Source organism: Juglans microcarpa x Juglans regia, chromosome 1D (assembly GCF_004785595.1).
Source record: "Juglans microcarpa x Juglans regia isolate MS1-56 chromosome 1D, Jm3101_v1.0, whole genome shotgun sequence".
Taxonomy (NCBI): domain Eukaryota; kingdom Viridiplantae; phylum Streptophyta; class Magnoliopsida; order Fagales; family Juglandaceae; genus Juglans; species Juglans microcarpa x Juglans regia.
In genome coordinates, this window is record NC_054594.1 from 28,119,158 (window position 1) to 28,180,105 (window position 60,948).

General features: G+C 37.9%; 2 protein-coding genes, 1 long non-coding RNA gene and 1 pseudogene across 3 annotated transcripts; 3 read left to right on the plus strand and 1 right to left on the minus strand.

Annotated features, from left to right (window-relative positions):
• Window positions 1–16,776: 16,776 nt before the first annotated feature.
• LOC121246228 lies at window positions 16,777–18,017 on the plus strand. The gene is made up of 2 exons (XM_041144314.1): window positions 16,777–17,385; window positions 17,511–18,017. Exons 1-2 carry the CDS (start codon window positions 16,777–16,779, stop codon window positions 18,015–18,017), a joined length of 1,116 nt encoding a protein of 371 aa, XP_041000248.1.
• A 242-nt stretch (window positions 18,018–18,259) lies between these two features.
• LOC121237023 lies at window positions 18,260–19,289 on the minus strand. The gene is made up of 2 exons (XM_041133579.1): window positions 19,165–19,289; window positions 18,260–19,001 (listed from the first exon to the last, which is right to left on the minus strand). The coding sequence occupies exons 1-2, from the start codon at window positions 19,180–19,182 to the stop codon at window positions 18,447–18,449; spliced, it is 573 nt and encodes a 190-aa protein (XP_040989513.1). The 5' UTR covers window positions 19,183–19,289; the 3' UTR covers window positions 18,260–18,446.
• Window positions 19,290–26,721: 7,432 nt separating this feature from the next.
• On the plus strand, window positions 26,722–60,688 carry LOC121246235 (annotated as a pseudogene).
• Window positions 46,035–46,447, plus strand: LOC121240213. Its single transcript, XR_005935490.1, has 2 exons — window positions 46,035–46,186; window positions 46,281–46,447. It is a non-coding gene; the product is annotated as an uncharacterized LOC121240213 (long non-coding RNA).
• Window positions 60,689–60,948: the final 260 nt, after the last annotated feature.

The window sequence follows — 60,948 nt, forward strand, 5'->3', positions numbered from 1 at the left end:
TGAGAGTTCTTAGACAATAGGCTTCTAAAATTTAGATCTTTTCTTTCTTCAAATCTAAAATAAAATTTAATGACAATAATGAAGCCTAAAAATAACAAAAAATAAATGAAATTATACTAAAGTTTAAAGTTAAGAAGTGATAAAATATAAGCAATTATGCAAGTCATCAAGAAACTAAAAGCAGAATCAGGCCAGGTCAGGAGAAGTCTGAAGACGGATGGTTGTTTTGTAGTGGAATGTGTGGAAAGAAAAATGGACTGTCAGAGTGATAAACTACACTAAATGGCACGTTAGTGCACTAGTACAGGAAGAAGACAGTGGACCAACATGGCAATTTACAAGCTTCTATGGACACCCCGACACTGGGAAAAGGAGTAGTAGTTAGCAAATTTTGAAGATTCTAGAACCTTCCAGCCCCATGGCCTGGTTGTGCTCTGGTGATTTTAATGAGATCCTTCACCAAAAGGAAAAAATGGGAGGAGCAAACAGACCTAATAAACAAATTGAGGAGTTCAGGCAAACAGTAGATTTTTGTGGCCTTAATGACATCCATTCACAGGGGCTGAGTTTTACATGGTCAAATAACAGGAATGGAAGGGATTTCACAAAGGAAAAAATAGATAGAGCCCTCGGCAACAAGGAATGGAATGACCTTTTAATCATGGCTCGTGCACTACCCTTGCTACTATAAAATCTTATCATTCCCCTCTTCTCATTGAAACATGTAATACAAGTTATGGGAGAAGAAAAAGAAGAATGTGCTTTAGATTTGAGATGGCATGGGAGCTGAAGGAAGAATGCCAAAAGATTATAAGTGAGGCATGGAAGAAGGATAATGCAACAGGCTGTGAGGCCAGCTTACTGAGGAAACAACTTGGTGCTTGCCAACAAGACTTGCTGGTTTGGAAGCAGAAGACTAAATAGCAAGAGCAAATGGCTATCACATAGGGGCTACAAAGGATTGGGCATCTCCAAGATACTAGATCAGGCTATCATTTAACTACCATGAAACAGATTCAGAAGGAAATGGTATCTTCCATGGCAGAAAATGACTGAAAGTGACGGCCAAGGGCAAAGCAACATTGGCTCAAGCTAGGTGATCGATTAGTTCTTCTCTCAACTCTCGAGAGGGAGTATGAGGTGAAGCTCAGGGGGGACCACTTAGAGTTCCTAACAATTTTGTAGTGGGAGGCAAGTGGTACATAGCGAGGGTGCATCGGATGGTATGGTGCTCATGGTGGCTGTAGCAGGAGGAAAGGTACGCTGTCATTGCTGGGACCTAGAAATGTGGTGGTAGAATGGAAAATATTAGAGGAATTCTGGTAGAATTGTATCGGAAGAGGAGAAGGGTGGTAGAGAATGAATGAGGTAGAGGATAAATGGGAGAGATTATGTTTGACGGAGGAGGAAGCGGTAGAAATAGCCATTGATGAATCGGTTATAGAGGAAATCCAATATAAAGGGGAGTGTAGTTTGGTTGGTAAGATATGCGTGGAGTGAAGTATTAGGAAGGAAGTTTTAGAATCAATAATGATGAATGTTTGGAGAATTAGTAAGCCAGCAAAGTTTATTGAGGTGAGGAATAACTTGTTCACCCTTACTTTTGCAAACCATGTAGATAAGCAAAGGTTATGGAGTGGGAGACCGTGGTTATTTGATTCCCATATGCTTGCACTGAAGATGTTCAAGGAATTTACACCACCACAGAACCTAAAGTTTGAGCAAGAGAGCTTCTGGGTCCAAATGCATGATATGCCTCTTGTCTGTATGAATGAGGACCATGAGAAGAAGATAGGGAAGACTATTGGCAAGGTGGAGGAAGTTGACGTGACCTCAGATGGCAGTGGATGGGGTAGATTCCTACGAGTCCAAATCAGGTTAGATATCCACAAACCTTTGGCTTGAGGTAGATTTATTAATGTTAAAGGAGAAAAATTGTGGATTCCTTTAAAGTACGAAAAATTGCCTAGAATCTGTCTTGCTTGGGGATGTATGGTTCATGAAAGCTTTGGATGTGTAGGGGAAGGGGAAGGAAAGGAGCAATATGGGTTGTGGCTGAGGGCTGAGGCTAAATCAGGGTTTAGAGTGAAGGATAGGGACGATTTTTATGACAGAAGGAGGGGGGGATAGTAGTGCTCATACAAATGTGGGAGATGAGGGGAATGGGAAGGGACATAAAAAGGATAGAGGGGAGGAAGTCATTGGGGGCATGTTACTTGAGATGGGAGAAGGGGATAATTTTGTTGGGGCTGGGGGAGAGGTGGAAATTGTAAAAGACACTCAGGTGGTAGAGGGGGAGAAGTAGCAGGGGCCTAAAGTTGTGTGGGTTGGGGGTGGACCAAAACTGTTGGCTGGGAAACCTTTGACAGGGGGAGGGTGGAAGAGGAAAGCTCGAGAGAAGGTGCAAGTAGTTGTTAGAAAGGATGGTTTGTGAAATAGGAAAAGATTAAAAGATGAGGTAGAAGAAGGAGAAGGGGAGAGTGGGAAGCATAAGAAAGGCAGATTAGTTAATGGAAAAAGAGGGATGTAATTTCACCAAGAGTTGGTAGAGGCTGTTCAATAGCCCTGCCAATCCCAATGAAAATTCTAAGTTGAAACTGTCAAGGGCTTGGGAACCCTCGGACAATTCAGGACATTTACCATTTGGTGGAGGATAAGAGACCTGATTTAGTCTTTTGATGGAGACTAAACTAAGACCAAAAGGATTTGACTATTTGAAGAAAAAATTAAAATGTGAAGGGTGTTTTGTTGTGGAGTCTGTAGGGAAAAGGGGTGGTTTAGCTTTATTATGGAACAATGTGGTTAAAATTAAAGTTATTAACTACACACAAAGGCATATAAATGTGAGGATTTTAGAGGAAGAAGATAATGAAAGTTGGATTCTTACAGGTTATTATGGGCAGCCAGAAACTGTTAAGAGGGCTGAAGACTGAGATTTTTTTGAGTCCTTAAAGCCTAAGGTGAATCAAGGGTGGTGTGTTATTAGGGATTTTAATGAAATTGCAACCAACGATGAGAAGGTGGGGGGAAATCCACGACATGAAAAGCTGATGGAGAGATTTAGGTTGGCTTTGGAGAAAGGGAATCTTTCTGACCTTGGACGGAGAGGGAACAAGTTCACATGGAGCAATAAATATGAGGATGACATTTTTACTAAAGAAAGGTTGGATAGGGCAGTGGCCAATCCAATTTGGGCACAATTGCATAGAGATTACTGGGTGGAGGTTTTGGCAGGAAGATGTTCATATCATAGGCCTTGGCTACTGACATTATGTAAGAAAGGTAGCAAAATTTGGAGAGGGAAGAAAGTATTTAGATATGAAGCTAGTTGGGCTAAAGATGAAGAATGTGAAGAAGTTATTAGGAAAGAGTGGGAGAGAAGGGTGGAAAGGGGTGAGCAAACTATGAATCTCACAAATCTATTGGATAATTGCAGTAAGGCACTTGGGTTGTGGAATAACCAGAACAAAGTGAACAGGGTGAAAGATATTAAAGAGAAAACTGAATACCTTAAGAAGCTACAAAATGAGGAGGGGAGGCACAACTCAGTAGAGATTAAAAGGGTGCAAAGGGAGGTTGGGGTTTTGCTTGAGAAGGAAGACCTGAAGTGGAAGCAAAGGGCCCAAAGGAACTGGTATGCTCGGGTGACAAGAATACAAAGTTTTTTCATGATTGTGCAAACCAGAGAAGAAGGAAGAAAAGCATCATTCAAGTGAGGGATGATCAAGGTAGAGTTTTCAGGGGTCAGGTGGAAGTTGATGAAACTTTTAGAACTTATTTTGAGAGGTTGTTCTCTACCTCAAGTCCTAACTCAGCTGCCATGGAGGAGTGTCTACAGCATATAGCACCTTGAGTGAGAAGTGAGATGAATGAAAAATTAAGAAGACCTTTTAGGTTGGAGATAGAAGAGGTTATTAAAAGTATGGCTCCTTTGAAGTCACCAGGCCCTAATGCTTTTGGTACTTATTTATACCAAAATCATTGGGCAACAGTGGGTGATAAGGTGTGCTTGACAGTATTAGATTTGCTGAATGGTAAAATCCCTTTCTCTTCAGTTGATCATACGTTTATTGCTTTGATTCCCAAGACTAAGGAACCTAAGTTGGTTACTGAATATGGGCCTATTAGCCTATGTAATGTCATCTACAAAATGGCTTCCAAAGTGATAGTAAACAGACTTAAAGTAGTGATGTCAGTAACAATTTCAGCCAATCAAAGTGCTTTTATTCCTGGTAGGATCATAACAAATAATGTTATGGTGGCTTATGAGGTTTTACATTCGATGAAGGTGAGAAAGAAGGGTAAAGAAGGCAATATGACTATCAAGTTGGATATGTCCAAGGCCTATGATAGGATTGAGTGGCCTTATGTGAATGTTGTGTTGAAAAGGCTTGGATTCTGTTATGAGTGGGCAGATTTAATTTTGAAGTGTATTAGCTCAGTTTCTTTTTCTGTGTTAATAAATGGTACACCAGGAGATGTTTTATTTCCCTCAAGGGGTCTTAGACAAGGGGATTCTCTGTCCCCTTATCTATTCATTTTATGTGTAGAGGGTTTGAGGTCCTTATTCAACAATTTAGATCCTAGGGGGAACACAAAAGGAATCTCAGTAGTGAGGCACGAATTAAGGGTAAATCATCTGCTCTTTGTAGATGATTTTATCCTATTTGGAAGAGCCTGTATGGAAGAATGGAGGAAGATGCATGATTTATTGCTCATTTATGAAAAAGCCTCGGGTCAGTTTCTAAATAAGGATAAGACAACAGTGTTTTTCAATTCTAATACTCCTTTGGAAGATAGAAGGAAGATCCTATTGGAAGGTGGAGCTCTTGTGCAAGGAAGCTATGATAAGTACTTGGGTCTATCTACTATGGTAGGTAAATCAAAGTATAACACACTTAGAAGCTTAAAAGAAAGCGTTTGGCAAAAGATTAGCAATTGGAAGAACTTCTTTCTTTCGGGGGTAGGAAAGGAAGTAATGATCAAAGCTGTTTTACAAGCAATTCCCTCTTACACTATGAGTGTCTTCATGTTGCCTAAAAGGCTGTGCAAAGATATCAATGTAATGTTGTCCAGGTTTTGGTGGAAAAATAAGAAGAATTCCAGTGGTATTCTATGGAGAAGTTGGGAGAGAATGAGCCAGTCAAAAGGGCATGGAGGTTTGGGATTTAGAAATCTAGCTAGTTTCAACACAGCACTGCTGGCTAAGCAAGCATGGAGAATACTTCATAACCCCTATTCTATGGCTGCTACTATATTTAAAGAAAAATATTTTAGAAGCTCTTCTCTGTTGGAAGCAAAGTTAGGCAGAGCTCTATCTTAAATATGGAGAAGTATATGGAGTTCTCTAGACCTGCTTAAAGAAGGACTAAGATGGAGGGTGGGGGATGGCCAAAAGATTAATATATGGGGTCAAAGGTGGCTGCCAACACCATCTTCTTTCAGAGTTCAAACTCCTAATCCTTTTCTGAACACTTGTGTTAAGGTTAAGGATCTAATGATTGAGGAGAGGAAGGAATGGAATGAGGATCTTATAAAATCAATCTTTTCTAAGGAAGAGGCTGATCTGATAAGCAACATTCCTTTAAGTAAGAGGGTTGTGGATGATAGATTGATTTGGGGACCTTCTTAGAAAGGTATCTTTAGTGTCAAATCTGCCTACTACTTGGAGGAATCAAGATCAAGAGCCTCAACAGGTGAACCCTCAGAGCAGAATGGCCTGGTAAAAATTTGGAAGGGTATATGGGATCTGAATATTCCTGGCAAAACAAAAAATTTCCTATGGAAGCCAGGGAATAATCTCTTAGCTACCAGGAAAAATTTGTTGTCTAAGAGGATTGTTGAAGATGCTAGATGTCCTGTCTGTTTGCAAGAGGAAGAACAGTTCTACATGTGCTTTGGCAATGTCCCGCTGCAAACGATGTCTGGTCAGAATCTGTCAAGTCAATTTAGAAATGGAGAGTGGGAGAAGGGGATCTACTTGGTTTATTGGAAGTGCTGGCAGAGAAGCTCTCACATTCTGATATGGAGGAAATTGCAGTAGTTATGATAGGGTTATGGCTTAGGAGGAACACCTTTGTTTTTTAAAGCAAACTTCTAAGTCACAACTATGTGATTAGTGTAGCTAGAGACAACTTGGAAGAGTATCAGACAGCAAACTTGAAGATGACAGAAAATAGACAGCAAACAAATACAGGAGGTTTGGTTCAAAGTTGGAGTCCACCTAGTGTGGATTGTTTTAAGGCCAATTGGGATGCAGCCTTAGACGTGAAGTCAAGGAAGGTGGGTTTAGGGGTGGTAATTAGGAATGATAGGGGGGAGGTAATGGAATGATAGGGGGGAAGTAATGGCAACTTGTTGTGATTCGAAGAGTTATGTGGAACAACCTGCTATAGCTGAGGGCTGGGCACTAAGGAAAGCCATGGAGTTATGTGAAGATCTAAGGCTTAACAAAATGATAATGGAGGGAGATGCTCAGGTTGTTGTCAATGCAGTGAACAACCAGATTGAAGACTTGAAGGTTCAGTTAAAGGAGTGGCCTAGCTGGTCAATGAAGTATGCAAATAGAAATACAAATACAGTAGCAGATACTCTTGCTAAAGAAGCATTACATATAGGAATAGAAAAGATATGGATAGAAGATATACCAGTTTGTATCTTAGATTGTTTACTGAAAGATTTTTACAATGTAAACACTAATATTTGAATGAATGAGGAGGTTTTATTTCAAAAAAAAAAAAAACATTGGCTCAAGCTTGGAGATAGGAACACCCAATACTTTCATATGCAGGCAAGTCAAAGAAGGAACACAAATACAATTAAATGTGTAGAGGCCTCAGAAGGAAGAATTGTAACTGAGTAGGTAGAGATTGGAGATGTCTTCACAAGTTACTTCTCCTCTCTATTTACTACCATCCAACCTTCTAATTTTGAAAACTGTTTGCATGCTTTGGGTACTAAACTGGATATGGAGATGAAGCATGGCTAATGAACCCTTTCACTAGAGAGAACATAATAGATGCCATTTTTCAAATGAATCCATTAGGATCCCCTGGTCCCGATGGTTTCCCAACTCAGTTTTACCAAAAGCATTGGGAGGTGGTGGGTGAGCAAGTTTGTAATTATGCACTCAAGGTCCTAAACCAAGGTGGTTCTCACAATGAGGTTAATGACACTTTCATTTCCCTCATACCCAAAGTAAAAAACCCCCAAGAAAGTAGATGATTATAGACCCATAAGCCTATGTAATGTTCTATATAAAATTGTCTCTAAAACCCTTGCAAACAGGCTGAAAGTCATACGTCCCAAGCTCATTTCTCCTAACCAAAGTGCCTTTGTACCTGGAAGGTTTATCTTTGACAACACACTTGTAGCTTACGAGATCCTACATTCCATGAACTAAAGAATGAAAGGCAAAAGAGGTTTTATGGCTCTTAAATTAGACATGAGTAAGGCCTATGATAGGATGGAATGGAAATTTGTTGAAGCTATCATGACCAAGATGGAATTCCCTCTACATTGGATTAACATAATCCAGACTTGTCTTAATCCTGTATCTTATTCGATCCTTGTGAATGGTGAGCCTTAAAAATTCTTTTTGCCTTCAAGGGGACTTAGGCAAGGGGATCATTTGTCCCCTTACTTTTTTATACTCTGTGCAGAAGTCCTCACTTCTCTTTTAAACCAAGCAGAGGCCTGTGGTGCACTGACTCCAGTCCCAAATGGAAGAGGTCCAGTCTCAGTGAATCATCTTTTCTTCGTAGATGATAGTCTGTTATTCTGTCAAACAAAATCTAAGGAACTCAATTGTGTGCTCAACACCCTTGACCATACCCAGAGTGCAAGATTCTACGTTATAAAATAAAATGTGCTTTGAGAATAAAAGAGGTTTACAACAGAAAACATTAATCTTAAGATAAAAAGGCCTCTCATATAGTTAAAACTCTCATGCCTAGACTTCCGTGCTCTTCCCCTTGGGCCGTGTCTGTCTTGACGCGTACTTCTCATTCAGTTCCTATGGGGGGAGGGGCATACATAAAAACTAAAATGAGTCAATGACTCATAAGCATTACTTCATACAGTTAAAATCTAATAACATAAGTTTTTATTCATGCATTCATCATTGCATACATACTATACGTACATGCGTGCATTCGTTTGAAAACATCATTGGACGGGGTTTTTCTTTAAAAATGGGCTTTCTTTTCGTAAAATGTTTCTCCGGTCAGTGCCTTCATTTCTTAAAGAACGTGATGCATTCATACATTCTTTCTTATTACTTTCATTGGCCGGTATACACTATTACATCCCGTGTGTTGGGGTTAGCGGTCTTTCTTTGGACCTAGACTCCGCCCATGGCTACGGGTTGGAAATCCCTTTTTAGTTAAGGAGCAGCACTGGGTGCACTACCAATACTACTTACCCGGCATTGCAATCTGCCCATTCATTCGATACTCTTTTATTTATTCATATGGTCGTTACGTATTTTCATGCATTAAATATTCATTTCGTTCAGTCCATTTATTTCAGTCCTTCCTTTTCAGTTCATTTCAACTCTGTCTTTTCAGTTCATTCGTGGAAAAATGTCATTTAAAATCATGAGCTTAAACATCATCTTTCATGACATCATTTAAAGCATCAGTTCATGGCATCCTTAAAACATTAGTTCATAGGGATCTTTTAAAGCACTTTCTTCGCGTCAGTCAAAGCATCATTTAAAGCTCGAGGCACAAGCCTCAACATTTCTTTTCGTGAAAAATACATACAATAGATACTTCGTATAGTCATCCATTCGCATGCGTACAATTAATACTTTGGTTGCGTAAAAGGGGCTGCCAAGGAGAGCCGTACATACGTATACCTTTGAACACTTATACTTAGTATGTTTTCGTAAAACATCTTTCGTGCTGTTTCGTATGGCATCATAAGGGAAAAATATTTTGTTTTCATTTCGTGTATTTTGGAAAACTCTAGAAGAGTATGAACGTAATACTTACTAGGACTTCATGTTACTTTCATATCATGCAGTCTATTCATGTGCGTGTCAAATGGCAACCTACATACATACACATAACCTCGACGTCATTCTTTATTTAATGCATAAGCAATTAAACTTAGAAGACATAGACTACAATTCACTTGGAACACTTTCTTTCTATCTCGTACTCTTACGTGCCTTTTACTATGCTAAAACCTTCAGGGTTCATTTACGGTCACTAACTCTTCCAAACTCGACGTTCTACTTCAAGTGCTCATCCACTAAAGTGAACCCATGATTTGCCTTAGGGTTAAGACACTAAGATCTTCGTCTTACTCTCCTTACTGAGCTCATCCCGATGCATGACTCAGACCGACTAAGTCACGCATCCCAATCCTAGACAATACACCCATTACTGCCTTCATGCACCTTAGCTCACACTAAATCCTCATTCTCATCCATACACGCCACACGGCTCTAAGACAACTCTGGGTTTAAGCACCGTGTAACCATGCTTAGTATAGATTACCCATTACACATGGTAAATCTGTCCGGCACATATGTCTCACCAGATTACACATGCACCTTACCCCTTTATCACCTAAGACCAACATATAACACGTTGATCACATGCTCGTAGGGACAAGCGTCATACTCCGATACCAAGCTTCTCTTAACCCGGCTAGCATGACTCTTCATGCTACCCATCCCTTTTGACAGTTCATCCCACCACTTAACACGATAAGACTCCATTCATAACTAAGCCTTACGTCACGTCATATAGCTCGAGACTACTCCCAAACTACACCATGATCGTGTCACGTCACCTGACACCCGCTATGTCATTTCTATACCAACTCTAAACTCATCATGAGTACGGTTTCTCACATACTCCTGTCACATCATGACATCTCGTCACATTCCTGTTACGCCATTCCTATACTAACTCTTCACCCATCACAAGCACGACTGCTAGTAACCATGTCACTTCGTGACATTCCCCAGTCATGCTTCCACTAACAATCCACTTGTTCTGTTATTTCACTCATACTCCTAGCCATAAGTCAATCACGATGACACTTGTCACCTCAGACTACAAGCCACATCACAGCTACTTTGGGACACTGTTCCACAGTTTCCAACACTACTCACCATGCTCTATGCCCATAAACCACACAACCATCCTCATCTATGCGACACGCCACACGGTGTGTCGCTTTATCTCATGGAGTACGCTCCACATGTACTCTCTCCATACACGCTACGACCCATCACCACTATGACATACACGCCATATGGTGCAACACTCCACCACATGTAATACACTCCACGTGTATTCCCTTCACACATGCTATGCCACACAAAGTACACTCCATGTGTACCCTTCCCAATCCATACAACGCCACGTCACCATTACAACATATACTCCACAACCACACTTCACAGCACGGTCCACAACACTACACAACATACTTCCTAACTACACCCAACACTTCACATACACACCACATCACATCTCCATACTACACAGAGAACTCCACAAATTCTAACAGTACAATCCACAACACTATACAACATAGTTCCCCACTATGCCCAATACTTCACTACACAGAAATGTCCAACACTTCACATACATCGGCACACTACACAGCGAACTCCACAAATCTAACAGCACAATCCATAACCTAATCAACTAATTAATATCTAACATAAATAACGAGGGATAGAGGGTTATACCATCGACGAGATAACCCGTGCGTTGCTCGCTGACCGTCATAGTCGTTAACGTCGAAAGGGTCGTACGTGATAACTAACCCATGTACAGTGGCTGTTTGGGCGTTTGGATAGTTAGGTGTGATCTTTGAAGGGCTCATGGTGGCCTCATGGTGCCGGTGAGGGGCGGAACACAGCGTATCTAGCCGTGTACAGTGGCGGTTAGTCACCTACAGTGGCTGTTTTGGCCATTGGAGGTGGCTAGAGGTGCGGGTCTAAGCGTATGAGGGTCGGGTCTGGTCGTGGTCCTAGAGTGGTGGTCTCGTGGTGGTGCCGGGGTGGCACACTTCAGAAACACAGTGGCTCATGGAGGAGTTTAGGCCGTGGGTCTCAAGGCATGGAAAATAGAGGGGGAGCTTGGCTGGTAGTGACTTGCCATGAAAGTGCTCATGAGGTTGCTGGTGGAGTTATGGTGACGAGGTGGAGGTAGCATGGCGGCCTACGGCAGTGGATCTAAGTCGTGAGGTGAGGGAGAGTCCGTGAGAAAGTGGGCGTACATGAGGGGTAGATTGGGGCTATGGGTGGCTAGGGTAGGCCGATGGTGGCCAGGGGAGGCTTGAGGCGGCGGCTGGACACCATGGGTGGCGACGTATGACGATGGAAAGGGGAGAAACCCATGTGAGACACATTTATGGGTTGTGTGCGTGTGTGCAACGAAGAGTGAGAGGGAGGTTCGTGGTGGCTGGGTTTGTGAGAGGTGGTCACCGGTGTAAGGTGGTGGAGGTGCAGTGTTTTGGGTAGCCGCGTACGGCGGTGCACGAGAGAGAAATGGGTAAAACCCATTTCGGTGGAGCTACCATAGGAGGAGAGAGAGGACTGCGTGGGGTTGGCCGGTGGTGAGAATGTGCTTATTGGCATGAGAGGAGGCCATGGTGGTAAAACCATGTGAAATCCATTTTTGGGTAGTGTGCGTGTGTGTGACGGAGTGGGAGAGGGAGGTCCGTAGTGGCTGGGTTTGTGAGAGATGGTCACCGTTGTGAGGTGGTGGAGGTGCAGTGGCACTGGGAGAGAAATGGGTTTTACCCATTTCGGTTGGCTTACCGCGAGATGAGAGAGAGCTAAACGTGGGGGAGGTCGGAGGTGGCTGGCTTGGTCGCCAGCGTGAGGAGAAGTCGCCGGTGGTGGCGGTGAGGCTGGGCGGCGCATGGCGGCGTCGGGCTGGGCTGAGGAGAGAATCGGTGAAAGGGAGAGAGGCGTGCGGCATACGCTGGGGGAGAGGGAGGAGAGAGAAAGAGGGGGAAGGGAAAAGTGAGGGAGAAAGAGATGGGGCTTAGGTATTTAATCCAGACCCTTCATCTTGGGATCCTCAAAACGATCTAACGGTGGGGAATTAAAACACTGATTTAAAATGCGTAAACATTATCTTAATTAAAAGCACTGAGAGAAATTAAGGTATAATATTATTTAAACTAAACTTTAGTTTATAAAATAATATTCCTTCATCATTAATAAAATGATGAAGTCTTATTTAATATCTTTAAAAGAATAAAACCATTTAATCAATTAGAGTTTTGAACATAATTCAAATCCCACAATATTTTAAATAACGGAAATCATTTTAAATGATTTCCAACAATTATAATATTTTTAGAACTCTTAAAAAATATTATAATTGTCTTATTTAAAATCATGCTTAGTTCAATAATATTGGAAATACCCCATATAAATATTTCCAGTGCATTTAAAACATTGGGCATACTTTAGAAATCACATAATATCTTTAGAAACATGCCATCGAGGTTTGGCATGCGTAACGAGGCTTGCAACGCTAGAGAGAAGGGGCAAACTGTTACATAATTTCCATCCTCAAAATTTGCTTATGTTAGAAAGAAGGAGCGATGTGTTACACCTGGACTCGAGTAACAAACTGAAAAAATAAATTCCTCCAAGCCATCCTCCAAGCCATCCCTACCTATGTTATGGGTATGTTCATGCTACCAACCTCCATAACTAGTAAATTAAATCAATTGCTTAGGAAATTCTGGTGGGGTTTCAATGAAGATACTTCCAACATCCAATGGGTCAATTGGAAACAGCTCAGCTACAACAAAGATATGGGAGGTCTTGGTTTTAGAGATTTCAGGAGCTTTAACTTAGCCTTACTCCCAAACCAAGGATGAAGGATCTTACAAAACCCAAATTCTCTAGTGGCCAAGATCCTAAAGCATAAATACTTTAATAAGGTTGGGATTCTAGATACTCAAGTGGGAACAGGGCCATCCTTTGCTTGGAGAGGTATTCATGTAGGTTTAAGTTTGTTAAAGGAAGGCCTCATATGGAGGGTAGGGAATGGCCAACAAGTGAATATATGGAAAGATAAATGGATACCATCCTCCCCCCCCCCTACAAGGTCCAGTCCATTCGAGAAGCTAATTGCTGGTGTGGAAAAGTATGTGATCTCATTGACCCCCAACTGAAGCAGTGGAAGGAACCTCTACTCCATAAACTTTTCTCCTAGCAGGAAATATATGACATCAAAGCAATACCAATTAGCTTGGGTGGGAGAGAAGACAAGATAGTCAGGCAGTTTACTACCAATGGGATATACACTGTCAAAAGCGGATATCACCTCAGCAAAAAGATGGAAAGAGTTTTAGAAAGGGAGACCTCAATCAAAGCGAAGGAAAACCAAGTTTGGAAGACTATTTGGAAGCTAAGAGTAACCCTTGCTACTAAGATGTTTTTATGGAGAGCATGTAATGAGGCTCTCCCAACATTAGCAAATCTGAGAAGAAGAAAAGTCGTAGAGAATAGCTCATGTTTGGTCTGTAAGTAGGAGCCTGAAACCTCTGGCCATGTCCTATGGGGTTGTATTGCTACTAAGGATGTGCGGGGTCAAGGAATAAAGAAAGTGAAGAAGCTATCTATTCACAGTGACTTGGTGTTTGATATATGGTGAAGACTGTAGAGATTCTCATTGCAGAGGAACTTGATGAGCTGGCAGTCACCATGAGAGGAATATGGTCTAGAATGAATGATTTTATCCATGGCAAAAAGTTCAGACATCCAACTGCTGTCAACCAACGAGCCAAGGCTGAATTGTTAGCATGCAGGGAGGCACTCACAGGGGACCCAAGAATTAGTCTCAAGGCTCAAGCAGGGGCTCCGAGGTGGTCAAAACTGAATGTGGGATCCTTCAAGGTCAACTGAGATGTGACTGTAAACTTGAAGGAAGGGAGAATTGGAATATGAGTACTCATCATAGATCATCATGGACGGGTTACTGGAGGCCTGCCTACAAACAAAACCCTCAAAGGAGTACCTTTGGATGCTGAAGCTTATGGCCTACTATTGGCAGCAGTTTTCTGCAAAGAACTTGGCCTAACGCAATTCTGTTTGGAGGGGGATTCAAAGCAAGTGGTGGATTTACTGAAACAGTACAACCTGAACTGTAGTTTGGGTGGTTGTCTTGTAGAAGATGCAAGGAAAATAATATGCAAACCAAGAAGCTAGTATGGTAGGTCACCACCTAGCAAAAAATGCCCTTGAATGCCTAGAGGATATGTATGATCCTGAAATATGTCCATCATGTATTCTACCTATCGTCACTAAAGAAATGTTGTAACTATATCACTCGTTTCTTGTAGAGTTGATGTAAATAATTTATTTTGTTTAAAATTTAACAAGTCGGAATGATATGTTGTAAACATAAAAGATAATTTAATATAAATTTATAACTTATACTTGCATTCCAATAAAAATCAAATCAATAACTATGGGTGGTAATTCGTATTTGCAAGTCATATTCGTGTCGTATCAAATCATGAGTATTCAAATATATATTAGAATATATAGGCCAACCCAAACTTGAATTGTTTAATTAAACGGGTCAAACCTAAAACTCTAGCTCAACCTATATAAATAATAGGTGACATGACACGAGTTGCTTAACACAATTTTATTGGATTAACCTTGACACGACTCATTTCAATATGTTTCATATGAATGGGTTGAACTGATCCGTATATTTATTTTTTAACCCAATTAATATTATTTCATATAATATAAGGATAACTATATAAATCATTCACAATTACAATAAATGATAAAATATTTTATTATCAATATCCAAATCAATGATATAAAAGAAAATTAATATTTTCATGAAATAAAATTACATATTAACAAAAAAAAAAGGTTTAATAGATATTAAGTAGACAAATACTAATATTAATATTACATATTTTCAACAATAAATAAAAAAACATATAAGAGCATTTATAAAATTTGAAAATATAATTTATTCGCGTTATATGGATTGATTGCGGGTTGACCTGCAATTGACCATGTCTTATCGAGTCAGCCTGTTTTTATTCGAATTCATTTTTATTAAACTCAAACTCACTTATTTCATGTTGTGTTCACGGGTCGTATCATAATATATTGCCACCCTATCAACAATGAATCTTAGGGCATATTTGGGTAATGAGATAAAATGAGAAATTTTCAAAACTTCTCGCAATTTTCTTTCCACATATCTCTCAAATGCAAAAAACTTTTTAATTTTTAATTTTTAATTTTTTCATCTAATCAATTATCTAATCATTATCTAATGATAAAAAAAATAAAACAAATTTTCTAAACTTCCAAACAAAATAGAAAAATCAAATACAATTTTTTTAAAATTTCAAAACAAAAATGACATTAAAAAATAATATTCAAATAATTTTTTAATTTATAATACTTTTATTTAACTATTTTATTTTCAAAAGCCAAATAAACATGTTCTATTAAGGCGATATTGAAAGTGTTTCATCTAATTTAATATAATCTCATCTCATCTCATCATTACAATTTTTTTAAATCCTTACACAAAATATAATAAACAATTCAATTTTTTCAAATATCAAAATAGTAATAATATTAAAAATAATATTTTAACAATATTTTTTTAGCTTTCAACTCATTTCATTTTAACTAAGTAATCTTATTTCATTTAATCATTACAATTTTTTTAAATTTTCACATAAAATAAAATAAACAATGTAACTTTTTAAATCTTAAAATAAAAAATAAAATTAAAAAAATATATTATGACAATATTTTATTTCAATTTTAACTTGTTGTATTTAGATGTTGAACTGAGTTGAGTTGAGGTGATAAAATATTGTTAGAATATTATTTTTTAATATTATTATTATTTTGAGATTCGAAAAAGTTAATTATTTATTATATTTTATATTAGAGTTTAAAAAAATTATAATGATGAGTTGAGATGGATTATTGATCCAAACGTCCCTGTAAAAGGGGCAAACACTTCCACCAATTGCCACTCTCACCTCATCTCTGCCTCTCACTCTCGGAGCCTTAGAGCATTCACATTGGGTTCCCTATAAAATTCCCTATAATTTAGCTAAAAATGACACTCCCTATAATTTTATCCTAAATTTTACTCATCTTCAAAAAACCTTCTACATCTCATTCTCTATCATTTCTCTATTCTATTAAAATAATATTCTTCTATTCTTTCTTTATTATTTTTTTCTCTCACTTCTATTTCCATTCTTAACCACTAATTCTTTCGTCTTATTCTCTCCTTTTCAAATATCACATTTTATTAAAATTATACGATTTTTTTTTCTCGGATACAATATTATTTTTCAATTCAACATCGGAATTAAAAATAATATTTTTTTTAATATATGCATTGTCCAACGCGATGGTATTTTTTAATATGATTTTGTCCGTATATACTTGAGTAATATTTTATTTGCATTTGTCTAACGATAACATGTTTTTCATTTTCAAGAAACGGTAATATTTTTTTCAATTTCTCTAACGGTAATACCTACCCACGTATTAATGATAAATTGTTTTGCAAAATAGTACAAAGGTAACATTTTGAATTCCTGCCTCCAATGGTAACATGCTTTGTCATTTCTCTAACGGTAACTTTTTTTCTCTTTTCTCCAACGATAACATTTTTTGTCTTATCTGTAACGGTAAATTTTTTCTCTATAAATACGTATTCTGCTTGCATTCACATTCTCAAATACCCAAGTCTCATCTCCAACTCCCTTCATCAAATGGCTCGTTCTTTCTTTCGTAAATTGCTCACATACTTGTCATCTAATAATGAGTTGGATGTTGTTCTTAATGTTGAGGCTGATGGAGAGTCATCGAGACATCGTGGCAATCGCCAACGTCGTAAGTTTATTCGGCGTGATCATATTCAAGCGCATCAGCGCCTGTTTCATGACTATTTCGCAGAAAATCCAGTATATCCCTCCAATCTATTTCGAAGGACATTTCGGATGAGTCGTCCCCTATTTCTCCGTATTCTAAATGAGGTAGAGGCTTGCGAGCCCTACTTCGTCCAGAGAAGAGATAATGCCGGAAGACTCGGTTTATCTTCTATGCAAAAGATAACTGCAGCACTTAGAATGCTGGCATATGGGGTTACTGGAGATTTTATGGATGAATACATACATATTGGAGAAAGCACCGCAATGGAGAGCCTCAAAAAATTCTGTAAGACAATTGTAACTGTTTTTTCAGATGAATATTTGCGATCTCCAAATGCGAATGATATTACTCGATTGCTTGTGGTTGGTGAACAACGGGGATTCCCAGGAATGTTGGGAAGCATTGATTGCATGCATTGGAAGTGGAAAATTGTCCCGCTGCCTGGAAAGGTATGTACTCTGGTCACATCCGTGAACTAACTATTATTTTAGAAGCAGTTGCTTCATATGATCTTTGGATATGGCATACATTTTTTGGTATGCCCGGTTCACATAACGATATTAATGTGCTAGAGAGATCTTTTATTTTCACGGAACTTGCCCAAGGGCGTGCTCCTCTAGTCAATTACACAATCAATGGCAGCGACTACACTATGGGGTACTACCTTGCTGATGGTATTTATCCCAAGTGGTCAACGTTTGTGAAGACGATTCCATCACCCCAAGGTAATAAGAAGAAAAACTTTACCGCAGCACAAGAATCTGCAAGAAAAGATGTCGAGCGTGCCTTCGGGGTACTTCAACAACGATTTGCAATCGTTCGTGGACCTTCCCGATTTTTCAAAGTCAATGAGCTAACAAATATAATGAAAGCATGTGTTATTCTACATAACATGATCATTGAGGACGAGCGTGATGATAGTCAGGGTCCAAACATGGAGTATGATCAAGTTGATGATGATATTCCAGAACTGTCGCGCAATCCAACAATAGAATTTATCAACTTCATTCAGCGCCATCATGAAATTAGAAACAACTCAGCACATCATCAACTACAAGCAGACTTAATTGAACATGAATGACAGATTTATTCCCAACAATAGAAGAGAAGGTTCTGTTGGATTTTCTATCTTTTTAATATTAGTAGCGACCATGTATTCCTATTTCCACAATTTCCATTCCAAAAAAAGATGTTTACTTCAAGAACATGCTAATTGTTACTGTAATATTTTCATTATCTGTAATATTTTAAAAATTTGTAATGTCCAAGTGTAATCAAGCAACATCTATCCATGTGTTAGAGTCAAATTCATAGACTACATTTTTCTATCTTCTCAATATTTACTTGCTAATGTACAAATTATAAAATACAACAAACGTGCCAAAGTCCTTAAAAAAAACCATCAACATCAATCTCAACAGTCTAACAAGTTATACTAATGTGCCAATTATAAAATACAAAGATACCGAATATTGAATAAAAAAATAAGTTACAAAAAAGAATGTTCTGATCAATTATCTGATGTATTGCGTCTCGCCAATATCTCCCTTTGAAGTTGCTGGAAATATACCAGCTGAACTCCAGGCAACGTACTCAGATCGAGCAACATTATGAGCTCCTCTCTCTCCCACCGGGCGATTTCCAGTTTCTCCGCCTCCAACCTCAGTCGCTCGTCCTCTTGTCTACTTTTATTTCCCTCCCTTTCTCGATCATATGCCATCTTCTCGGCCTTGAGTCGAAATAATTCTTTCTCCTGAGCACGTGACTCCTCTAGGAGAGTATACTTATGCTTGCTCAACTCCACAAGCTCATCTGATGCCCTGGTTTGGGCCTTACGTTTTCCTTTCTCAGCTTTTCTTCCCATTGGCCTATCCAATTTGATGACATCATTCTCCACTAGATTTTCGGCCTCTGTACCACCAACTGAATCTATAGGTGAATTAGGTGCAACTGTTGAGGTACGAGAATATGTCGGGGACATCGTCAACCTTCGCTTCATCCCATCCTTTGTGCAATGCTGATTCCATTTCGGCTGGTCCTTCAATAGCTGCCAACAATGCTCGAACTGAAATGACGTTTTCTCAAGCGATTGATACATGACCTTAGCTTTGTCAAACTTCCAATGAAAGCATAAAATCAAATAATTAACCACCCATTGAAGATAAATGATATAACGCATAAATATCATAATTAAGTGCTGAAAATAATAAAAAAGTGGATACTTATACCTTGTCTTGCTCAGTCATGCCACTTTGATTCAACCCTTCAACTTGTGCGAGTTTAGCACAAAATTTGTTCGTTGCCTTTTGAATGGCAGACCACCGATGTATTAAGGACCCAACACTCCGCTCATTTGTACTTGGTTTATACTCATTGAAGTATTGACTAACTTTTTCCCAAAGTTGATCATGTTTTTGGTCCGTTCACTGAATTGCATCAACACTACTATTCAGCCATGCTGAGATAAGTAACTTGTCTTCTTCGGGGGTGAAGTTTGTCTGGCTGATTTTCTTTGAGAGGGAAGCTCTACTTGGGTTGGGGGTGGAGAGTCATCCAAAGTCACGGGAGATTGTTCACTTTGACCATAAAAAATGTGGTCAATTTCACGCTCCTGAGTCAGGAGGCTGGTGAAGAACATATTTCCATGCTCTTGTGAATCCATCTCTAAAAAGTTGTAAACATAGTATGTGGTTCACATGTTAGACAATTATGAACAATATTCTGCAAGTGATTTTGGTAGCCGGCTCAGGAATCCTATGGTAACATATGACCACACTTCGCACCCTCCCTAGCATGGCTGCAAGAACCGGTTGCCACTGTTTATTGGCCATCCTGGTTACCATGTCATGGAGGTGTGTGCCAAAGTGTTACTTCACCATCTTCAGATTTTCTCATCATCACAGCCGAGGGGTTAAGACAACTCAAATACAAACAAGTAAAAAATTTGCAAAATAGAAAATAAGAGCATTTCCATCTGCTTCCCTAAACAGTTGTGTGTTTTAAATATGGCTCAGAATGGTTTATAGAAGTTACATCATGTGTGAGACAGGAGCTCAACTAAGATAATGGCTGCAAAACACCAAAACCCCGGTTGCTTTTTGCAAAAACGATCACAAAATAGTTGGTGGCCATCCAGGTTTGGATTACCCTGCCATATCGATGGAGCCCCATTAAAAACACTTGTCTAATAGCCCCCTCCCATGGAGTTCTACATCCCATCATCATAGCCTTACACTAGACATATAACCCCGGAGAATAGGCCTAAATTAGTACCAAACAGTAAATGAAAGCATACAAAGATATTGGGTTCTCATTCAATATAACAACAGCTTATTTAGTCCAAACTAGGTAATTGACACCAACAACAAGTCAGTCCATGGTAACAAGACAAGAGATACCACCACTAAATATGCCAATGATAATTAATAATTAGTAATGATAATTAATGATACCAGAAAAAAGTGATGCACAAACTGATAATAGTCCATGCCCAAAGAAGTAAGTCCAGCTCACAAATGTCATGATAATTAATAATTATGCACAAACTGAATAGTTGCAAAACGAACCATGAATATCAACTCAAACACATTATAATTTATTTGAAACATTTCCAATACTGATCAAAATAAAATTAATCGACTGAGCCAATAAAAAAACCATCTTTCTAATTCCACTCGGAAGATTTAAATAAGTAGAATTAGAATCATTCAATCAATTTAGTATGAAGGCTATGTATAGGTTAATATGGGTTGAAAAATGTCTCAGACCACCAAATCAAATATGGGATTCATCCAAAGTCAACAAAGAAACAACAAAGCATAAAGAACAAACAATTTCCTCAAACATCACCTCTCAGAAAAATGTCTGAGACCACCAAATCAAATATGAGATTCCTTAAGCCAACATAGGAAGAACAAAGCATGAATAATAAAATGTCTAAAAATCCATTAACATGGTTTGAAATTGCTCACGGCAGGTCAAGAACAAATGGGAAGTCCAAACTCAGCACAGGTCCAAACACAAACTGAATACTAAGAGTTGGTTTTCGAAATAATCATTAATAGCTCAAAAACAAACAATCTTCTCAAACATCACCTCTCAGAAAATCATCTCAGACCACATTTCAAATATGGGATTCCTTAAGCCAACATAGAAAGAACAAAGCATGAATAACAAAATGCCCAAAAATCCATTAACATGGTTTGAAATTAATCACTGCAGCTCAAGAACAAACAAGAAGTCCAAACTCAACACAGGTCTAAAGACAAAGAACTAAGCCCTTGTTGTTCGAAATTGCTCACACCAGTTCAAGAACAAACAAACTTCTCAAACATCACCTAGAAGAAAAATATCTCAGACCACCAAATCAAAATGGGATTCCTCAAGCCAACATAGAAACCCTAGAGCAGTGAATTAAAAAATGCCCAAACAACAAACAAATAAATCAATGCCAACCACACTGATGAAAAAGAAAAGCAGATCGAGATGCATAACTCCACAAAGTAAAAAAGGTAACACAGAGCATCAAATACAATCAATTTTGAGGACAGATCCAATCGAAATGCCAAACCCAGAAAAGCACTGTCGTAAGGAATCCGGGATCGCAAACATATTTCAGTGGCCAAAGTTAGATCCAAAGGTAAGGAAAAATTATATTGCCCACAACATGCATCAGATTCAGCCATGGGAGAGAGATTTTGTGTAAAATCGTGCGCCGGAGAGGACAGAGTCCAGCCATGGGAGGGGGGCTTCAGATCCTAAAATCGTGTAAGAGATGAGTACGACTTACATATACTTGGGCCGATGAAGCGAAACCACCGTCAATGGTGGCAACAGGTGCGACAGAGGGCAACGTCGAAGAGGGTAAACCGAGAGTGGAGAGAGAGGAACACGCGGGACCAACAACCCGAAAGGGACGAGAGAAAGAGTTGGGGATGTACAGTCGTTCCCCATATTTGGGGAACAACTATAGCTCCTCTAAAATCAAAGCGTAAAATAGGGAATGGGATGGAAATGAATTTTTCATCCCATCCCTAAATTTTCCCCCAAAATTTAGCTATAACAGTGTTTTAGTCTACCGGATGAGAATGCTCTTAATTCTTACTCAAGGTACGAATTGCTTTATTCCCTTTCTTCCTTTTGAGGTTGGCTCCTGAGAAAGTTAAGGAAAGTAAAATGGAAACCAAAACTTCAAATTCAGTTCTTTGCTTCTTCGAAAGTGAAAAGCCTACGTCAATTCAGCCTAATATATACATATACATCTCAATATTCTTCGTCTTCTTCCTTTTTTAATATATTTTTTCAGCCCAGACAGAGGGCTTATATCTGTACTTTAGGGTTTCTTTTTTGGAATTAAGTTTGTTTGAAATAGGTACGGGGCATGGTGTACTTTTTTCTTTATATTATCTTTCTCTTTGTCATTAGTTTCAAGTTGATCATCTTAGTTAAAAATTGAAATTGCGCGAGATCGACAAAGATTGGAATTCAATTCTGTGTTGAAGAATTTCATTTTCCTTCCGAAGAGATGTTTCTCAATTAAGTCACTGAAAAACTTGCTGAAACGATTGAATGTCTGGAGGAAATTGAAGGAAAACCAAAAATTGGACTGCCTTAACTTGCCCTTAAGTCTGGCGAAGTGAAATTCAACTCATGGGCAAGAAAACAAAAATGAAAGAGTGAGCTCTATGCTGATTATATACTTTTATTGTATGATTTGAGGGTACATCACTTGTGCTTTATTTTAGGCAGCTATTTTTGTTGACTTGAAGTTTGTGATGGTTCATTTTTTTTTAATCTGAATACCTTTTGCCCTGCATTGGAGATGCCTTGATAGGTCAGCCTCCGCTTGGCCATATGATAATAGCACCGTTTGTCTACTTTTAATTTTTGTTTCCTTACCTCATTACCTAGATTTTAGAAGTTTATTACACTTTACCTTGCAACAGTTGGTTGCAATAAGTCTAGAAAAAAACTAAGATTATTTTATCAGTAAATAAGAATTTTATTAAAATAGGCATAGCCATGCACACGAGAGATATGCAAGAGCAACACCTAGGCATGAGTGTTTAAAGGTACAAAGAAATCATATACGTTCATGCCTTTAAAGTCTATTACAATCGACCAATGTAATAAAGTATTAAGAAAAAATGTTCTAAGCTTGTCCATTGTCTGTTCACGATCCTCAAAACTCCGACCATTCCTCTCCATCCATATGTACCACCATAAGATCAAAATCATCTTCCACATAGCTATTATTTGACAGCTACCTCGGATGCCTCGCTAGCTGGCCGGAAATCAACTACTACCCTTCCTGACATTACCCAATGGAGCCCAACTCTAGCAAAAATATCATTCACAAGCTCATGGCTACATCACGGGGAAGATATCATTTCTCTAACCGGTGAGCCACCTTGCATGGTAGTGGAAATAATGATAGAAAGTAAGTGAGCAGGTTGGATAGAGTACTTTTTATCAACGTAACTCTACCACCTTTGGATAAATATATCCTCTTCCAACTAGCCAGATTACGCTTCATTTTTTCCAACACCCCATCCCAAATAAACTTCAACTGAAAGGAAGCACCCAAGGGAAGAATAAGATACTTCTCATTGGCAAGGTGGAGACTTTTCACCCCAAAATACTAGCCAAGCTCAAAACACTTGGAACATTTCCAACTGGAATTAATTCTTACTCGGTGAGATGAGATTCACTTTCAAGTCAGATGCCTCTTCAAAGCAAAGAGAGCCCGCAAAGCTTGAATATGATTATAGCTTGCACCACAGAAGACAAGAGTATCATCCGCAAATAAGAGGTGAGTCATCTCAAGAGTGCCGCTTCTTGCTTCCCCTACTACAAATCTAGATTGATATCCACCTTCCACGAGACCTACGGTCATTTTACTAAAAGCTTCCATTATGAAAACAAAAAGTAATGGAGATAGGAGATCACCTTGCCTCAAACCCCTCAAGCTTCCAAAGAAGTGCATTGGAGTACCGTTCACCAATATGGAAAATGTACGGTGGATATACAAAATTTAATCCAAGACCACCATCTCGCTGCCACACCTCTCGAGCATGTGTAACAAAAAGTTTCATTTAACTCGATCATATGCCTTCTCCATATCAAGTTTGCATAGTAACCCTGGTTCACCCGACTTGACTCGAGTCTCCAAAAATTCATTTGTAATGAGAATCGAGTCAAGAATTTGTTGACCTTGTATGAAGGCATTTTTGGGCTTGAAAATTATCTTCTCCATTATCATACATAATCTATTAGCCAGTACCTTCGAAAGGATTTTGTACATTTTGCTCACCAAGTTGATAAGATGGAAATCCTAAATCTCCACCACCCCCAGCTTCTTTGAAACAAGATCAGTGGAATGGGAAGGAAATTATGAGAAGTTTTGAGAGATGAGAAGGAATATCTAACTTCGCAAACAACCCCTAAATGATTGGATGACTAATTAAAGAAGTGTTTGTGGCAGCTAAGAGCTGAAGGAGCTGTAGAGTTGTGCCTTTTGTGTTGTAGAGATTTTCTACTTGTCAAATAAATAAATAAATTAAGGAGCTGTAATATTTCTGATGTGTGTTTTGGTGTTAAATCGCGCATTGGCAACCAACATTAAGAGAGGAAAATCTTCTGCTTATAGACACTCATTTCCATTTCGTAGTTTTTGGTGTTAAGCAATATTCTGCAATGAAAGAGGTATTGAAGCGAGGAGCATGATTCTCTTTATAAAAGGAGGTGCTCTATCAGATTTTAAGTATGCTCTATTGAACTTATAAAAAAATTACACTCTGGCATGTCTGCATTTGAACTGAAATAAGGCCATCAGTCAAGGGTGGCTCAATACAAAGTGTGGCCTAAGGCAACCATTCAAAATGAGGCTTCTTTGATTTTAATATAGTTTTTTTTTTTTTTATATAAGTAAGAGATCAATATTATATATATGAGTGAAGTAGACATAGCCCTTATACACAGGAAGTATATAGAAGGACCCCTAATTACATTCTAAGAGCGATAAATTAAAGACAAGAAATGATGCACATTATCCCCATACAATACAATAGCAGAAAACCAGCACATTAAAGTGTAGAGAAAAAAATTCTTCAACTCGGCCATTGTGCGTTCCTTATCTTTGAAGCATCGTGCATTCCTTTTTGTCCAAATGCACCACATAATGCACAGCGGAATCATTTTCCACACTTCAACCACTTGATGACAGCCTTGCATTTCCTCCAACAACCTAACAAATCCACCACCCTCCTAGGCATAACCCATGCAACATCAACCCTTTGTAAAGTCTCATCCCACAACACCCTAGTTACCTCACAGTATAATAAGAGGTGGTCCACAAATTCTCCATTCTTTTTACACATATAACACCAATCCATCACTACACATCCTTTCTTCCTCAGATTGTCCGTGGTCAATATCTTCCCAAGAGCAGCATTCCAAACAAAAAAAGCTACTTTAGAAGGCACACAAGTCCTCCAAATATTCTTCCAGGGAAACGGAGTGTGCTCTTGTGTTGTCAAGATGTTAAAATACGCCTTCACTATACATATCTTATGATCATAAGCCCTCCACATCAATCTATCTCTCAGCGCCCTATAAGTCCCCATAGAATGTAATAGGCTAAAAAAATCTGAAACAATAGATAATTCCCAGTCATGGAAATCCCTAATAAAAAGAATGTTCCACTAATGCGCCCCATGAGCAAATGACCACACATCTGCCACTGAAGCCTCCCTATTACCTACAATGCGATATAGAGCCGGAAAAGCCCCTATTACCTACAATGCGATATAGAGCCGGAAAAGCCCTTTCCAATGCTTGATCTCCACACCACACGTCCCTCCAAAAACTGATTCGATTGCTCTCACCAACAACAAAGTGAATTTGATTTACAAAACTTGGCCATCCCTTCCTTATAAATTTCCATACACCCACACCATATCCCCCTCCCACACCATAAATTTACTAAGGAATAGAGATTTATTCTATTCCTTAGTAATAAAATAAATCTCTATATTAGCATAACATACTGAAAGATTATCCAAGAAATTATCATTCTAACTTTATATAGAGATAAAGTTACTATTTAGAATTTCTTTTCAAATCTGTTAATATTATTTTCATAGATAATGTGACTAATTTATGTTATATTTATTATGACATAGTTGATCATAACAGAATTTATTAATTAAGTAATGGAAAAACTTGTTTCCTTAATAGCACCTATTATAGATATTATCAATAAAATTCTATAAGCAATGCATGCGAAAGAAATATATATATTTTTTTAAATTGGAACTTTAGTTTTTGTTTGCATAACCTCTTTTAATACTTTTAGTTCTAAAAGTAAATTTAGATAGTAAATGCAAAATATACACTACATCTGAAATAGTTTTCCAGATCAAGATGATCCTATTCCAAATCATGATCTTAAAGTTCTATTAAGTTTCTATAGCGTCATGCCACCTGCTTGTACTTGTTATTAAACTCTGTCAAACAAGCACAGATTTTCTGTCATGTAAGCCTTTTTTGACATGCTATTTAGTTTTTTTAAAACTTGCAAGACAAAAAATAAATAAATAAAAAGTAGATGTATTCATTAAAACCCTAGCTTTTCCTTTTAAGGTAAACTCGATTTCTAATTGTCGGTTTTTCATTCTCATATCTTCTTTTCTATTTTTTTTTTCTTTTACCTTTCTTTTAATTTTACATTTTACATTTTACATTGTTGAAGTCAAATATAACATAAACGCATATGAGGCCTTTTTATGTCAGGGAGCCTTAGGCAGGCACAGTCATCTAGCCTTCAAGCTGCCCCTGCACTGTCAGTGCCCACAGGACACAACCCTATATTAGCTGTGTCAACAACCAAAAAGAAAATAGTGACTTTTTTTCTCTTGGTTAGTCTATTCACTTTAGCTTAAAGCTAGTTTTCAGTCTTATATAGCATATTCCGTAGAGATGACATTTCTTGCTTGCTTAAAAATAAAAATAAAATGACATTTCTATGCTTCGGTACTAATCTTACTAAGTTGGAAAATGTAGAGGTTTTTGATTGGGCATGCTGGAAAATGAGCATGCTTGATTGTTTTTTTTTTGCTTTTTATTCCAAATGATCCAATTTTTTAATACTTGATGGGCTAACTGCCAATGTTTCTATTCACAAGTTGGTTAAACATCTCATTTGTTGTAGTAATCCTCCCCTGGTCTGTAGTCATGAACCTTGAGTTGTTTAAATTACAGTTTTGCATCTCTCTCTCTCTCTCCAAAAAAAACATTGCATTGAAGTAGGTTTGGCTTATTTTCCATTACTCTTCATACAGATCCATTTTTAAAACTGCCTTAGGATTTTACTCCGTATGAGCGTATTTTGGTCTTGATTTTTATTTCATCTTTATAATGTGCATTTTGAACTATCTGTTTGTTATGTGGAACCAGTAAGTGCTTATGGACACTTTTCGTCTCTATATTTTTTCATATCATTTTGATTATTTTGCTTTTGTGGAATATCTAATGAGCAAAAACATAAGGTGGGCATACGTGGTACTCAATTTATTGAAGTACCATGTTCTGCTAATACATTGAAAAGTCTTTGCTGCAAAAGCTTTTGTTTATTTATTTGGTAGCATGGAGAAAACACGTCTAATTTAATTTCATTATAATTAGGAATTTTTTGGTCAACGCCCTAGATCTTTGGTCTTGAGATGCCCTCCATGTGCTTTGTTTTTCTGAGGAATAACCTTATGTGCTACGCGTTTGTGAAGAACTGCCAAATGGAAATTTTATTCATATACAAACAGAATTATAATAATTTCAAAAATAATAGAATATATATTCTTTTAAATTTAGTTATACAGCCCAGATGCTATACCAGACTTAGGTTTGGCTCCCTATGCTATTTTTTATTTTTTATTTTAGAGGAATAACTCCTTGTGTCTTGAGTTAACGGAAAACACATGACCTAATCACAAACTACTACGTTTCTTTTTTTTTTTTTTTTTGCGCCGGGTGTCCAATAGCAGCCCAACTAATTCCAAGAGTGCACAAGCTCGGCAAGGAGCTTCCCGCAAGTACTCCTTGGGTAATTCAAGGGGAAAATCCCCCAGTCCGACGGCCCCTAGAGATTGTTTGCACCCAGTGGGATTTAAACCTTAAACCTGGAAGTAGCATACCTCCAAAACCTTTTACCACTTTAGCCAACCCCTAGGGGTTAATCACAAACTACTACATGTCAACCTTAATTGTTTTTTAAATAACAATCAAAATTGTTTAAGAGAATTAAAAAAAATATATTTTTTTAATAAACATCAGTATTTATTATAAAAAAAAAAAGGGATAACCACCAGTGGTGGCTGCATGTAGAACTCCTATCGTGGCCAGAAAGAATCTGTGTTGCTAGTAGCCCCGTTTTATCATTCTACAGAACTGCATGTAGCTTGTTTGATTCAATGTTGACTTCCTTTTTCCTTCATAGTTGTGAAGTAATTTTATGTTGAAATAATATTTTATAAAATTGTCAACTATTAGAATAACATTTTATACGTATAAATGTGTAAATAATTGCTGATAGTACATAGTTTTTCCTACTTTAGGTTGGTAGGAAGGAACAAATGTTCATTCTGGCACCCCTATTTGGATAAGTTGGTGTAGTTAGTTTGAGTCCTCTGATAGTTGAAGTGTGGGTTTAGCAGTGAACTCATTTCTTCTTTATTGTTTAGTTTGCTGATTTTGTGTCCCATTTATGGTTAGGCATATGCAAATGCACTTCATTATGATGTCATATATAGACATTCTAATTATTCAATTTATATTTTCCTCATAGAAGTTGAGCTGTTTTGATTTGTTAATGATTTCAGGTGAAGATGCAGAGTCTGGTTGTTTGGAAGACTCTATATGGACTAATTCAAATGTTTGTTTTGTTCCTTTTTAGTGATCTTTAGTGGCTATATTTTTTCTTTTATTCCATTCAGATTCGCTCAATCGGTGGTTCTTATGTTCAATGCATTCAGGTGACAGAGTCTCTTTCAAGGTACTGCATCTTATTGCATATCCCTGGAGGAAGCACTGATGCCGCACACTTCTCTGCATTATGTATCCTATTACTTGATCATTAGTCTTATTTTCCTGGAACGCTACTCTATTGAGCTATCTCCATTCATCAAATAAGAGTGTTAACCTTTGTAATTCAACATTCATCTACCAGATAAGCAGTTTGGTCTTGCATTTCATTTTCTAGATAAGCAGATTCACTCAGTACAACGTGCATGTTGACTCATTTTAAGAAAATTAGCTGTTAAATAATACTTACTTAGAGATGTTGAGCATTCAATCTTTAAAATTTGCATGACCTCTATGGGCACGTCTGGCATAGGTGGGGACTGCAGCCAAATCACTTGAAGGGTATGGCCCAAACATTCCAAGTGTATCGATGATATCTTTGGTGAAACACCAATCACAATACAGTTTTATTATCTTTCTTGACAAGTGAGTGTTTCCATAATTTCAAAATCAGATTTTTCATCAATTTTTTCTGATAATTACCTCAACAATTATTTCCACATTCAATCATTAGAAAAATGTGTTAATTTTGCAACTTAAAGGTCTCGTTTGTTTTCACAAACCATCTCATCTTATCTCATCTAATCATTTCAACTTTTCCAAACTCCCACATAAAATACAATATACAATTCAATTTCTTAAAATCCCAAAACAAAAATGATGTTAAAAAATTATATTCTAATAATATTTTGTTCAATTTTTAACTTACATCTCATCTCATCTCATGAGGCAGCTAGTTGTCCATATGTTGGTCCTGTGTCTCTTTTCTTTTTTGTCTTCTCCAGTGGTTGTTTTGTTCCTCAAAAAGTTCTATTGTGTGCTTAGAAATCTGTGCCATCTTGATGCTAGTACTATCATCATCGTATTAGACCTTATAAAATGGCTTGAATCAGCTCTTTGTAATTTTTTTTTTATTGTAATCAAGCACGCATCCTTGAATCAATCTGTAACAGACCCACAGAAATATGTTCCTTGTATAACAGCGATTGGATACAATGGTGTACAAGTTTGGCAAAATGGTATGATTTTGAATTGGAAACTCTGTTTCTGGCTTGCATCTAGGACAACGCATAATCGTGTTCTTAACATTCAGTTATTTTCATTCTTGAATAAATTTACAGAGGGATTTGTTGGTCCTGAAGATCTGTCATCCAGTTTAGAGAAGGCATGGTTGAGTCTTCACATCCAGGTATATGGTTTTACTCATTAGTCATCCCTTATGTGCATTATGGGACTGCTGCTCCCAATCCTTGTGTTATTATGTTGATGATTGGTCATGTTTGAGGATGTGATATCTTTTTTAACCTGGTTTTGACCAAGTTGTGGAAATGACCATGAAAAAGTTCAAACTACTTAGCTCTCTACAACTTGGTCACATTTTGCTGGAGTTTATTAGATGGAAATTTCTCTCTGATCACGTCCCTTGTCCTGTAAAGTTCCCGCTCCTTGAATCACTGCTCTTTATAGGATGATTGTTATACCCCTTTTCAAGACCAACTAAAATTGCGAATATACCTCTATGCCCTGTGTGGATACAAGAGGTGTTTCATCTCATCATTACAAATTTTTCAAATTCTCACATAAAATATAATAAATAATTCCACATTTTCGAATCCCAAAACAATAATAGTATTAAAAAATAATATTCTATCAATATTTCATTTAACTTTCTACTTTCATCTCAACTCACTATCCAAACTGCACCCAATTCACATTTATTGCAAATTACAATAGAATATTCCCTTTCCATTTTACAAATTTCAGATCAGACCAAATATATTAAACCAGTTCCATTCTTTTCTTTCAAAGTGCCTATACTAAAACTTTTTTTTGATAAGTAAATAAGAATTTATTAAAAACACCAACGGTCAAAGTGCCTATACTAAAACTGTGACAATAATCATGTAACGCCCTGTCCCTGAGGGTCTGGAGAGTTAATTCATATCGCTAAAAATTATTTTCCATCTACATAGTACATAATCAAATTTTTCTCTATCTCACAAACTACTCATTAATTCACATCAAATACTCCAGTATAATTAATCCAAGACAATACAAAGTCTTAATAAAAACATCAACCTCCCAACAATTCATATCATCAGAACACAATAAACTTACTGAATAACAAAATCCTCAATCCTCATGCAAACCTCTTATGCTTAAACCACTATTCTTAACTCCTCTTACCTATGCTCCATATTCTTGATCCTCAACTAGAAATATTCAAATCATCTGAAAATATTAGAGATAAGAGGGGGTGAGTTATCAACAACTCAGTAAGCAGAGAACATCTACTAGCGTGCAAGCATGAGCCTTTTCAGAAAGTTCAGTATGCAGAAACAAAATATTATATTTTTATATGCAGATCTCAGAAACATGTTATCAGAAAATCAGAGCGACTTTTCAATCTTTTCATACTCCAAAAAAGTCAAATGCTCATATTTAAAGATCCATTTCATATTAAAAAAAACACTTTGGCATAACATAATCTGAGCATCATCATCATATCAAAACAGTGCATCTTGCAGAGCAGAGACCATGTTTCACCCCCGTGGTAGGATTGTGCTATCCCCGGTGGCCAAACCGGGTAGAGACAGAGGTGAAATCTTTCCCTTATTCTTCTCGGAGCCCCGAGTGTGCACACAGGAAAGACCACAATAAAACCACCTTGTTTCCAAAGTGGGTGCACTCAGAGACAGAGAAGTTGGTACCAACCCAAACAGAGCAGAGCATAACAGAGCAGAGCAGAGTAGAGACAGAGTCAGATACAAAATCAGTACACCATGCCAAAGGTTTTCAGATGCCATATCAAAATAAAACAGAGTACCAAAGCATAATCAGATCGTTCTCACATACCGAAAACAAAAGTCAGAGAATCTTTCTAAATCAATGTACAATTTTTCAGATTTTGAATATCGCTCTTTTTCAGATTTCAGAGACAACATGACAAAATTTAGCTCATGTCTACACAATGCATGTCAGAAAATATTTTCTCTTTTTCATACATAATTCATGAGTAGTGCAAATAAGCGACCGATGTTGGTTTTTTCCAAGTTCTCATTTCATCACAAAAATATGCAAAGTTTTCAGAAAGTCAATCTTAGTCTCAATAATTCGTGTAAGGTCTAGCATAGGAACCCCGCTTACCTGGAATTCTTAGTTTTTCCAGAATTTTCTTCAAAAATGTCGAGTCGACTATAAATCGTCACCTATAAAAATAATCACGTAATTTCCGTAAGTTTCCAATCAATCACATATTTCGATATTTAAGCCTAAACTTCTAAAATAACCTATTTTAATTCCTCAAAACTTAAAACCCTCATAATTCCAAAATATATCACCACTTTCTAAAATCATCAATATCCACCGTAACCAACGTCAAATTCAAATCACCAATATTTAAACCCGAAACCGCCAATAAATCTCACATCATAAACCAATCACACAAACAACTCCATAATCCAATCCAACCGACCCCCTTACTCCTCAGACTCAGTCCGGCACAACCAACCAATTCACAGTAAATATGAGTTAGCGCAAAATACATTTAAATCTCAAAAGTTCTTTGAGAAAATACTTACAATGCTATAATATAATTTTCGAAGGATCACAGAGGTGCAAAAGATGGTGACACAGCAACGTAACAGTGTAAAATACACTGTGGCCGTGGGTCTCAAAAACTCACTTTTGAATGAAGACAAAGACCGACTCGAAATTGATAGGGTAAGGCTTAGGGATGTCGGTGAAGCTAATGGTGGTGGTGGTTTACCGTGGGTGGCGGCGTAGAAGGCGGTTTTAGGCCAAAAATATCCAAATCGGAAATGGAATTGGATGTGCTTCACCGGTGACGGATCGAAGCTAGGGATGGGTGCATTGGGTAGCTATGAAGTCGAGGATGAAGTGGTGAAGAAATGGTGGCCGGTGGTGGAACGATGGCGGCGCTGGAGTGAACAGAGCGCTGCGGCCTGGTGTGGTGCGTGGGGGCTATCGGCGGCAAGTTAGGGGCTGATATTGGTGGGGTGGTGTCGCCGGCTGGTGGGGAAGCTGATGGGAGGGGCGGTGTCGCGCACGGCGGCGCTGCGGCGGTGGGCTGGGAGAGGTGACGCGGATGCACGAGGAAGGGGAAGGGGGTTGTCCCGCGCTGGGGGAAAAAAGCAAGGGAAAGAAAAAGAAAAGGAGAAGAAAGAAAAGAAAGGGAAAAGAAAAGAAAGAAAAAGAAAAATGAGGGAAAGAAAATGAGGTCCAATTCCTACATCTTGGGTCACAAAAATGATCCAACGGAAATGATTTCAAAACAACATCTCAATTAAAATAATTTAAACGTAATGATAAAATGAAAATAAAATTATTTAAATCCAACAATCAATTAATTTAAAAGAAGAACAATTTAAATGTATCACAATAATAAATATTAAGAAAACATCTCAAATAAATTTTCACAATTTAAAGATCATAAAATAAACCATCTAAAAATATCCTATAAATTTAAAACAAGAGAATAAATTTTTGAATTATTAAAAATAATCATTCAATAAAAATACACTAAAATACGGGGCGTTACAAATCACCTATTGTAGGCCAAATGCTATTACTGGGCACTAAAAAGTTGGCATCCCTCTGAACAAACTTAGTTTCTTTTTATTAAAGATATGTAACAAGGTCATATATGGTGGATTCCAGGAAACAACTGCCAGTGTCCCAAGTGCAGCACTTGCTTCAAGGATTTCTGGAGCATCTACTTCTATTTCTAGTGCTGCATCCTCATCTGGCGAACAAAGTTCTTTAAGTACAGATTATAACGCCCCAAACCTGGGTGGCTTGGAGAATTACTACCTGTGACTTATAAACACAAATTCCGACACAACTAAAATAAATCTCCATCAAAACTTTATTATCAAAACTCAAACTCAAGTCTTTCAAATAAACACCTTGAAAACTCCATAAAACCAATATTGCAACAGAACAAAAAATAAACTAAGGAGTCCACAATCTCCCGGTAGTCATAACAAACCAAACTGATAACTTAACGAGTCTTACTAACCCAAGATAAAATTTAATCTAAGAGACATTAAATCTGAAGGACATCAGAATTCCTTCTCTTAACATCCCCTCCTCTGCTTAATCATGCTCACCAAACTAAACCCGATCCTCAGTTGGACTATCCACATCATCTGAAAATATTATGAAGATAAGGGGTGAGTTATCAACAACTCAGTAAGCAAGAGACATATGCTAGCGTGCAAACATGAGCATTTACCAAGTGCAATATGCAGAACAAAATATTTTACAGAGTTATCTTGCAGAACAAAAAAAAAACATATTTTTCTAAATGTAACAGAGCGATGGTTTTAAGACAAGTAAAACCCGTAATACTTTGGCATAACATAAACTGAGTATCATTATCACATCAAAACAGAGCATCACACAGAGCAGAGACCATGTTTCACCCCCGTGGTAGGGTTGTGCTAACCCCGGTGGCCAAATCAGGCAGAGACAGAGGTGAATCTTTCCTTTATTCTTCTCGGAGCCTCGAGTGTGCACACAGGAAAGACCACAATAAAACCACTTTGTTTCCAAAGTGGGTGCACTCAGAGACAGAGAAGTTGGTACCAACCCAAAACAGAGCAGAGCATAATAGAGCAGAGCAGAATAGAGCAGAGCAGAGCAAAGCAGAGACAGAGTCAGATACAAAATCCAGTATACCATGCCAAAGGTTTTCAGATGTTATATCAAAATAATACAGAATACCAAAACAAAATCAGCCAGTTTACACACACTGACAACAAAAGCCAGAATATCTTTCTAAATAAATGCACAATTTTTCAGATTCTCAATATCGCTCTTTTTTCATATTTCAGAAACCACATGACAGAATTTAGCTCATGTCTACACAATGCATGTCAGAAAGTATTTTTCCTTTTTCATACAGATTTCATGAATAACGCAAATAAGCGACCGAGGTTGATCTTTATTTTTTCTAAGTTCTCATCTCATCACAAAATATGCAAGTTTTCAGAAAGTCAACCTCAGTCTTATTAACTTGTATAAAACCTAGCATAGGAACTCCACTTACCTGGAATTCTTAACTTTTCTAGAATTTTTTTCAAAAATGTCGAGTCGACTATAAATCGTCACCTATAAAAATAATCACGTAATTTCCGTAAGTTTCCAATCAATCACATATTTCGATATTTAAGCCTAAACTTCTAAAATAACCTATTTTAATTCCTCAAAACTTAAAACCCTCATAATTCCAAAATATATCACCACTTTCTAAAATCATCAATATCCACCGTAACCAACGTCAAATTCAAATCACCAATATTTAAACCCGAAACCGCCAATAAATCTCACATCATAAACCAATCACACAAACAACTCCATAATCCAATCCAACCGACCCCCTTACTCATCGGACTCAGTCCGGCACAACCAACCAATTCACAATAAATATGAGTTAGCGCAAAATACATTTAAATCTCAAAATTTTTTTGAGAAAATACTTACAATGCTATAATATAATTTCCTAATGATCCCGGAAGTGCAAGAAGTGGCAACACAGCTGCAGAACAGTGCAAAATGCACTGTGGTCGTGGGTCACAAATACCCATTTTTGAACAGGGACAAATCAAGACCCGAAATTGATAGGGTAGGGCTTAGAGAGGTCGGTGAAGCTAGTGGTGGTGGTGGTGGTTTGTCGTGGGTGACGGCGTAGAGGGTGGTTTTAGGCCAAAAATGTCGAAATCGGAGATGGAGATAAATAGGCTTCACCGGTGATGGATCGGAGCTGGGCCTGGGTCCATTGGGTTGCTAGGAGGTCGAGGATGAAGTGGTGAAGAGATGGTGGCCGGAGGTGGCGCGACTGCGGCGCTCAAGCTCAAAGGGTGCTCGGCTTGGTGTGGTGCGTGGGGGCTATCGGTGGCGCAAGGGAGGCTGAGATTGGTGGGGTGGTGTCGCCGGCCGGTGGGGAAGCTGATGGGAGGGGCGGTGTCACGTACAGCGGCGCGGTGGCGGTGGGTTGGGAGAGGTGATGCAGACGCACGGGGAAGGGGAAGGGGGCTGTTGCGCGCTGGGGGGAAAAGCAGGGGAAAGAAAAAGAAAAGGAGAAGAAAGAAAAGAAAGGGAAAAGAAAAAAGAGAAAAAGAAAAGTGAGGAAAAGAAATGAGGTCCAATCTCCACATCTTGGGTCACAAAAATGATCCAACGGAAATGATTTCAAAACAGCATCTCAATTAAAATAATTTAAACGTAATGATAAAATGAAAATAAAATTATTTAAATCTAACAATCAATTAATTTAAAAGAAGAACAATTTAAATGCATCACAATAATAAATATTAAGAAAACATCTCAAATAAATTTTCACAATTTAAAGATCATAAAATAAACCATCTAAAAATATCCTATAAATTTAAAAAAAGAGAATAAATTTTTGAATTATTAAAAATAATCATTCAATAAAAATACACTAAAATACGGGGTGTTACACAGTTGTTCCATCGTCTTCAGTAGACAAGCATGTCCAATCCAAAGAGACTAAGTTGGTAGTAACCTCTGAGTTAATAGAGGAAAAGAAAGGTCTTGAATGTGAAGCTGAGGTAACTAGTGACAGCAGTCTTTGCCGCATTGACCTTTACTTTTTAACAACTGCACTTGCACGATATGCTTGACCTGTTTCCTTTCATTTATGTGGACAGGAGAAAAATACTGAAATGGATGACAACACATCTTCAAGATCACATGATCTCAGCAAGTCAAAGAGTGCTGTGGGTGAACAGTCCAACTCATCATCTGAAGTAGCCAAGGGATCACTTGGTCCTATTAGAGATAGTATTATTTCTGTTAGTTCTGTTATGTCTCTGTTATTTCTCTTTTTAGTAAGTTACATTTTAGTTACATTTTTAGTAACAGATAGGTTAGTTATGTTGCTTAGGTATTTAAAATATTTCTTTCCCACCTATTATACACGGTATATAAAGCATTTCTGCTTTGATGTATAGACAGAAGTCTTAATATAGAATAGAATTCGATGCTCTGCATCTTTTGGCACTTTCTTGATATCAATCTTAATATGGTATCAGTTTGAAAAACACATTCCCGCGCAATGACTGATTCTTCTTCAGTATCATCTTCTCCCTCTGATCTTTCTTCTGATTCCTCCAGTCCTTACTATCTTCACCATGGAGATAGTCTAGGATCCATTCTTGTTACTCAAGTTCTCATTGGTGACAATTACCATACTTGGCGTAGATCCATGCTAATGGCCCTCACTGCCAAGCCAGTAGGTACTTCTTCTCTTTTTCATAGCTGGACCAGATGCAATAACATGATCTTGTCTTGGATTCTTAATTCTATTTCTAAAGAGATTGCTGCTAGTGTCATATATGTCGAATCTGCCAAGGAAGTTTGGTCTGATCTTCAAGAACATTTCTCTCAAGGAAATGGTCCTCGGATCTTTCAACTGCAGAAGTCTATTGCTTCTCTTATGCAGAATGATCTCTCTGTTAGTACCTATTTCACTCAAATGAAAGGTTATGGGATGAATTGATGAACTATAGACCCTTACCTGTATGTTCATTTGGAGGTCTATGTACATTGATGGCCATGCATCAGCAAGACTATGTTATGCGTTTCTTGATGGGGCTGAATGACTCACTCTCTCAAGTGCGTGGTCAAATCCTTTTGATTGATCCACTTCCTCCTATGAACAAGGTTTTCTCTCTTGTTCTTCAAGAAGAGCGTCAGAGAGACATTGGATCACCTCTTATCTCTCACATTCCATCTGCTGCACTCTCATCAACAGCAAAACAGGCTCATCAGATTAAACCCTCCACTCGCAAAGACAGACTTATTTGCTCCCATTGCTCTGTTCCTGGGCATACAATTGAAAAATGCTTCAAGTTACATGGATATCCTCTTGGATATCGCTCCAAAGGAAAATATTCCACTCCATCATCTTTAGCTCATCAAGTTGCTGGTGATTCTACCTCTTCATTTCCACTCACACCACAACAATGCCAGCAGCTTATAGCTCTTCTCAATTCTGAATCACATGTGTCTCAAACAGCCAATGTGATTTCTTCAGTTGATCATCTTTCGGGTAAATTTTCTTCTGTTTTTTCCATTAAAACAACATTTCCTATGCACATTACTTCAGATGATTGGATCATAGACACCGGTGCCACGGATCATATGGTCCATTCTACTTCCCTTTTCACTTCTTTTCATTCCACACATAACTCGTTTGTCAAAATGCCCAATGGCATTTCTGCACCAGTTACACATATTGGATCCATTCATCTATCTCCACAGCTCATTTTGCATAATGTTCTGTGTGTACCTTCTTTTCAATTCAATCTTCTTTCTGTCAGCCAACTAACCAAATCAACATCTTGTTGCTTAATTTTTTCTGGTAATACTTGCTATATACAGGACCTCACCCATTGGAGAATGATTGGGAAGGGTAAAGCCAAATGAGGATTATACATACTGCATAAATCAGATGATCATGTTACTCTTCCTTATAATTCAAATTTCAATTCTGCTTATGTTTCACACTCTAATCATTCTGAGTTTGATATTTGGCAATAAAGGTTGGGTCATCCATCCTTTTCTCGAATAAAATTGTTGTCTTCTATTGTACCTACTGCTTCCATAAATAATGACATTCCATGTCAATTTGCCCACTTGCTAAACACAAGAGATTGCCATTTCCTTCTCACAGTGAACACATTTCTTCATGTCCTTTTCAACTTATTCACTGTGATATATGGGGCCCATTTCAGTCTCAGTCATTGGATGGTTTTAAGTATTTCTTAACCATTGTAGATGACTTTTCTAGAAGTACTTGGGTTTATTTGATGAAGTCAAAATCTGAAACTCAAGTGCTATTACAGAATTTCATTAATATGGTTGCCAATCAATTTGATTATTCCATCAAAACTATAAGGACAAACAATGGCACTGAATTTGATATGCCTCATTTTTTTTCTTCTAAAGGCATAGTTCACCAATTATCTTGTGTGGCCACCCCTCAACAAAATTCAGTAGTTGAGAGGAAGCACCAACATATTCTCAATGTTGCTCGTGCTCTTCTTTTTCAGTCCAGTATCCCTTTGTTTTTCTGGTCTGACTGCATTCTTAGAGCAGTGTATCTCATTAACAGGATTCCTTCTCCCTTGCTAGCAAACAAAACACCATATGAATTACTTTTCAAAAAACCACCATCATATTCTCACCTCAAAGTGTTTGGCTCTCTTTGTTATGCATCTACACTAGCTCACAATCGATCTAAATTTGCTCCTCGAGCTAGAAGGTGTATTTTCATTGGCTATCCTCTTGCTATTAAAGGATACAAACTCTATGACCTTGATAGTCATACTGTTTTTGTATCTCGAGATGTTGTTTTTCATGAACACATCTTTCCCTTTAAGTCATTAAATCAAAATCTCAATGCTTTACCACAATCTTCTCCTGTCTTTCCTACACCTACTCTTGATCAACATGTTTCTTTTCCATCCATTCCAGTGAGTTCATCTCTATCTGATTCTACAGAACCTGTCAATTCAGAATCCACTCATTCAGAATCCACTCATACAGAACTTGTTCCTAATCAATCCACACCTTCACAAGATCATTCTCTTCCTAGAAGATCTTCTCGAGTACATAAACCACATGGTTATTTGCAAGATTTTCATTGCCATTTGGCATCCTCACAGGCTTGCTCTTCTTCATCTTCAATTGGGAATTCTGGTTCTTTATCAGGTAAGCAATATCCACTTTCTCATTTTATTGGTTATTCTCATTTATCATCTAAACACAAAGCCTTCACCTTAGCTCTTTCAACCTTTGTTGAACTCAAGTTTTATCATCAAGCTGTCAAAATTCCTCATTGGAGAATTGCTATGGCTGAATAAATTCAAGCCTTAGAAAAGAATAACACTTGGACATTAACTAATCTTCCCCATGGAAAGAGTCCAATTGGATGCAAATGGGTTTATAGAGTAAAACTGAAATCTGATGAGACACTCGAGAGGTATAAAGCAAGATTGGTTGCTAAGGGTTTTACACAACAAGAAGGAGTAGACTACTTTGATACTTTTTGTCCAGTTGCCAAAATGGTTATTGTCAAGTGTCTTCTTTCCATAGCAGCTGCAAAAGGTTGGTATTTAATCCAATTGGATGTCAACAATGCCTTCCTTCATGGAGATTTGTTGGAAGAAGTTTACATGTCCTTGCCTCCTGGTTTTGGTGACAAAAGTGATACAAGAGTTTGTAGGTTGAACAAATCCTTGTATGGTTTAAAACAAGCTTCAAGACAATGGTTTGCTAAGTTTTCTTCTACCATTCTTGATCTTGGCTTTAAACAATCTAAAACGGATTACTCTCTTTTTACACTATTGCAAGGCACCAGTTTTATTGCTTTACTAGCATATGTGGATGACATCCTTATTGCTAGCAATGATATAGAAGCTATCAATATTTTCAAAACATTCCTTGATCAGAAAGAAATTCAAGCTTAAGGATCTTGGGTCTTTGAAATATTTTTTGGGTTTGGAAGTTGCAAGGAATAGTTCTGGTATCTCTTTGTCTCAAAGGAAATATGCCTTAGAGATTTTATCAGATACTAGATTCATGGGCTCTAAACCTGTTAAAACTCCCATGGAACAACACCTCAAGCTATCTCGAGTTGATGGTGCTATTTTGGAAGATCCTAAGGCCTATAGGAGATTAGTGGGCAGACTTCTTTACCTTACTATCACACGGCCAGATATCACTTTTGCAGTCCACACCTTAAGTCAATTCATGGACTCTCCTCGACTGCCTCATCTTCATGCTGCTCAGAGAATTTTACAATACATTAAAGACTCTCCTGGCAAAGGTTTATTTTTTCCTACTAGTTCCAATCTTCACTTGACTGCTTTTGCTGACTCAGTTTGGGCTGGCTGTCAGGACACTCGAAGATCTATAACAGGCTTTTGTATTTTTCTTGGCACATCTCTCATTTCATGGAAATCCAAGAAGCAATGCACAGTTTCCAGATCCTCAGCTGAATCTGAATATCGAGCCATGTCTAACACAGTTTGTGAGCTTGTGTGGTTACTTTCTTTGCTCCATGATTTACAAGTTCCTCACTCTCAAGCTGTTGCTCTTTATTGTGACAACAAGGCTGCCATTCATATTGTGACTAATCCTATGTTTCATGAAAGAACAAAGCACATAGAAATAGACTGCCACTTTGTTCGTGACAAGGTTCAAGCAGAAGTTGTGAAGCTTTTTCATGTTTCCTCTCATCATCAATTGGCAGATTGTTTTACTAAACCATTAGGATTTCCTTTGTTTTCTGATCTTGTATCCAAGCTGGGCCTTATCAACATACATGCTCCAGCTTGAAGGGGAGGGTATTAGAGATAGTATTGTTTCCGTTAGTTTTGTTATGTCTGTTATTTCTCTTTTTAGTAAGTTACATTTTAGTTACATTTTTAGTAACAGATAGGTTAGTTCTGTTGCTTAGGTATTTAAAATATTTCCTTCCCGCCTATTATACACGGTATATAAAGCATTTCTGCTTTGATGTATAGACAGAAGTCTTAATACAGAATAGAATTCGATGCTCTGCATCTTTTGGCACTTTCTTGATATCAATCTTAATAGGTCCTTTAGTGGCTGACATAGAAAATTCTAGAGTTGAACATAACTCTTCCAGTGCTGAAGATGGGTGTCCTGCCCTAGAAAAAATCAGCGATCAGCATTCAGTTGTTCCTGTACGTGTTGAAGAATTTGTTGGTACTGAAGTAAATGAGGCTGAAGAAGATGAGAAAGCTCAAGCTGTAAACCATATGCAGGCTTATGCATCTGAGAGACAATACATCAAGTGATGTCCATCTAAATATCCGATTGCCCGCAGGCTTGAGCCTACAAGATAAGTTTTCTGTCACAAGCACTTTGAGAATGGTGAAAGACTATGTGGACAAAAAACAACCTAGTGGGTTTGGGACTTATGATCTAGCCATTCCTTATCCCCGCAAAGTATTCGGCGATCAAGGTATGAACGTCTCATCATCTTTGGGCTTAGCAAAAAGGCTAAAATACATAATAGCCCTCCCAAGCTTAGAGTTGCGGCCTATTTGGTCCCTGTAATTTTCCATTTGATCAATTTAATTCTTGAACTTGCACAGCATGGTCAATGTGGCCTCTCTTTCATTTCTGTTTACTTTGTTGCAGTCAAATTTCACGCGAAGCTGTATAGAAAAGTAATCTAGATGAAACCTTTTTATCCTCGCCTGCAGACTGGGCAATATTAGCGTGAATGGAAAGGTCACATTGACCATGTTGTGCATGTTAAGGAATAGGTATTGGGGCTTTCTACTAGCACAGAATAGCAGATACAGTTAAACATCGTTATTATTTTGTAGTAACTTATCCAAAAAAAAAAGAAAAAAGAAAGATATCTTTTGGTAGTCCAGCACTATGTAGCATAAAGCAGCATGAGCGTTTGTAACGAACTAGGTCATGGCTTAGCCGCATATGAAAGTGATGCTATTCTGACCCAAGTAGACACTATCTGCATAAGATCTTATTTACAGGCTAAAAATGCATAAAATGCATGCTTTTCTCAAAGTACAAGCTTGCTGTTGCATGGGATGAGCTTGGAAGTCAGACATGGCATTCTCCTGTAGCAATGGACATTTGCTAACCATCCAATCGTTGTTGATTCTATTTCACTGGTTTTTTATTAGTAAATCTATTTTAGTCGTTCTCTAAAAGTACTGTGTTAATTATTTCAGTATCATGATCAAGATATTGTTCCAAAAATCTTCATTCTAGGACCAATGTAGGGAAATTTTCAGCCAAGTGAGGTTTCTCAAGTGCTTTCATACATGACAACATTTCAATGTGAAATTGCTTCTCGTCATTGCAGATTTGAGCAAGTCATTGTCAGGGCTGGGCCTTTTTAATAGACAGGCTCTGATAGTAGTCCCACATCAGAGAGCTGTGGGTAATTACAGTGCAGCATCTCCGTCCTCTGATCAAACAAATTTTACTAATGTTGATTCTTCAGATGGAGCTAATGTTGGATATTTTGCATATGTGAGGAGGATTTTATCATACGTGAATCCTTTCTCCTATCTTGGTGGTGGTGCCAGCTCATCAAGTTGATCTGGACAAGAATCTCAAAATGGGATATGGCAATATAGTGAGTTTCCTTACCTTACCATGCCAATTTCATGCTATTAGGTCAAGCTCTGGGGTCAAGGAAGTTATTTATTGAATGTTAATGTTAGGTCAAGCCAGAAATAAGTTTTAAGTACTCTTTCCATATATGCTCATATATTTGATTAAGGGGGAAAACTGAATGAAAACATTTTCAATAAAGTACGTTCTACCATTTTAGGAAATTTTACAAAAGAAGTCTAAATGAGGAGTTAGTGTAATCATCTATACTTAATAGAATCTAGATTCTTTACCAGGATGGCCCGTGGTTTATAAAAATTTATGAATGAAATGCATTGAGGAAGTGTTGGAGGTGCTAGAAACTTAGAATGAGCTATATTGGCCATGGTCAACTAGTTAGCTAGTTATCTAACATGCCTGCACACATTCCATTCTCCAATGGCAAGGCCCACCATTTAACAAAAATTATAAATGGAATGTAGATTAGGTGTTGTATGTGTGCCTACTGTTAATATGAAATAATTAGTTAGTCTTCAAAAATTTCTTCCTGCATCTAATATTTTTTATTATCTTCTTGGTTCTGATCCAGATGAGCAGATCACGTACAACTGTCAATTTTGTGAGTTCTACAATTAAATAGACCTTTTAAATTGTAATTTATGGTGCCGTTTCCGTGTTCGTATTGTGTTCTGTGCATTAGTAACTAATATCTGGTCTCTATATGTTTCTTTCATTGTCCACAACCTATTAAATTTCTGGTATTGAAGTATTTCCACGAGTCCTTTAAAGTCTGCCGAAATATAAAGGCTGACGGGCATTGTTTATAGAAATAATCTTCGCAGCAGCCATTATTTGGCTGCATCCATTGCACACTTGATGTCTAGACCGGATTCACTAACACCACTGAATCGGTTTTGATTCGTTCCGTCTCTCAGCTCATTCCCCTCATTCAACCATTTCCAAGAGCTCAGCTCCAAAGCCCCCCGAACCTCAGCCATCAAAGCACAGCCACCACAACCTCGGGAGGCCACCACGACCTTGCCCTCCCCGCCCCACCCCACCCCACCACGACCTCGCCTCCCCGCCCCACCACGACCTTGCCCTCCCCTCCCCACCACGACCTCAACCCTCCCGAGGAGATCAATCCCCAAGCCCTCGGTCCCCCAGTCCACCAACGAAGCCCTCGGTTCCATCTCAGTCCACTGACGTGAAGCCACCCTCAGTCCACCGAAGCTCTCAGTTCAATGGGAGGTTTAGCATATATTTCAATTTTTTTTTCCTCTGTTTACTCCTTTCTCTGTATTTGCTAGAAACTAACGGTACCCTCCTGTAGACCTCTCTCTCGGCAGCTCTAAACTCCCACTGGTTTCTTGCCTGTACATGCTTAAATACTAAGCCCTCCCTATGGGGAAGTATAAGGTATCGAGAGCTTAACTTTTGCATTTTTTTTTCAAATCAGAGTAGTTTTTTCAATTGACAAAAGTTGGTTGCCTGAAAGTGGAGTCAGACTCTGAAGTTTTGTTCTCACATATGAATATAGTATGGTTTGCCTGCATTTGCTTTTCCATTTTTTGGTACACAAAAAGAATACTCGAGTTCGTGATCTTTTAATTTTTTCATAACATGTTTATGAAAATTTACTGTCTTTGAATATAATGGTTGCTTATGATTTTTTCCCACCTTCCCTTCACACAATACTCTCATTCTCTTTATTCGTTTGGAATAAAAGAATGACTGTGAACCTTAAATTGGAGGATTGTTTACTGCATTGTTTAATTTACTCCATAGTTTAATTTACTCTATAGTTGAAGGATATATTGTGTTTCTAATTACTTAGGGTTTCCTTCTTATAAAAAAAATGTTAAATTAACATTTTCTTCCTAGTAGTCTATTTTCTCAATCTTAATAGTGTGAAATCCAATAAATGATTGCAATGGACCACACTGTTGCCCAGAACTCCTTCCATTTGGAAGAGACTCTTCCTCTGAAACTCTTGCACAATCATGAGTTAAATGCATTGGGATCCTTCTACAGCTATCCAAATCATGTTAATAAGGGTACTAAGGGCACTGTAATATTGAAAATCATCTCAGAATTTGAAGGCAATTGATTTCCTAGTTTGCCTCACATCTAGTGGTTTTTAGTATCATTCTATTCCTGTTGTTGAAAGTAAAGGAGAGTAGTATAATATAGAGAATAGAGAACTGACAAGGGAGAATTTTCACAGGGAAATGAGTTTTTTATTGAAAGGGAAATCAGGTTCAAAAAGCGAAGGGGGGGGGGGTTTACCTTTTACGGCATTCAAAAAAGCAACTTCTCATCCTTTTTATTGAAGCACTTCTTTGCCAACATTGGAAATTTTAAAATATAATGCCCACAAAGTATAGAGATCTATTGAATGACCAATGGGCATTTGGCATTGAGTGTAGATATCTCCTTACCTTTTTCATACAGTAAAAATACTCTATAAACTTAAACTGAGTCCAGTCATGGTTGGAGTCAAGGAATGGAGCAAATTTGCTGAATGAGTGCTTCTCATGCCTCAGATATGCATAAACACATCGCCAACTTGGATAGAACATAGTGGATCAATATTGAAATATGTTCATTTGTCTCATGCATACTCACTAACTCAATTATGTTCTAAACAAATGCTAAGACAGCTATTTAACATATACTTCACAACACATTCATATTGCAACTCGATCAAGTTCCTCAACATGTTGACACTGGATAATAGGATTCAAACCACTAAACAGATGGTTGGAGATAAAATTAGAATAATGAACTTTGGGAATTGTCTAAGGGCGAATAATTTCTCTTTGAATTTGTCTTGGTTTTTCAGAATCACACATGGTGTCATCCCAATCATCATCTTTAGTTAATGATTTTGTGATGGAGTCACCAAGTTGTTGGTGTGGCTTGAAAACACCACTACAGACGTCCCACACTAAGAAAAATCCTGGAAGGAGATTTTTTGCCTGCCCAAACTATAATATGGTAAAGTGACTTTATATTTGTCATATTTGCATATCAATTTGCTTTTCGCAGGGTGTAATTTATCATGTTAATTGGGAGTTCGCACTATGTGCAGGGAGATGCAAGGTGTGAATTCTTCGTATGGGCGGATATACTTCATCTGCTAGAGGAGAATTTTTGTGTTAGAGAGAATAAGGCTTCAAAGACGTGGGATGATGTACTACAATGCGAGTATGACGTTCAGAAAAGAGAAGATAAAGTGAGAGAGATAGCAAAGAATCTAAAAAGGGAAAAGCGAAAATTGCTATGTTTGTATTGGGTTATCACATTTGTAATAATGTTTGCTTGGCTCGGATAAATTTCATACAAAAAGCACATTGTATGGATTAGATGAGTTTTGAATAGAATTAGCTTGTTAACACCATGTTTTGATGAAAACCATGTAAATTGAATGTTGCGAAATCAACCTGTGTAATGAAAATAGGTTGTACACTTCAATCGACTTTGTAAACTTTTGCCAAGTCTTATTTAGTTGATCGACTATGATCATTTAATTTATAATTCAAGCAACACAAGTCTATGTAGATCTTTTCTATGCTTCTCTGTTTTTTTATATGCCTATTCTATAGATGTTCGGATTGTCATGCCAAAGGTTTGTCAAAAGTTTTGAAGGTGGTATTCGTGGTGAGGGATGCAAATAGATTGCACAACTTTGAGGGGGGCTGAGGTCCTGTGGAGATTATTGGTGATCACAGATGTCTTTATACAGTGGCCTATTTTTTTTTAAAGAAATAGATTGTGTTCCCTCTCGAAGTCGTCTTGCTCAACCTTTATAAAATAGATATTACTAGAATATATGACCAATTGGGCGCACATACATAAAATTTATGTGATACCGTATGCTACCATAGTTATTTTCCAATCCGTCAAGGTTGATTCCAACAGTCCAAAATAAATATATTTATAAAATACATGAATCAATATTTCACTAAACATCTTTCACTTATGTATACAGTATACGGCAAGAAGAACAAAGAGGACAACCTTTAACATCCTCTACAGAGACCAACTAATTAACAATGCACGCAGGCAGCATCATCTATATTTTCTCTCCAAAATTCCCTTCGAATTCCGAAAAGCTAGCGTGCCACCAACTATTTATTTTGCTATTCTTTCACCAGCTCTTTTCTGCTATTCTGCTATGCAGGGAAGCGTGATTTGTCGAGACACTCTTTGTGCGCCCAAGCCATTGGATCAATGATTGTTCCTCCAAAGCTTGCAGCGTGGACAACCATTTGAGAATTAGCCAAAATTACCACACCAAATCTAGAATTTAAAAAGAAAATTGAAACTAAGTTGGGTGGAGGAGCCTAGTCCATAATATATGAGCCTGATTATTCTAAATATAAGTACATGAAACTTGGCCTTTGGCTACAAGACTAAACAAGGAGAACAACTATTTCATCCTAAAAAAGAAAACAAAAACCTCAGAAATTCCATGGAGTTGGTGGTGGAGTGATTGTAAAGGAAGAGTGGCAAGCCTAGAGAAGAATTTCTGGTGAATAAAAAACAGGCGAGTAAGTTCATGAATTATGAGCTGAGTGTTTCATAATAAAAGTAGAACAAGCGAGTAAGTTCATGAATCCAAGCCTCACTAGGAACCAATGAAACTTACCAATCAACAAGAGTACAACAAAATTAACCACCCCCACATCCACAAACTACACCAAACCCTCTATACGAGCTTCAAAAAATGTTTCTTCTCATCACCATAGAGTTACAAGTGTGCATCAATATGGTCACACATCTGAAAGAAAACAACTATAATTAAAACAAGGACTGTCGATGCATGCTTTTTCTTTAATCAAATTGTTTACATCATGATGTCATACATGGTTTTCACTTAATGAAAATACACAGTTAACCTCATTTCCTGGTGGGGTTGATCATGTAAGAATGTTGTTTTGTGTTCCAACACCAAGCCCATCATCAAATTGGTGCTATTGAGATCCCAAGGTGTTAGCCAATTTTGTTTCATCTACCAAGATTTTCCTGCAAGTCTAAGTTGCAAAACAAAAATAGACATATATTAGAATCAATATACCAACTATTAACAGTGCAAATTTTTCCAAGAGTTACTGGTTTCTTTCTCTTTGTTGCCATCTTTTCCACGGGTGGAACATTTCTCTTACTTAGGGGTCTCCCTTTCCTTCAGACTACGTTAGGGCTTAATATCTTCTATCTTTATCCAAGACCACCTTTGGTTTGACCTTCGTTTGTTCGAATGTTGACTCTAGTGTTGAACCTTCCATTTTGTCTCAAACTCATCAATGACACGTAAGAATGCACTGAATTTTTCATTATCTGATTTGGTTGCTAATTTCGAACATCTTTTAACCACAAGCTCATAATTTTGCGCGTCTGAACTGTCCCGGAGGTCATCGTACCTACAACTAAGTAATGTGTATCTACTTTTTAAGTCCTTTCCCCAGTGATCCAAGACATATACATCTGGTAGCACATTAATCTTCTTCAATTGACAAACTCTAAGTGCATGCCTACATAGAATCCCCCTCATCTCAAATAGTGCACACATGCATTTTACCTCCACCACCTCTTCGTTATAGTAAACTGAGAAATGAACTGTTTTGATGTGGTCACCAGTACATATTTCATCCAACACATCGTATTTTAAATGCACCATTGTGTGCTTACCAACCAACAATTACAACACATTAGGCCTAGCAACTCTTTTTAGGCCTCTTTGAACTTTGCATTTGTATATAAGTTCTGAAACTGCTTCTCAATGTTGAAACGGGACACGCAGGTAATAGTTTGGTTGTTAGACTTGAAATCAGCCGTTATCTCTACCTCCGCCTTCTTTCTAAGAGCATTATCAAACTGGTAGACGAATTCCTTCAATGTTGTACCGGAATGGACATACCTGTCAAAAAATGCATTCATGCTTTCTGACCTCTGTGTCGGGCTCATACTAGCCCAAAATAAACTTTTCAAGTAAGCTAAAACCTAAAAAGACCTTTCCTCGTATAAGGATTGAAGCCATTTATTGCCGACCAGATCATATTTCACAAGTAGTTGACCCCAGCTCTCCTCAAATTTTGTGGTAGTTTGTGAGTCATATAATGCAGTCTGAATGTCAGCCTTTAAACCCACATTGAATTTGGCGTGAGATCCTGACTTCTCTGAAAGTTTATGCATTATATGCCATAAACAATATCTATGACGAGTTTCAGGGAATACAATAGAAATAGCACTCTTCTTGCCTGATCTTGGTCAGTTATGATGGTTTTGGGCGCCCGACCATTCATGCAATCCAACCACACAAAAGTATGTGTGTCCTCGCTTGAAAGCAATCCCGCCCCTAATAATATGGACTACCCATGATGGTTAACACCAACAAATAGAGCAAAAGGCATCCCATACCTATTTGTTAAGTACGTTGTATCGAAGGTTACAACATTTCCGAAATAGTCATAGGCTACTCAACTCCCAGCATTAGCCCAAAACACATTCTGCAACCTTCCCTTATCATCAATGTCCATGTTACAAACAAAGCCATCATTCTGATATTTCATTCTTTGGAAATACTGATTAAGTGTTTCGCCATCTCCTTTACCCAACCTTGAATGTCTAACCTGTCAATCAAATTCTGAAAATCTCTCTCTTGAAACTGAAGATTCTCAAAACCCCATGTATCAACGACAAAAGAATAGAAATTCTTGTTCATTCGTATACCGGCTCGAACATTCAGGTCGAGCATCCTTTGATTGTATTCATCTAGACACTTGTGAGATCTCAAGAGTCTTGTCTTCTTGGGGCTCACAATTATGTGGTTGTGCACATCTTCAACAGTGGTGAAAACCCACTTGTCATTCTTGCTCAACGTCGCAGTTGCTCTCGCCTTACAATCCGTTCTAGTTGTTGGCTGTGGTTTTGAGATATTACTATTCTTAGGTTGGTGCTTTCCGCCACGAGCACAACCAACGGTCACATAAACAGGCCTCCCATCATCATCTCTCCTAGTCCTCATATATACCAAAATCCTCTTACTTGGCATATTGCTTATAGTAGGCTGTAAACTCTTTCACACAGTCAAATTCCATATCGGATCTTGGTGCTTCAACTCGTACCTCATCATCCTGAACAACAGTGGTACCCTTTAAATCTTCATTATGTCGAAGACCATTTCTAAAAATGGAAACATATGGATGGATTAACATCAAAACAATATTACAGTCATTATAATCAAGGCAAACAAAACTGTAATACCATCGGCGTCATGACAACTTTCATCAGTCATCCATGATGTACTTCCAAGATTTTGCTCAAATTCTACAGCAGTTGGCACAGTCGACGCCAGAGGCAATTCTTGCCTTAGGTCTTCCGGATTACTTGGCGGAGGGTAGGGCATATAATGTGGCATCTACTCAAACAAGCATGTTGTTAGGAAAAATAGAATGACTCTAAACAAAATAACATCTTAATTTCTGGACTTTAAAAATTTAAATAAATATATCTAAAATGAATCATCAAATGGGCTAAAGTCTACTAGATTACTCGGCGGAGGGTATGGCATATTTACATCAAAAGGAGGCTACAATTATGCAATTAGTTAGACTCATGAACACGTCAAACAAACTTTATTAAAAAAATAAAAGACATCAACTTGCCTACTCACATGGTAGACGATTGGATTTTCACCTCTATTTTGAGACGTCATTAATGACTGCAAAGTTGACATCAAAGGCCAATGTGGCATTCCATCTTCCTCTTCCCCCATCACACTAAGACTGAGAATGTCTTCCGAGACTTTATAGGCGAAGAACATGATGGGAAAAGAAGAAAAATGAAGATTAAACACATTCATACGTAATGTAGATTATTGGTGATCATATAAGCACTTTCTACAGAAATGAAATACAAATGTACAATGATTGTCTGAAACTGATGAGAAGGCTTAGTCTGAAACTGATTGGTACACAATATGCCTAATACAATACATTAATTGGCACTTTCTACTCCTCTCACCAAGACTTTATCATCCATTTTATGGAGCTCTCTCTTCAAGACTTGGCTTTCAACTCAATAGTTAGCTCATGACAATCCCAACCAGGTAATGGTTTCACTTTGGAGTTTTCAAAGAGCTGCTCAAAGGCAAAGAATAAAATGATAAGAATGAACTAAAGTTTATTTTTTTAACATATATAGCTTCGTAAATTCATAAAAAATAAACTAAATCCACAAGCTTATTGTGGATTAATAAAGGACATTTTGTCATTATTACTTAGGAGCTTGAAATGCTGTGATAATGGTATGAACAAAATAAAAACAAACAACTGTCATTGAGCAGAAACAGATCTTTCCAAATCATGGAATCCATCGAATCATGTAGCAATTATTTAGTCAGTCTATTTTCTCGATGTCTTTTTACTTGTCAAGAACAAAAAAAATGAGTTAAGCTATATATTATGCTCACATTCTACTCTCATCCTATTATGCTGATGTGACACTGTCCAACGACCCTTGGTTCAACTACTATTTAGAACCCATGACCCTCCACCCCTTTCTTAGGCTGGAGAGCAAGCACTATTTGAGTCAAGGTTGAATGACAATATATCAAGAGCAATTGATAGCTTGAATAAAACATGAAATTAAAATCCGGCGTACGTAGGCTTCGAAGTAATATTAACAAACAGAACCAAAAACCCTATAAAAAAAAAATTGCACACTCATCCAATAATATTAAGCAAAACTGCTACTTAAATTATATTACATCCATCCATCTCCTAGCTTCAATAGAAATTATTCCCAAAAAACAGAAGCGGCATGGAGAGTTTCCCTTTTAAGAACTTATAGGACTAAGAAAAAGATCCAAAAAATTAAACCCAAAACGATAAAAATAAGAAGGAAAGAAATAGAACCCAATTTATGTGATGCCACATATACTAAGATCTTTGTCTCATGTATTTGCACCATCTACATGCTAAAAACGACATGAAAATGAAACCAACTACATTTTGCCTTTTACCCTCACACAACTACGCTTCTTCCTTATTAATACACATATTTGTGTGCGCACACTTAAAAGGACAAAGAATTACCATAAAAAATATCTATAAAATATCTATTTGTTACCATGATTGTAGTTGTTAATGGATTTCAAAAGCAATAAAAGGCAACACAACTGATTTTTATAGTTATTATAAAACTTAATTCATTGCGTTGGGTTATATTTTTTGAAACCCAGTTTAGTAAACCATAACGATGATCATTTGGTATCTACTAAGCTATCATACAATACAGTGAGTAAATATTGAGCACACGTGCTACACATCAAACAACACTCATTAACCAATTCAAATAATAACAAAATACCTAAAGGTCATGATTCCCCTGCAGAGAAAGAAAGAATGAGGAATGTGTGATCCACAAAAAAGCTTTCTTGTATAGGTACACAAAAAGAATTATAACAAACTACATTAGAAAAAACTATATTACATTCTACAAATTCTTATTGTGAAAATGTAACACCCCGCATTTTAGTGTATTTTTACTAAAGGATTATTTTTATTTATTTAAATTTTATTCTCGTATTTTAAAATTGGTTGGATTTTTAATGAGTTTATTTCTATGATTTTAATTTGGTGAAAATTATTTTTATGTGCCTTCTTAATATTTATTTATTGTTATGCATTTAAATTGCTTTTAATATTTATTTAATTACTGTGGGATTTAATTATTTCAATTTAACTTTACCATTACGTTTAAATTATTTTATTTAACTTGAGGTTTTGAAATCGTTTTCGTTGGATCATTTTTGTGACCCAAGTTATGAGGATTAGACCTCATTTCTTTCTCTACATTTTCTCTTTCCTCTTTTCTTTTTCTTTCATTTTTCTTTTCCTCCTTTCTTTTCTTTCTTTCCTGGCTTTCTCCAGCGCGACGTCCAGCTCCCTCACTCTCTCTCCGTCCGTTCTTCCTCTCCCTAGCCCGCCGCCGTGCGCCGGCGGTGGTCGACGCCGCCGTGCGCCGGCGGTGTCGACACCGCCCGGCTCCCCAGCTCCCCCAGCCACCGGCGACGCCACACCTCCATTTCCAGCTCCTCCATCGCCGCCGTTAACCACCACCAGCCCTTCAAGCCGCAGCGTCACTTTCGTTCCAGCGCCGCCGTCGCGCCACCTCCGGCCACCATCTTCCTACCACATCATCCTCGACCTCTTGGCAACCCATTGGACCCAACCCCAGCTCCGATCCGCCACCGGTGAAGCTCCACCATCTACATTTCCGATTTGGGTATTTTGGTCTTCTACCACCCATTTCGCCGCCACCCACGGCCAACCACCACCACCACTAGCTTCACCGACCTCCCTAGGCCCTACCCTATCAATCTTGGGTCTTCGTTTGCCTCCGTTTGAAAGTTGGTATTTGTGACCCACGGCCACAGTGTATTTTACACTGTGGTGTTGCTCAAACGTCGCCTTTTTCAACTTCGTGATCCTTCGGAAATTGTTATATTGCATTGTAAGTATTTCTCCAAAGAACTTTCGTAATTTAAATGTATTTTTGCACTAACCCATTTCACTGTATTTTTGGCATGCCGGACTGAGTCCGAGGAGTTCGGGGGTCGGATGGATTTGAGATTGGAGTTGTTTGGTTGGTTTGGTTTATTTGGTTTGGTTGTTGATGAGTTGTTTTGATTGGATTTGTTGGGATTGGTACTGGATGGATGTTGGATCAGTGTTGGTGCATGTTCATATCATTATCTCATGCATGATCATGTTTGTAAAGAAAACTGGGTTTTCGTGCATTGCATTCATGCTCATGTGTGATTTGAAAGGCTGTGATTTTATGTGATATTATTTTTGGGTGCGTGTGTATCACGACCCCAAGCCGAGATGGGGCATTAACTCGGTGGAGCTCCTCTGGTTACTCGGGAGCGGAATATACTGAGTAACGTCCCCTGGATTGTCGCCGGGCGACAGTGGGATCGGACGAGATGGTCTCGTGCCGACTCCGTGGTCCTTCTGCTGGCGGGGACTAGAGGATGTCTGGCCACGTACGCGCTGGGCGCGGAACTGGGCATCGCTCGTTGCGTAGTGTGGGTGCTTGGCCATGTACGCACCGGGCGCGGAACTGAGCATCGCTACGAAGCCAGGACGTGCGGATGGTCCATAGGGGAGGCCATGGTGCATATGGAAATAATGCATGGTGCATTTGGAATTAATGCACTATTTTCTGGGAAAATAGTGCGAGTTGGTTTTTGGGTAAATCATTTTCTGGGAAAATGTTTTACGGATATTTTGGGCCAAAATGAGATTTTGGCGTGTGTTGGAAAATTATCATTTTCGGGGAAAATGATGTCTTATGGAAAAATGCATATTTTTCATGTGCATGCATGTTAGTTGCATTTAATGCATTTTATATTACGTTGTTATTTGGGGTCATACTTACCTGCGATACCATTTTGTGGTAACGCAGATTTTGATGCAGATGAGGAGGAGGAGGGCGAGCCTGAGGAGACGGCTCCGCCTGAGGAGTGATCTGGGATCACTCGTTTGTTTATTTGAAAACTATTGTAATATATTTTTATGGATGACTGTATAACTGCTATTTAAATTTTTACTGATGTTTGATTGTAAATAAATTCTGGTACTTAGTTGACTACCCGCTGCGTTATTTTATTTGTACACTGTTTCATGTACACACACTGGAACTTCGTTGGGATGTGTGACCGTGTTGTCACCATCCTGGCGTCTCGATCCCTGTGTATTTATATAAGGGGGATTGGGGGCGCCACAGAAAAATATATGATATTCCACATAAGCCACCTCAATTTTAATTTTATAAGGTAGTTATAGGAACGTATTTGCAAGTTAGCCAACACATACTCATGGTTGCTAAATGAAATCATCTGCAAGTCCCTAATCAGGTAGTTGAGCATCAAAACTACAATTCTATTAAAAAAATACATGATTGATTTGCAGTATCAATTATATCATTAACATATTTTTTTACACATCCCTACTAAAACATACAAGTTCCAATCATGTCTTCAAAACCCAGGTTGTATTAACAAAAAACAATAGTTTACGGACCATGTTTTTCTGGAAAGAACACTGTTTTTCTCCATGCCCTAAGCCACAATACCCATCTCATAAAACACAAAAATCAAATCTCGATGTGTACATGAAGAACATAATAGTATGGAAGGAAAAATGGTACAATATTTACCTAAGAAGCTGAGCAAACCATTTGCCAAAACAGAGCTGTTGGAACTTGTCCCTGGTTTGGTCCATTCAATCAGCTTGCGGAAAGTGGCATCGCTAGGCATACGTAGCAGCATTGCAAGGTGGCACTGAATAGAGAGACGCCATCTCAAGGTGGCAATGAGAAGAGGAAGCCAACACAGGTTTGTGGCAAGGAAGGAGGGTGGGTTTCGTAGGATTCAAGTCTAGTTTGCTCCGTTCAACGAGCTGGCAATGCTGGGTTGGGCAAATGGAGGAGCGCCGCTCGGTGGTGCTGATGAGAGAGACGGCATCACCAGGAGGCATTGGGTTGAGGAAGCTGAAGCGGGTTGGTGTCGAGGGAGGAGGGTGGTTTCGCGAGATGAATTCAAATAGGGATGAAAAACTAAAACAGATTTTCAAACTGAATCAAAAAAGCACGTTTTGATTGAAAAAAGAAAAGAAAAGAAAAGAAAAACCAAAAGTAGCCACCTAGTATGTGCACTGGTACAGTGGCTGTTCTGTAGCAAGTCTCGTTCTTTATTTTGTTGTTATAGTCCCCTCCAGAATAACTTACCTTACCTCTTCTCACTACAAGAAATCAGGCATTTTCCAACGATTTTAAAATCGTCCCAAAAAAAATCGCAGCAAATATACCTTATTTCCGATGATTTTCAAGTCGCCGCTTAATTTCCAGTGCGAAGTTAGGAAATGGAGGAGGAGAATTTAGACTTCACTTTTTGCGGCTACTTTTTTACCTTTAGCGGCAATTTTTGTCACCTCAACAAAGAATTTTTAACTGTAGCGGTGTTATAGTTCCGTCGATTAGAAACATCGCTGCAATTGATGCTAGTTGCGGCGAACATTGTCAACGTAAAAACATATGTGGCAATTAAAGCTTATTAGAGGTGAATGAAAAGCACCGGAAAAGCTAATAAAACTTAAAACCCACGCCTTACATTTTTCCCTCATTTCTTTCCCTCCAGCCCTCTCCCCCGCACCCCTCCCCCTCTCTCCCCAATCCCTCTTCTCCTTCAAGCCTTCGCCACGCACAACCCGTCACCAACAACCCCACCATGCCACCTCACCTTGACGGCCACCCCTCCTTTTCCCCCAGCCCCCACGCTGATCTCTTGCCTTTTCCCTGAATCTGGCCTCACCTCTCTCTCTCTCTCTCTCTCTCTCTGTCTCAGATTTCTCTATATCGCCATCGATGGGGGCACTGTTTGCCACCACTCACACCTCGACGCCATCAACAGTCCTCCGTCGGAGCCCCCTTCTCCTCCACGCCTAGTCGAGCAGCCCGAGGCCGTCCCTCTCTCCGTTGCTCTGTTCGCAACCCATGACCACTTACTCTCCTCAGCGCCGTCGTGCTCCTCCCGAGCCACCACTCCATGCCAAGCAACCACTACGACCACCCCTGATATTGCCTTCAGTTTTCACATATGGGTTCTTTTCATTCCTTTTATCTTTGCTTGATTTCTTGGTTTAGTTCCGTTTGGAGATTGGGTTTTGTGTTTTGTACCTGTACTGTAGAAATATCTGTGTGGTCGCTAGTTTGTATATGGGTTGTTGATATCATGCATTTTTCAATTATGGCTTTGAACCTAGATTTGGTGCATGCTGATGAACTTGATGTCTAATTTCCAGTTTGGGGTAGAAGGGATATATGAAGATAGATTTTATTTTTATTTGTTAGAACTTGAAAACATGAATAAGATTTTCCCATTATTAATATGAATGTTTTCTTGTTTTAATGATAGGTCCTGATAAATTCTTGTGTATTCAACGTTTGGAAAACCATGAATACACAAGAATTTATTCATAAATCACACTATTTTTCTCTCATTATAGGTACTATTAAACATAGAGAAAACAAAGTTTCTTTTAAAAAGAAAAGAAAAGAAAAGGGAATGCCAAGTGATAGGGATATTGGCTATGATATTTCTTTGATTTTTTTTTTATGAAAAGCTTCGTTGGTGATAATTTGATATTTGAAGCTTTTATCTTTATAAATATGTTGTTTTCTGTCAAGGAAGGTTGAGAATTTTAAAAGAAGATGAAGATCATCCTTAATTATATGCATGTAGCAGCTGGAATGTCGCTATTCAATGCAGAATTTGTGGATCCAATGGTGTTGTTTCTTTAACTTGAAGTCAGTGGGGGCAAAGGACCCTTCATTCCCATTAATGTTAGTGAAATCAAACATAGTTCAATTATAGTTTTTTTTTTTTTCCGCAAATAGAACTTCATTACCTGAAAATAAACTGAGTTATAGTTTAACTATAGTTGCTTGTTTTCTTATGTCTTCTTTATTTTCAAATCTTGCAATGTACTGGAGAATGCCAAAAAAGCATGATACATCTGCAGATAGTTGCAAATCTATTTTCTTGTTCTTTCTTAAATTTCTATGGACTGACTTTCAATTGGGAAAGTAAAACTGATTTGCATGTTCTTTGTTTTAACTCTTTGCAGAATGCATTTGAATTGGCTTCATTCTTTTGGTTCTGGGTACTCTCTTTTCTTCCTTGACTAGGCTTATTGAATATTGATACTTATTTCTACTCTTTTTAATATTGAGAAGATCTTCTCTTTTTAATCTTTTCTGCTTAGTGTATTTATAATGCATTGTAACAAATTTTTGTGTTCAATTAGGCTATGAAAGCCATACACTTTCACTAGTATTTATGGTGGGCAGAGTGTTCTAGCAGATATGCTTCTTTGAGTTTTTATGGTATTAGCAAGTAAATATGTTCTAGCAAATATGTTCTATGGCATTGAATTATGTTCTTCTCCAAAAACTATTTCTTCTCCAGACTTGCTTCTAACTGGGATTTTTTCAAGACATTGTAACCTGTCTTTTTACTCTAAATTATTTTATTTATGGCTCTGTTTTAGTACCCTTTAAACTTTAAGGTACATATTCCTTGAGCAAATTTAGTTCACATAGTCAGATAGTAATTTCTGGTCCTCTAAAAGCACTAGGGGATAGAAAATAGATAAGTTATCTGTTTCGGTTTTTGGCTCATTAATTCTTTTGCATGACGTTCTCTTCATTGTACTATTTGTGTGTGTGTGTGTGTGTGTGTGTGTGTGTAGCTTGTAAATCAGAGGGTTAAAACCTTAAGTAAGGCATGTAAGCTGGTTGGGTTTTTGTGCTCCCTTCAGACAAGCATATAGTCCACTATGACCAGTTCTTAGAGAGATTCAGATTGAGGAACAACTCAAATAACCCCAGTAGAAAAGTAAATAAAATCAGATGTTAAATACTAAGTAACCATGCCAAAAAGTTTAAGGAACTGATTGAGGAACTGTTTTAGGTTGTAATGTGGTTTTTCATTATCCATAAGCATCCTAGAACAAATCGATGTGCTGTGCTGAGCAAAATTTCTTGTTGGCTGGAATTAGTTGTGCAATGGCATTCTCTAGTATTGTCCGTGGTTTTGGTGACTGAAGCTTTGCGTAATTGTTTGTATGATATGTTTGGTAGAGTGGGATTGCCTAGTTTTTCTACAATAGTAATTTTAATTTATTCTCTCTAGTTTAGCTCATATATATATGTATTTTGCTTTGGGGCCTCTATAATGAAATTATGATGGAATAATATATTTCTTTGCCACAAGTGAGTGGGGTATTAATGCTCTGAGTGTGTATTAATTTACAAGAAAATATATATGATTTTCATCATCTTGGATGGGCTTGAACTTTGTTGGAGGCTACAGTAGTTGGAAGTTCAATTAGAATCTGATTTCTCTGGTGCTCTAGTTGGGAATGATGATGTAAATATTTTTTTCTCAAAAGACTCGAGATATATTCCTTGAATATCATAATGGTCAATTACATGCTTGAATATGAGACCTACATGGAGCTTATTGGTGAAATGATATTGGTTCATACAACCCCAAGTTGTTGGATGAATGTATTTATCGATGTTTTATATTCCCAAGGTTATGGCATTTCTTTATGCAATAGACTTTTTTCTAGGTACTTGATGTAAGCTATGCCGTTCATAGATTCCTGTATGAACTCCCTGTTTTTGTTTCTGTAAACTTGTATCATTTTTAATGTATGCCATGCTCTAATCTCTTGCAGACTACAACAGTACAAATTTGTTGAGATGAAAATCATAGATTACAATGCTCAAGAAGGAAGAAAGACGGCAGAGGTGAGTCATTTGATTCAACCCTCATATTTAACTGTAACTCCTTGCCATGGTCCTTACTATTTACTCAATTGTCTATTAAACGAGTTTTTAATTGAGAATATTAATCAAGCACCTTCACTAAATAAGCATCTTTGGTTTGTCCAAGAAAAAGCACCTTTACTTGGTGTGATGATTGTGCGCACCCTTTCATTCTCTTTCTTCTTTGGGTGTTTTTTTTATTTAGTTGTTTGCACATGTATTGAGTGGAGCTAGGTAACGTGAAAAAAGAAAAGATGTGGGAATTGAATTTAGAGATTTTCTTAGTTATATAAGGTGGTGTGGTTGTATATATAGTTGATTCATTATTTTTTAATATAAATGTTTGATATAAATGTTTAATATAAATACTAAATTGCAATTTATATAGCTTGAGCTTTGTGTGTCCATCCAGAAATTTCATAGTGAATATAACCACCGCAAAAAAATTATTCACGGCAATTTTTGAACTCACTGCAGATAATATGAAGATATTTGCGGCAATATGTTGTGTATTTGTGACGATATAAAACGCTGCAAATGCTTTTTCGCAACAATAAAGAGATAGAATATGAACGTTATTTGCGGCGTAATTTACAATATTAGCAACGAAAAAAATTTCTGCAAATAAACATTTTTCTTGACGATTTTTGGGTTTTGATGGTTTAACTTTTAGGTGAGTCAACAATTGCGAGGAATGTCCCGCAGAGCATACATCGCAGCGAAAGGTTATTTGTAGCAATTTTGAGGGTTATTTGCGGCGATTTTTGGCACCGAAAAATGCCCTTTTTCTTGTAGCGTCTGGCTTTGGCATTGTAGATCCAAACCCTGCACTTCAGAATAACTTTGGTGGAAGTCAGAGGCCCAACTCCAACTACTTTTCAAACCAAAGCAGTCCTGCAACTGGTAGAGATGATGGCAAGAAGAGGAAACCAACAACATCATCCGGTTTTGGGAGCAATACTCATACGCTTAAACGTGATGAAGATGATGGTCGGTTCAATGGCAGAAATTCCTACTGGAATGGTAATTCTACGCAATATGGCAGTGACAATGATGGCAAGTAAGACCTTGAGCTGGGCATAATAACCCTCCTGCAATGCTTACTTCGCATTTTCAGTTGCCCCATTTTATTGGTGGCTCTCCTAAACTATTTACTAAAAACTCGAGTTTATCTGCAATATAGAGGAGTGTAGATATTCCTAATACGTAGTTCTTTTCTGCCAATAAAGGAAGGTGAAAGGAAAGAGTAAACCCAGTGAGGTAATGGTTGAATTGCTTTTTCTAATGCTGTATTTTTCTATCCACTTTTGTATATTTTTCCTTATAGTATTCAAAAATGGATTTAATTTTATTTA

Bases quoted from the DNA above. Each gene is read 5' to 3' on its own strand.
- LOC121246228 (XM_041144314.1), top strand. From the start codon at position 16,777: ATGGCTCGTTCTTTCTTTCGTAAATTGCTCACATACTTGTCATCTAAT. The intron at 17,386-17,510 runs GTATGTACTCTG...AATGTGCTAGAG, and splicing joins TTGTCCCGCTGCCTGGAAAG to AGATCTTTTATTTTCACGGA.